The sequence below is a fragment of the Gnatocerus cornutus genome, unplaced genomic scaffold (assembly GCF_029298725.1).
Source record: "Gnatocerus cornutus isolate USDA-ARS CGAHR unplaced genomic scaffold, icGnaCorn1.1 ctg00000032.1, whole genome shotgun sequence".
In the NCBI taxonomy this organism is placed as follows: Eukaryota; Metazoa; Arthropoda; class Insecta; order Coleoptera; family Tenebrionidae; genus Gnatocerus; species Gnatocerus cornutus.
Window position 1 is genome coordinate 87,907 of NW_028275381.1, and position 72,089 is coordinate 159,995.

Here is a 72,089-nt window from a genome sequence, read left to right on the forward strand (position 1 = left end):
ATTCTGCACGAAATTATCAAAATTCTTACAGAAAACCGCATATTTCGATGCAAAACGACGATTTCTCGCCGATTTTCGTTGTTTTCTGGCTTGAATTCGCAAAGAAGAGCACGAAATCTACAAAATCATGACTTTTTACCAAGATTCAACGGCTGAATTGCAAGAAAACAGCAGAATTCTGTACGAAATCATCAAAATTCTTACAGAAAACCGCATATTTCGATGCAAAACGACGATTTCTCGCCGATTTTCGTTGTTTTCTGGCTTGAATTCGCAAAGAAGAGCACGAAATCTACAAAATCATGACTTTTTACCAAGATTCAACGGCCGAATTGCAAGAAAACAGCAGAATTCTGCACGAAATCATCAAAATTCTTACAGAAAACTGCATTTTTCGATGCAAAACGACGATTTCTCGCCGATTTTCGTTGTTTTCTGGCTTGAATTCGCAAAGAAGAGCACGAAATCTACAAAATCATGACTTTTTACCAAGATTCAACGGCTGAATTGCAAGAAAACAGCAGAACTCTGCACGAAATCATCAAAATTCTTAGAGAAAACTGCATATTTCGATGCAAAACAACGATTTCTCGCCGATTTTCGTTGTTTTCTATCGTGAATTCGCCAAGAAGAGCACGAAATCTACAAAATCATGACTTTTTACCTAGATTCAACAGCTGAATTGCAAGAAAACAGCAGAATTCTGCACGAAATCGTCAACATTCTTAGAGAAAACCGCATATTTCGATGCAAAACGACGATTTCTCGCCGATTTTCGTTGTTTTCTGGCTTGAATTCGCAAAGAAGAGCACGAAATCTACAAAATTATCACTTTTTACCAAGATTCAACGGCTGAATTGCAAGAAAACAGCAGAATTCTGCACGAAATCATCAAAATTCTTAGAGAAAACCGCATATTTCGATGCAAAACGACGATTTCTCGCCGATTTTCGTGGTTTTCTGGCTTGAATTCGCATAGAGGAGCACGAAATCTACAAAATCATGACTTTTTACCAAGATTCAACGGCTGAATTGCAAGAAAACAGCAGAATACTGCACGAACTCATCAAAATTCTCACAGAAAACCGCATATTTCGATGCAAAACGATTATTTCTCGCCGATTTTCGTTGTTTTCTGGCTTGAATTAGCATAGAGGAGCACGAAATCTACAAAATCATGACTTTTTACCAAGATTCAACGGCTGAATTGCAAGAAAACAGCAGAATTCTGCACGAAATCATCAAAATTCTTACAGAAAACCGCATATTTCGATGCAAAACGACGATTTCTCGCCGATTTTCGTTGTTTTCTGGCTTGAATTCGCAAAGAAGAGCACAAAATCTACAAAATCATGACTTTTTACCAAGATTCAACGGCTGAATTGCAAGAAAACAGCAGAATTCTGCACGAAATTATCAAAATTCTTACAGAAAACCGCATATTTCGATGCAAAACGACGATTTCTCGCCGATTTTCGTTGTTTTCTGGCTTGAATTCGCAAAGAAGAGCACGAAATCTACAAAATCATGACTTTTTACCAAGATTCAACGGCTGAATTGCAAGAAAACAGCAGAATTTTGTACGAAATCATCAAAATTCTTACAGAAAACCGCATATTTCGATGCAAAACGACGATTTCTCGCCGATTTTCGTTGTTTTCTGGCTTGAATTCGCAAAGAAGAGCACGAAATCTACAAAATCATGACTTTTTACCAAGATTCAACGGCCGAATTGCAAGAAAACAGCAGAATTCTGCACGAAATCATCAAAATTCTTACAGAAAACCGCATATTTCGATGCAAAACGACGATTTCTCGCCGATTTTCGTTGTTTTCTGGCTTGAATTCGCAAAGAAGAGCACAAAATCTACAAAATCATGACTTTTTACCAAGATTCAACGGCTGAATTGCAAGAAAACAGCAGAATTCTGCACGAAATTATCAAAATTCTTACAGAAAACCGCATATTTCGATGCAAAACGACGATTTCTCGCCGATTTTCGTTGTTTTCTGGCTTGAATTCGCAAAGAAGAGCACGAAATCTACAAAATCATGACTTTTTACCAAGATTCAACGGCTGAATTGCAAGAAAACAGCAGAATTCTGTACGAAATCATCAAAATTCTTACAGAAAACCGCATATTTCGATGCAAAACGACGATTTCTCGCCGATTTTCGTTGTTTTCTGGCTTGAATTCGCAAAGAAGAGCACGAAATCTACAAAATCATGACTTTTTACCAAGATTCAACGGCCGAATTGCAAGAAAACAGCAGAATTCTGCACGAAATCATCAAAATTCTTACAGAAAACTGCATTTTTCGATGCAAAACGACGATTTCTCGCCGATTTTCGTTGTTTTCTGGCTTGAATTCGCAAAGAAGAGCACGAAATCTACAAAATCATGACTTTTTACCAAGATTCAACGGCTGAATTGCAAGAAAACAGCAGAATTCTGCAGGAAATCATCAAAATTCTTACAGAAAACCGCATATTTCGATGCAAAACGACGATTTCTCGCCGATTTTCGTTGTTTACTGGCTTGAATTCGCAAAGAAGAGCACGAAATCTACAAAATCATGACTTTTTACCAAGATTCAACGGCTGAATTGCAAGAAAACAGCAGAATTCTGCACGAAATCATCAAAATTCTTAAAGAAAACTGCATATTTCGATGCAAAACAACGATTTCTCGCCGATTTTCGTTGTTTTCTATCTTGAATTCGCCAAGAAGAGCACGAAATCTACAAAATCATGACTTTTTACCTAGATCAACGGCTGAATTGCAGGAAAACAGCAGAATTCTGCACGAAATCATCAAAATTCTTACAGAAAACCGCATATTTCGATGCAAAACAACGATTTCTCGCCGATTTTCGTTGTTTTCTATCTTGAATTCGCCAAGAAGAGCACGAAATCTACAAAATCATGACTTTTTACCTAGATTCAACGGCTGAATTGCAAGAAAACAGCAGAATTCTGCACGAAATCATCAAAGTTCTTACAGAAAACCGCCTATTTCGATGCAAAACGATTATTTCTCGCCGATTTTCGTTGTTTTCTGGCTTGAATTCGCAAAGAAGAGCACGAAATCTACAAAATTATGACTTTTTACCAAGATTCAACGGCTGAATTGCAAGAAAACAGCAGAATTCTGCACGAAATCATCAAAATTCTTACAGAAAACCGCATATTTCGATGCAAAACGACGATTTCTCGCCGATTTTCGTTGTTTTCTGGCTTGAATTCGCAAAGAAGAGCACGAAATCTACAAAATCATGACTTTTTACCAAGATTCAACGGCTGAATTGCAAGAAAACAGCAGAATTCTGCACGAAATCATCAAAATTCTTAGAGAAAACCGCATATTTCGATGCAAAACGACGATTTCTCGCCGATTTTCGTTGTTTTCTGGCTTGAATTCGCAAAGAAGAGCACGAAATCTACAAAATCATCACTTTTTACCAAGATTCAACGGCTGAATTGCAAGAAAACAGCAGAATTCTGCACGAAATCATCAAAATTCTTAGAGAAAACCGCATATTTCGATGCAAAACGACGATTTCTCACTGATTTTCGTTGTTTTCTATCTTGAATTCGCAAAGAAGAGCACAGAATCTACAAAATCATGACTTTTTACCAAGACTCAACGGCTGAATTGCAAGAAAACAGCAGAATTCTGCACGAAATCATCAAAATTCTTACAGAAAACCGCATATTTCGATGCAAAACGACGATTTCTCGCCGATTTTCGTTGTTTTCTGGCTTGAATTCGCAAAGAAGAGCACGAAATCTACAAAATCATGACTTTTTACCAAGGTTCAACGGCTGAATTGCAAGAAAACAGCAGAATTCTGCACGAAATCATCAAAATTCTTACAGAAAACCGCATATTTCGATGCAAAACGACGATTTCTCGCCGATTTTCGTTGTTTTCTGGCTTGAATTCGCAAAGAAGAGCACGAAATCTACAAAATCATGACTTTTTACCAAGATTCAACAGCTGAATTGCAAGAAAACAGCAGAATTCTGCACGAAATCATCAAAATTCTTACAGAAAACCGCATATTTCGATGCAAAACGACGATTTCTCGCCGATTTTCGTTGTTTTCTGGCTTGAATTTGCAAAGAAGAGCACGAAATCTACAAAATCATGACTTTTTACCAAGATTCAACAGCTGAATTGCAAGAAAACAGCAGAACTCTGCACGAAATCATCAAAATTCTTAGAGAAAACTGCATATTTCGATGCAAAACAACGATTTCTCGCCGATTTTCGTTGTTTTCTATCTTGAATTCGCCAAGAAGAGCACAAAATCTACAAAATCATGACTTTTTACCAAGATTCAACGGCTGAATTGCAAGAAAACAGCAGAATTCTGCACGAAATTATCAAAATTCTTACAGAAAACCGCATATTTCGATGCAAAACGACGATTTCTCGCCGATTTTCGTTGTTTTCTGGCTTGAATTCGCAAAGAAGAGCACGAAATCTACAAAATCATGACTTTTTACCAAGATTCAACGGCTGAATTGCAAGAAAACAGCAGAATTCTGTACGAAATCATCAAAATTCTTACAGAAAACCGCATATTTCGATGCAAAACGACGATTTCTCGCCGATTTTCGTTGTTTTCTGGCTTGAATTCGCAAAGAAGAGCACGAAATCTACAAAATCATGACTTTTTACCAAGATTCAACGGCCGAATTGCAAGAAAACAGCAGAATTCTGCACGAAATCATCAAAATTCTTACAGAAAACTGCATTTTTCGATGCAAAACGACGATTTCTCGCCGATTTTCGTTGTTTTCTGGCTTGAATTCGCAAAGAAGAGCACGAAATCTACAAAATCATGACTTTTTACCAAGATTCAACGGCTGAATTGCAAGAAAACAGCAGAATTCTGCAGGAAATCATCAAAATTCTTACAGAAAACCGCATATTTCGATGCAAAACGACGATTTCTCACCGATTTTCGTTGTTTTCGGGCTTTAATTCGCAAAGAAGAGCACGAAATCTACAAAATCATGACTTTTTACCAAGATTCAACGGCTGAATTGCAAGAAAACAGCAGAATTCTGCACGGAATCATCAAAATTCTTAAAGAAAACTGCATATTTCGATGCAAAACAACGATTTCTCGCCGATTTTCGTTGTTTTCTATCTTGAATTCGCCAAGAAGAGCACGAAATCTACAAAATCATGACTTTTTACCTAGATTCAACGGCTGAATTGCAAGAAAACAGCAGAATTCTGCACGAAATCATCAAAATTCTTACAGAAAACCGCATATTTCGATGCAAAACAACGATTTCTCGCCGATTTTCGTTGTTTTCTATCTTGAATTCGCCAAGAAAAGCACGAAATCTACAAAATCATGACTTTTTACCTAGATTCAACGGCTGAATTGCAAGAAAACAGCAGAATTCTGCACGAAATCATCAAAATTCTTACAGAAAACCGCATATTTCGATGCAAAACGATGATTTCTCGCCGATTTTCGTTGTTTTCTGGCTTGAATTCGCAAAGAAGAGCACGAAATCTACAAAATCATGACTTTTTACCAAGATTCAACGGCTGAATTGCAAGAAAACAGCAGAATTCTGCACGAAATCATCAAAATTCTAACAGAAAACCGCATATTTCGTTGCAAAACCACGATTTCACGCCGATTTTCGTTGTTTTCTGGCATGAATTTGCAAAGAAGAGCACGAAATCTACAAAATCATGACTTTTTACCAAGATTCAACGGCTGAATTGCAAGAAAACAGCAGAATTCTGCACGAAATCATCAAAATTCTTAGAGAAAACCGCATATTTCGATGCAAAACGACGATTTCTCGCTGATTTTCGTTGTTTTCTATCTTGAATTCGCAAAGGAGAGCACGAAATCTACAAAATCATCACTTTTTACCAAGATTCAACGGCTGAATTGCAAGAAAACAGCAGAATTCTGCACGAAATCATCAAAATTCTTAGAGAAAACCGCATATTTCGATGCAAAACGACGATTTCTCGCTGATTTTCGTTGTTTTCTATCTTGAATTCGCAAAGAAGAGCACGAAATCTACAAAATCATGACTTTTTACCAAGATTCAACGGCTGAATTGCAAGAAAACAGCAGAATTCTGCACGAAATCATCAAAATTCTTACAGAAAACAGCATATTTCGTTGCAAAACCACGATTTCTCGCCGATTTTCGTTGTTTTGTGGCATGAATTTGCAAAGAAGGGCACGAAATATACAAAATCATGACTTTTTACCAAGATTCAACGGCTGAATTGCAAGAAAACAGCAGAATTCTGCACGAAATCATCAAAATTCTTAGAGAAAACCGCATATTTCGATGCAAAACGACGATTTCTCGCTGATTTTCGTTGTTTTCTATCTTGAATTCGCAAAGAAGAGCACGGAATTTACAAAATCATGACTTTTTACCAAGATTCAACGGCTGAATTGCAAGAAAACAGCAGAATTCTGCACGAAATCATCAAAATTCTTAGAGAAAACCGCATATTTCGATGCAAAACGACGATTTCTCGCTGATTTTCGTTGTTTTCTATCTTGAATTCGCAAAGGAGAGCACGAAATCTACAAAATCATCACTTTTTACCAAGATTCAACGGCTGAATTGCAAGAAAACAGCAGAATTCTGCACAAAATCATCAAAATTCTTACAGAAAACCGCATATTTCGATGCAAAACGACGATTTCTCGCCGATTTTCGTTGTTTTCTGGCTTGAATTCGCAAAGAAGAGCACGAAATCTACAAAATCATGACTTTTTACCAAGATTCAACGGCTGAATTGCAAGAAAACAGCAGATTTCTGCACGAAATCATCAAAATTCTTACAGAAAACCGCATATTTCGATGCAAAACAACGATTTCTCGCCGATTTTCGTTGTTTTCTATCTTGAATTCGCCAAGAAGAGCACGAAATCTACAAAATCATGACTTTTTACCTAGATTCAACAGCTGAATTGCAAGAAAACAGCAGAATTCTGCACGAAATCGTCAAAATTCTTAGAGAAAACCGCATATTTCGATGCAAAACGACGATTTCTCGCCGATTTTCGTTGTTTTCTGGCTTGAATTCGCAAAGAAGAGCACGAAATCTACAAAATTATCACTTTTTACCAAGATTCAACGGCTGAATTGCAAGAAAACAGCAGAATTCTGCACGAAATCATCAAAATTCTTAGAAAAAACCGCATATTTCGATGCAAAACGACGATTTCTCGCCGATTTTCGTGGTTTTCTGGCTTGAATTCGCAAAGAGGAGCACGAAATCGACAAAATCATGACTTTTTACCAAGATTCAACGGCTGAATTGCAAGAAAACAGCAGAATTCTACACGAAATCATCAAAATTCTTACAGAAAACCGCATATTTCGATGCAAAACGATTATTTCTCGCCGATTTTCGTTGTTTTCTGGCTTGAATTTGCAAAGAAGAGCACGAAATCTACAAAATCATGACTTTTTACCAAGATTCAACGGCTGAATTGCAGGAAAACAGCAGAATTCTGCACGAAATCATCAAAATTCTTAGAGAAAACCGCATATTTCGATGCAAAACGACGATTTCTCGCTGATTTTCGTTGTTTTCTATCTTGAATTCGCAAAGAAGAGCACGGAATCTACAAAATCATGACTTTTTACCAAGATCAAACGGCTGAATTGCAAGAAAACAGCAGAATTCTGCACGAAATCATCAAAATTCTTACAGAAAACCGCATATTTCGATGCAAAACGACGATTTCTCGCCGATTTTCGTTGTTTTCTGGCTTGAATTCGCAAAGAAGAGCACGAAATCTACAAAATCATGACTTTTTACCAAGATTCAACGGCTGAATTGCAAGAAAACAGCAGAATTCTGCACGAAATCATCAAAATTCTTAGAAAAAACCGCATATTTCGATGCAAAACGACGATTTCTCGCCGATTTTCGTGGTTTTCTGGCTTGAATTCGCAAAGAGGAGCACGAAATCGACAAAATCATGACTTTTTACCAAGATTCAACGGCTGAATTGCAAGAAAACAGCAGAATTCTACACGAAATCATCAAAATTCTTACAGAAAACCGCATATTTCGATGCAAAACGATTATTTCTCGCCGATTTTCGTTGTTTTCTGGCTTGAATTTGCAAAGAAGAGCACGAAATCTACAAAATCATGACTTTTTACCAAGATTCAACGGCTGAATTGCAGGAAAACAGCAGAATTCTGCACGAAATCATCAAAATTCTTAGAGAAAACCGCATATTTCGATGCAAAACGACGATTTCTCGCTGATTTTCGTTGTTTTCTATCTTGAATTCGCAAAGAAGAGCACGGAATCTACAAAATCATGACTTTTTACCAAGATCAAACGGCTGAATTGCAAGAAAACAGCAGAATTCTGCACGAAATCATCAAAATTCTTACAGAAAACCGCATATTTCGATGCAAAACGACGATTTCTCGCCGATTTTCGTTGTTTTCTGGCTTGAATTCGCAAAGAAGAGCACGAAATCTACAAAATCATGACTTTTTACCAAGATTCAACGGCTGAATTGCAAGAAAACAGCAGAATTCTGCACGAAATCATCAAAATTCTTACAGAAAACCGCATATTTCCATGCAAAACGACGATTTCTCGCCGATTTTCGTTGTTTTCTGGCTTGAATTCGCAAAAAAGAGCACGAAATCTACAAAATCATGACTTTTTACCAAGATTCAACGGCTGAATTGCAAGAAAACAGCAGAATTCTGCACGAAATCATCAAAATTCTTACAGAAGACCGCATATTTAGATGCAAAACGACGATTTCTCGCCGATTTTCGTTGTTTTCTGGCTTGAATTCGCAAAGAAGAGCACGAAATCTACAAAATCATGACTTTTTACCAAGATTCAACGGCTGAATTGCAAGAAAACAGCAGAATTCTGCAGGAAATCATCAAAATTCTTACAGAAAACCGCATATTTCGATGCAAAACGACGATTTCTCGCCGATTTTCGTTGTTTTCTGGCTTGAATTCGCAAAAAAGAGCACGAAATCTACAAAATCATGACTTTTTACCAAGATTCAACGGCTGAATTGCAAGAAAGCAGCAGAATTCTGCACGAATTCATCAAAATTCTTACAGAAAACTGCATTTTTCGATGCAAAACGACGATTTCTCGCAGATTTTCGTTGTTTTCTATCTTGAATTCGCCAAGAAGAGCACGAAATCTACAAAATCATGACTTTTTACCAAGATTCAACGGCTGAATTGCAAGAAAACAGCAGAATTCTGCACGAAATCGTCAAAATTCTTTGAGAAAACCGCATATTTCGATGCAAAACGACGATTTCTCGCCGATTTTCGTTGTTTTCTGGCTTGAATTCGCAAAGAAGAGCACGAAATCTACAAAATCATCACTTTTTACCAAGATTCAACGGCTGAATTGCAAGAAAACAGCAGAATTCTGCACGAAATCATCAAAATTCTTAGAGAAAACCGCATATTTCGATGCAAAACGATTATTTCTCGCCGATTTTCGTTGTTTTCTGGCTTGAATTCGCAAAGAAGAGCACGAAATCTACAAAATCATGACTTTTTACCAAGATTCAACGGCTGAACTGCAAGAAAACAGCAGAATTCTGCACGAAATCATCAAAATTCTTACAGAAAACCGCATATTTCGATGCAAAACGACGATTTCTCGCCGATTTTCGTTGTTTTCTGGCATGAATTTGCAAAGAAGAGCACGAAATCTACAAAATCATGACTTTTTACCAAGATTCAACGGCTGAATTGCAAGAAAACCGCAGAATTCTGCACGAAATCATCAAAATTCTTAGAGAAAACCGCATATTTCGATGCAAAACGACGATTTCTCGCTGATTTTCGTTGTTTTCTATCTTGAATTCGCAAAGATGAGCACGAAATTTACAAAATCATAACTTTTTACCAAGATTCAACGGCTGAATTGCAGGAAAACAGCAGAATTCTGCACGAAATCATCAAAATTCTTAGAGAAAACCGCATATTTCGATGCAAAACGACGATTTCTCGCCGATTTTCGTGGTTTTCTGGCTTGAATTCGCCAAGAAAAGCACGAAATCTACAAAATCATGACTTTTTACCAAGATTCAACGGCTGAATTGCAAGAAAACAGCAGAATTCTGCACGAAATCATCAAAATTCATAGAGAAAACCGCATATTTCGATGCAAAACGACGATTTCTCGCTGATTTTCGTTGTTTTCTATCTTGAATTCGCAAAGAAGAGCACGAAATCTACAAAATCATGACTTTTTACCAAGATTCAACGGCTGAATTGCAAGAAAACAGCAGAATTCTACACGAAATCATCAAAATTCTTACAGAAAACCGCATTTTTCGATGCAAAACGACGATTTCTCGCTGATTTTCGTTGTTTTCTATCTTGAATTCGCAAAGGAGAGCACGAAATCTACAAAATCATCACTTTTTACCAAGATTCAACGGCTGAATTGCAAGAAAACAGCAGAATTCTGCACGAAATCATCAAAATTCTTACAGAAAACCGCATATTTCGATGCAAAACGACGATTTCTCGCCGATTTTCGTTGTTTTCTGGCTTGAATTCGCAAAGAAGAGCACGAAATCTACAAAATCATGACTTTTTACCAAGATTCAACGGCTGAATTGCAAGAAAACAGCAGATTTCTGCACGAAATCATCAAAATTCTTACAGAAAACCGCATATTTCGATGCAAAACAACGATTTCTCGCCGATTTTCGTTGTTTTCTGGCTTGAATTCGCAAAAAAGAGCACGAAATCTACAAAATCATGACTTTTTACCAAGATTCAACGGCTGAATTGCAAGAAAGCAGCAGAATTCTGCACGAATTCATCAAAATTCTTACAGAAAACTGCATTTTTCGATGCAAAACGACGATTTCTCGCCGATTTTCGTTGTTTTCTATCTTGAATTCGCCAAGAAGAGCACGAAATCTACAAAATCATGACTTTTTACCAAGATTCAACGGCTGAATTGCAAGAAAACAGCAGAATTCTGCACGAAATCGTCAAAATTCTTTGAGAAAACCGCATATTTCGATGCAAAACGACGATTTCTCGCCGATTTTCGTTGTTTTCTGGCTTGAATTCGCAAAGAAGAGCACGAAATCTACAAAATCATCACTTTTTACCAAGATTCAACGGCTGAATTGCAAGAAAACAGCAGAATTCTGCACGAAATCATCAAAATTCTTAGAGAAAACCGCATATTTCGATGCAAAACGATTATTTCTCGCCGATTTTCGTTGTTTTCTGGCTTGAATTCGCAAAGAAGAGCACGAAATCTACAAAATCATGACTTTTTACCAAGATTCAACGGCTGAACTGCAAGAAAACAGCAGAATTCTGCACGAAATCATCAAAATTCTTACAGAAAACCGCATATTTCGATGCAAAACGACGATTTCTCGCCGATTTTCGTTGTTTTCTGGCATGAATTTGCAAAGAAGAGCACGAAATCTACAAAATCATGACTTTTTACCAAGATTCAACGGCTGAATTGCAAGAAAACCGCAGAATTCTGCACGAAATCATCAAAATTCTTAGAGAAAACCGCATATTTCGATGCAAAACGACGATTTCTCGCTGATTTTCGTTGTTTTCTATCTTGAATTCGCAAAGATGAGCACGAAATTTACAAAATCATAACTTTTTACCAAGATTCAACGGCTGAATTGCAGGAAAACAGCAGAATTCTGCACGAAATCATCAAAATTCTTAGAGAAAACCGCATATTTCGATGCAAAACGACGATTTCTCGCCGATTTTCGTGGTTTTCTGGCTTGAATTCGCCAAGAAGAGCACGAAATCTACAAAATCATGACTTTTTACCAAGATTCAACGGCTGAATTGCAAGAAAACAGCAGAATTCTGCACGAAATCATCAAAATTCTTAGAGAAAACCGCATATTTCGATGCAAAACGACGATTTCTCGCTGATTTTCGTTGTTTTCTATCTTGAATTCGCAAAGAAGAGCACGAAATCTACAAAATCATGACTTTTTACCAAGATTCAACGGCTGAATTGCAAGAAAACAGCAGAATTCTACACGAAATCATCAAAATTCTTACAGAAAACCGCATATTTCGATGCAAAACGACGATTTCTCGCTGATTTTCGTTGTTTTCTATCTTGAATTCGCAAAGGAGAGCACGAAATCTACAAAATCATCACTTTTTACCAAGATTCAACGGCTGAATTGCAAGAAAACAGCAGAATTCTGCACGAAATCATCAAAATTCTTACAGAAAACCGCATATTTCGATGCAAAACGACGATTTCTCGCCGATTTTCGTTGTTTTCTGGCTTGAATTCGCAAAGAAGAGCACGAAATCTACAAAATCATGACTTTTTACCAAGATTCAACGGCTGAATTGCAAGAAAACAGCAGATTTCTGCACGAAATCATCAAAATTCTTACAGAAAACCGCATATTTCGATGCAAAACAACGATTTCTCGCCGATTTTCGTTGTTTTCTATCTTGAATTCGCCAAGAAGAGCACGAAATCTACAAAATCATGACTTTTTACCTAGATTCAACAGCTGAATTGCAAGAAAACAGCAGAATTCTGCACGAAATCGTCAAAATTCTTAGAGAAAACCGCATATTTCGATGCAAAACGACGATTTCTCGCCGATTTTCGTTGTTTTCTGGCTTGAATTCGCAAAGAAGAGCACGAAATCTACAAAATTATCACTTTTTACCAAGATTCAACGGCTGAATTGCAAGAAAACAGCAGAATTCTGCACGAAATCATCAAAATTCTTAGAAAAAACCGCATATTTCGATGCAAAACGACGATTTCTCGCCGATTTTCGTGGTTTTCTGGCTTGAATTCGCAAAGAGGAGCACGAAATCGACAAAATCATGACTTTTTACCAAGATTCAACGGCTGAATTGCAAGAAAACAGCAGAATTCTACACGAAATCATCAAAATTCTTACAGAAAACCGCATATTTCGATGCAAAACGATTATTTCTCGCCGATTTTCGTTGTTTTCTGGCTTGAATTTGCAAAGAAGAGCACGAAATCTCCAAAATCATGACTTTTTTCCAAGATTCAACGGCTGAATTGCAGGAAAACAGCAGAATTCTGCACGAAATCATCAAAATTCTTAGAGAAAACCGCATATTTCGATGCAAAACGACGATTTCTCGCTGATTTTCGTTGTTTTCTATCTTGAATTCGCAAAGAAGAGCACGGAATCTACAAAATCATGACTTTTTACCAAGATCAAACGGCTGAATTGCAAGAAAACAGCTGAATTCTGCACGAAATCATCAAAATTCTTACAGAAAACCGCATATTTCGATGCAAAACGACGATTTCTCGCCGATTTTCGTTGTTTTCTGGCTTGAATTCGCAAAGAAGAGCACGAAATCTACAAAATCATGACTTTTTACCAAGATTCAACGGCTGAATTGCAAGAAAACAGCAGAATTCTGCACGAAATCATCAAAATTCTTACAGAAAACCGCATATTTCCATGCAAAACGACGATTTCTCGCCGATTTTCGTTGTTTTCTGGCTTGAATTCGCAAAAAAGAGCACGAAATCTACAAAATCATGACTTTTTACCAAGATTCAACGGCTGAATTGCAAGAAAACAGCAGAATTCTGCACGAAATCATCAAAATTCTTACAAAAGACCGCATATTTAGATGCAAAACGACGATTTCTCGCCGATTTTCGTTGTTTTCTGGCTTGAATTCGCAAAGAAGAGCACGAAATCTACAAAATCATGACTTTTTACCAAGATTCAACGGCTGAATTGCAAGAAAACAGCAGAATTCTGCACGAAATCATCAAAATTCTTATAGAAAACTGCATTTTTCGATGCAAAACGACGATTTCTCGCCGATTTTCGTTGTTTTCTGGCTTGAACTCGCAAAGAAGAGCACGAAATCTACAAAATCATGACTTTTTACCAAGATTCAACGGCTGAATTGCAAGAAAACAGCAGAATTCTGCAGGAAATCATCAAAATTCTTACAGAAAACCGCATATTTCGATGCAAAACGACGATTTCTCGCCGATTTTCGTTGTTTTCTGGCTTGAATTCGCAAAAAAGAGCACGAAATCTACAAAATCATGACTTTTTACCAAGATTCAACGGCTGAATTGCAAGAAAACAGCAGAATTCTGCACGAAATCATCAAAATTCTTATAGAAAACTGCATTTTTCGATGCAAAACGACGATTTCTCGCCGATTTTCGTTGTTTTCTGGCTTGAATTCGCAAAGAAGAGCACGAAATCTACAAAATCATGACTTTTTACCAAGATTCAACGGCTGAATTGCAAGAAAACAGCAGAATTCTGCAGGAAATCATCAAAATTCTTACAGAAAACCGCATATTTCGATGCAAAACGACGATTTCTCGCCGATTTTCGTTGTTTTTTGGCTTGAATTCGCAAAGAAGAGCACGAAATCTACAAAATTATCACTTTTTACCAAGATTCAACAGCTGAATTGCAAGAAAACAGCAGAATTCTGCACGAAATCATCAAAATTCTTAGAAAAAACCGCATATTTCGATGCAAAACGACGATTTCTCGCCGATTTTCGTGGTTTTCTGGCTTGAATTCGCAAAGAGGAGCACGAAATCGACAAAATCATGACTTTTTACCAAGATTCAACATCTGAATTGCAAGAAAACAGCAGAATTCTACACGAAATCATCAAAATTCTTACAGAAAACCGCATATTTCGATGCAAAACGATTATTTCTCGCCGATTTTCGTTGTTTTCTGGCTTGAATTTGCAAAGAAGAGCACGAAATCTACAAAATCATGACTTTTTACCAAGATTCAACGGCTGAATTGCAGGAAAACAGCAGAATTCTGCACGAAATCATCAAAATTCTTAGAGAAAACCGCATATTTCGATGCAAAACGACGATTTCTCGCTGATTTTCGTTGTTTTCTATCTTGAATTCGCAAAGAAGAGCACGGAATCTACAAAATCATGACTTTTTACCAAGATCAAACGGCTGAATTGCAAGAAAACAGCAGAATTCTGCACGAAATCATCAAAATTCTTACAGAAAACCGCATACTTCGATGCAAAACGACGATTTCTCGCCGATTTTCGTTGTTTTCTGGCTTGAATTCGCAAAGAAGAGCACGAAATCTACAAAATCATGACTTTTTACCAAGATTCAACGGCTGAATTGCAAGAAAACAGCAGAATTCTGCAGGAAATCATCAAAATTCTTACAGAAAACCGCATATTTCGATGCAAAACGACGATTTCTCGCTGATTTTCGTTGTTTTCTATCTTGAATTCGCAAAGAAGAGCACGAAATCTACAAAATCATGACTTTTTACCAAGATTCAACGGCTGAATTGCAAGAAAACAGCAGAATTCTGCACGAAATCATCAAAATTCTTACAGAAAACCGCATATTTCCATGCAAAACGACGATTTCTCGCCGATTTTCGTTGTTTTCTGGCTTGAATTCGCAAAGAAGAGCACGAAATCTACAAAATCATGACTTTTTACCAAGATTCAACGGCTGAATTGCAAGAAAACAGCAGAATTCTGCACGAAATCATCAAAATTCTTATAGAAAACTGCATTTTTCGATGCAAAACGACGATTTCTCGCCGATTTTCGTTGTTTTCTGGCTTGAATTCGCAAAGAAGAGCACGAAATCTACAAAATCATGACTTTTTACCAAGATTCAACGGCTGAATTGCAAGAAAACAGCAGAATTCTGCAGGAAATCATCAAAATTCTTACAGAAAACCGCATATTTCGATGCAAAACGACGATTTCTCGCCGATTTTCGTTGTTTTCTGGCTTGAATTCGCAAAAAAGAGCACGAAATCTACAAAATCATGACTTTTTACCAAGATTCAACGGCTGAATTGCAAGAAAACAGCAGAATTCTGCACGAATTCATCAAAATTCTTACAGAAAACTGCATTTTTCGATGCAAAACGACGATTTCTCGCCGATTTTCGTTGTTTTCTATCTTGAATTCGCCAAGAAGAGCACGAAATCTACAAAATCATGACTTTTTACCAAGATTCAACAGCTGAATTGCAAGAAAACAGCAGAATTCTGCACGAAATCGTCAAAATTCTTTGAGAAAACCGCATATTTCGATGCAAAACGACGATTTCTCGCCGATTTTCGTTGTTTTCTGGCTTGAATTCGCAAAGAAGAGCACGAAATCTACAAAATCATCACTTTTTACCAAGATTCAACGGCTGAATTGCAAGAAAACAGCAGAATTCTGCACGAAATCATCAAAATTCTTAGAGAAAACCGCATATTTCGATGCAAAACGATTATTTCTCGCCGATTTTCGTTGTTTTCTGGCTTGAATTCGCAAAGAAGAGCACGAAATCTACAAAATCATGACTTTTTACCAAGATTCAACGGCTGAACTGCAAGAAAACAGCAGAATTCTGCACGAAATCATCAAAATTCTTACAGAAAACCGCATATTTCGATGCAAAACGACGATTTCTCGCCGATTTTCGTTGTTTTCTGGCATGAATTTGCAAAGAAGAGCACGAAATCTACAAAATCATGACTTTTTACCAAGATTCAACGGCTGAATTGCAAGAAAACCGCAGAATTCTGCACGAAATCATCAAAATTCTTAGAGAAAACCGCATATTTCGATGCAAAACGACGATTTCTCGCTGATTTTCGTTGTTTTCTATCTTGAATTCGCAAAGATGAGCACGAAATTTACAAAATCATAACTTTTTACCAAGATTCAACGGCTGAATTGCAGGAAAACAGCAGAATTCTGCACGAAATCATCAAAATTCTTAGAGAAAACCGCATATTTCGATGCAAAACGACGATTTCTCGCCGATTTTCGTGGTTTTCTGGCTTGAATTCGCAAAGAAGAGCACGAAATCTACAAAATCATGACTTTTTACCAAGATTCAACAGCTGAATTGCAAGAAAACAGCAGAACTCTGCACGAAATCATCAAAATTCTTAGAGAAAACTGCATATTTCGATGCAAAACAACGATTTCTCGCCGATTTTCGTTGTTTTCTATCTTGAATTCGCCAAGAAAAGCACAAAATCTACAAAATCATGACTTTTTACCAAGATTCAACGGCTGAATTGCAAGAAAACAGCAGAATTCTGCACGAAATTATCAAAATTCTTACAGAAAACCGCATATTTCGATGCAAAACGACGATTTCTCGCCGATTTTCGTTGTTTTCTGGCTTGAATTCGCAAAGAAGAGCACGAAATCTACAAAATCATGACTTTTTACCAAGATTCAACGGCTGAATTGCAAGAAAACAGCAGAATTCTGTACGAAATCATCAAAATTCTTACAGAAAACCGCATATTTCGATGCAAAACGACGATTTCTCGCCGATTTTCGTTGTTTTCTGGCTTGAATTCGCAAAGAAGAGCACGAAATCTACAAAATCATGACTTTTTACCAAGATTCAACGGCCGAATTGCAAGAAAACAGCAGAATTCTGCACGAAATCATCAAAATTCTTACAGAAAACTGCATTTTTCGATGCAAAACGACGATTTCTCGCCGATTTTCGTTGTTTTCTGGCTTGAATTCGCAAAGAAGAGCACGAAATCTACAAAATCATGACTTTTTACCAAGATTCAACGGCTGAATTGCAAGAAAACAGCAGAATTCTGCAGGAAATCATCAAAATTCTTACAGAAAACCGCATATTTCGATGCAAAACGACGATTTCTCACCGATTTTCGTTGTTTTCTGGCTTGAATTCGCAAAGAAGAGCACGGAATCTACAAAATCATGACTTTTTACCAAGATTCAACGGCTGAATTGCAAGAAAACAGCAGAATTCTGCACGGAATCATCAAAATTCTTAAAGAAAACTGCATATTTCGATGCAAAACAACGATTTCTCGCCGATTTTCGTTGTTTTCTATCTTGAATTCGCCAAGAAGAGCACGAAATCTACAAAATCATGACTTTTTACCTAGATTCAACGGCTGAATTGCAAGAAAACAGCAGAATTCTGCACGAAATCATCAAAATTCTTACAGAAAACCGCATATTTCGATGCAAAACAACGATTTCTCGCCGATTTTCGTTGTTTTCTATCTTGAATTCGCCAAGAAAAGCACGAAATCTACAAAATCATGACTTTTTACCTAGATTCAACGGCTGAATTGCAAGAAAACAGCAGAATTCTGCACGAAATCATCAAAATTCTTACAGAAAACCGCATATTTCGATGCAAAACGATGATTTCTCGCCGATTTTCGTTGTTTTCTGGCTTGAATTCGCAAAGAAGAGCACGAAATCTACAAAATCATGACTTTTTACCAAGATTCAACGGCTGAATTGCAAGAAAACAGCAGAATTCTGCACGAAATCATCAAAATTCTAACAGAAAACCGCATATTTCGTTGCAAAACCACGATTTCACGCCGATTTTCGTTGTTTTCTGGCATGAATTTGCAAAGAAGAGCACGAAATCTACAAAATCATGACTTTTTACCAAGATTCAACGGCTGAATTGCAAGAAAACAGCAGAATTCTGCACGAAATCATCAAAATTCTTAGAGAAAACCGCATATTTCGATGCAAAACGACGATTTCTCGCTGATTTTCGTTGTTTTCTATCTTGAATTCGCAAAAGAGAGCACGAAATCTACAAAATCATCACTTTTTACCAAGATTCAACGGCTGAATTGCAAGAAAACAGCAGAATTCTGCACGAAATCATCAAAATTCTTAGAGAAAACCGCATATTTCGATGCAAAACGACGATTTCTCGCTGATTTTCGTTGTTTTCTATCTTGAACTCGCAAAGAAGAGCACGAAATCTACAAAATCATGACTTTTTACCAAGATTCAACGGCTGAATTGCAAGAAAACAGCAGAATTCTGCACGAAATCATCAAAATTCTTACAGAAAACAGCATATTTCGTTGCAAAACCACGATTTCTCGCCGATTTTCGTTGTTTTCTGGCATGAATTTGCAAAGAAGGGCACGAAATCTACAAAATCATGACTTTTTACCAAGATTCAACGGCTGAATTGCAAGAAAACAGCAGAATTCTGCACGAAATCATCAAAATTCTTAGAGAAAACCGCATATTTCGATGCAAAACGACGATTTCTCGCTGATTTTCGTTGTTTTCTATCTTGAATTCGCAAAGAAGAGCACGGAATTTACAAAATCATGACTTTTTACCAAGATTCAACGGCTGAATTGCAAGAAAACAGCAGAATTCTGCACGAAATCATCAAAATTCTTAGAGAAAACCGCATATTTCGATGCAAAACGACGATTTCTCGCTGATTTTCGTTGTTTTCTATCTTGAATTCGCAAAGGAGAGCACGAAATCTACAAAATCATCACTTTTTACCAAGATTCAACGGCTGAATTGCAAGAAAACAGCAGAATTCTGCACGAAATCATCAAAATTCTTACAGAAAACCGCATATTTCGATGCAAAACGACGATTTCTCGCCGATTTTCGTTGTTTTCTGGCTTGAATTCGCAAAGAAGAGCACGAAATCTACAAAATCATGACTTTTTACCAAGATTCAACGGCTGAATTGCAAGAAAACAGCAGATTTCTGCACGAAATCATCAAAATTCTTACAGAAAACCGCATATTTCGATGCAAAACAACGATTTCTCGCCGATTTTCGTTGTTTTCTATCTTGAATTCGCCAAGAAGAGCACGAAATCTACAAAATCATGACTTTTTACCTAGATTCAACAGCTGAATTGCAAGAAAACAGCAGAATTCTGCACGAAATCGCCAAAATTCTTAGAGAAAACCGCATATTTCGATGCAAAACGACGATTTCTCGCCGATTTTCGTTGTTTTCTGGCTTGAATTCGCAAAGAAGAGCACGAAATCTACAAAATTATCACTTTTTACCAAGATTCAACGGCTGAATTGCAAGAAAACAGCAGAATTCTGCACGAAATCATCAAAATTCTTAGAAAAAACCGCATATTTCGATGCAAAACGACGATTTCTCGCCGATTTTCGTGGTTTTCTGGCTTGAATTCGCAAAGAGGAGCACGAAATCGACAAAATCATGACTTTTTACCAAGATTCAACGGCTGAATTGCAAGAAAACAGCAGAATTCTACACGAAATCATCAAAATTCTTACAGAAAACCGCATATTTCGATGCAAAACGATTATTTCTCGCCGATTTTCGTTGTTTTCTGGCTTGAATTTGCAAAGAAGAGCACGAAATCTACAAAATCATGACTTTTTACCAAGATTCAACGGCTGAATTGCAGGAAAACAGCAGAATTCTGCACGAAATCATCAAAATTCTTAGAGAAAACCGCATATTTCGATGCAAAACGACGATTTCTCGCTGATTTTCGTTGTTTTCTATCTTGAATTCGCAAAGAAGAGCACGGAATCTACAAAATCATGACTTTTTACCAAGATCAAACGGCTGAATTGCAAGAAAACAGCAGAATTCTGCACGAAATCATCAAAATTCTTACAGAAAACCGCATATTTCGATGCAAAACGACGATTTCTCGCCGATTTTCGTTGTTTTCTGGCTTGAATTCGCAAAGAAGAGCACGAAATCTACAAAATCATGACTTTTTACCAAGATTCAACGGCTGAATTGCAAGAAAACAGCAGAATTCTGCACGAAATCATCAAAATTCTTACAGAAAACCGCATATTTCCATGCAAAACGACGATTTCTCGCCGATTTTCGTTGTTTTCTGGCTTGAATTCGCAAAAAAGAGCACGAAATCTACAAAATCATGACTTTTTACCAAGATTCAACGGCTGAATTGCAAGAAAACAGCAGAATTCTGCACGAAATCATCAAAATTCTTACAGAAGACCGCATATTTAGATGCAAAACGACGATTTCTCGCCGATTTTCGTTGTTTTCTGGCTTGAATTCGCAAAGAAGAGCACGAAATCTACAAAATCATGACTTTTTACCAAGATTCAACGGCTGAATTGCAAGAAAACAGCAGAATTCTGCACGAAATCATCAAAATTCTTATAGAAAACTGCATTTTTCGATGCAAAACGACGATTTCTCGCCGATTTTCGTTGTTTTCTGGCTTGAATTCGCAAAGAAGAGCACGAAATCTACAAAATCATGACTTTTTACCAAGATTCAACGGCTGAATTGCAAGAAAACAGCAGAATTCTGCAGGAAATCATCAAAATTCTTACAGAAAACCGCATATTTCGATGCAAAACGACGATTTCTCGCCGATTTTCGTTGTTTTCTGGCTTGAATTCGCAAAAAAGAGCACGAAATCTACAAAATCATGACTTTTTACCAAGATTCAACGGCTGAATTGCAAGAAAACAGCAGAATTCTGCACGAATTCATCAAAATTCTTACAGAAAACTGCATTTTTCGATGCAAAACGACGATTTCTCGCTGATTTTCGTTGTTTTCTATCTTGAATTCGCCAAGAAGAGCACGAAATCTACAAAATCATGACTTTTTACCAAGATTCAACGGCTGAATTGCAAGAAAACAGCAGAATTCTGCACGAAATCGTCAAAATTCTTTGAGAAAACCGCATATTTCGATGCAAAACGACGATTTCTCGCCGATTTTCGTTGTTTTCTGGCTTGAATTCGCAAAGAAGAGCACGAAATCTACAAAATCATCACTTTTTACCAAGATTCAACGGCTGAATTGCAAGAAAACAGCAGAATTCTGCACGAAATCATCAAAATTCTTAGAGAAAACCGCATATTTCGATGCAAAACGATTATTTCTCGCCGATTTTCGTTGTTTTCTGGCTTGAATTCGCAAAGAAGAGCACGAAATCTACAAAATCATGACTTTTTACCAAGATTCAACGGCTGAACTGCAAGAAAACAGCAGAATTCTGCACGAAATCATCAAAATTCTTACAGAAAACCGCATATTTCGATGCAAAACGACGATTTCTCGCCGATTTTCGTTGTTTTCTGGCATGAATTTGCAAAGAAGAGCACGAAATCTACAAAATCATGACTTTTTACCAAGATTCAACGGCTGAATTGCAAGAAAACCGCAGAATTCTGCACGAAATCATCAAAATTCTTAGAGAAAACCGCATATTTCGATGCAAAACGACGATTTCTCGCTGATTTTCGTTGTTTTCTATCTTGAATTCGCAAAGATGAGCACGAAATTTACAAAATCATAACTTTTTACCAAGATTCAACGGCTGAATTGCAGGAAAACAGCAGAATTCTGCACGAAATCATCAAAATTCTTAGAGAAAACCGCATATTTCGATGCAAAACGACGATTTCTCGCCGATTTTCGTGGTTTTCTGGCTTGAATTCGCAAAGAGGAGCACGAAATCGACAAAATCATGACTTTTTACCAAGATTCAACGGCTGAATTGCAAGAAAACCGCAGAATTCGGCACGAAATCATCAAAATTCTTAGAGAAAACCGCATATTTCGATGCAAAACGACGATTTCTCGCCGATTTTCGTGGTTTTCTGGCTTGAATTCGCAAAGAGAAGCACGAAATCGACAAAATCATGACTTTTTACCAAGATTCAACGGCTGAATTGCAAGAAAACAGCAGAATTCTACACGAAATCATCAAAATTCTTTGAGAAAACCGCATATTTCGATGCAAAACGATTATTTCTCGCCGATTTTCGTTGTTTTCTGGCTTGAATTCGCAAAGAAGAGCACGAAATCTACAAAATCATGACTTTTTACCAAGATTCAACAACTGAACTGCAAGAAAACAGCAGAATTCTGCACGAAATCATCAAAATTCTTACAGAAAACCGCATATTTCGATGCAAAACGACGATTTCTCGCCGATTTTCGTTGTTTTCTGGCATGAATTTGCAAAGAAGAGCACGAAATCTACAAAATCATGACTTTTTACCAAGATTCAACGGCTGAATTGCAAGAAAACCGCAGAATTCTGCACGAAATCATCAAAATTCTTAGAGAAAACCGCATATTTCGATGCAAAACGACGATTTCTCGCTGATTTTCGTTGTTTTCTATCTTGAATTCGCAAAGATGAGCACGAAATTTACAAAATCAGGACTTTTTACCAAGATTCAACGGCTGAATTGCAGGAAAACAGCAGAATTCTGCACGAAATCATCAAAATTCTTAGAGAAAACCGCATATTTCGATGCAAAACGACGATTTCTCGCCGATTTTCGTGGTTATCTGGCTTGAATGCGCAAAGAGGAGCACGAAATCGACAAAATCATGACTTTTTACCAAGATTCAACGGCTGAATTGCAAGAAAACAGCAGAATTCTACACGAAATCATCAAAATTCTTACAGAAAACCGCATATTTCGATGCAAAACGATTATTTCTCGCCGATTTTCGTTGTTTTCTGGCTTGAATTCGCAAAGATGAGCACGAAATTTACAAAATCAGGACTTTTTACCAAGATTCAACGGCTGAATTGCAGGAAAACAGCAGAATTCTGCACGAAATCATCAAAATTCTTAGAGAAAACCGCATATTTCGATGCAAAACGACGATTTCTCGCCGATTTTCGTGGTTATCTGGCTTGAATGCGCAAAGAGGAGCACGAAATCGACAAAATCATGACTTTTTACCAAGATTCAACGGCTGAATTGCAAGAAAACAGCAGAATTCTACACGAAATCATCAAAATTCTTACAGAAGACCGCATATTTAGATGCAAAACGACGATTTCTCGCCGATTTTCGTTGTTTTCTGGCTTGAATTCGCAAAGAAGAGCACGAAATCTACAAAATCATGACTTTTTACCAAGATTCAACGGCTGAATTGCAAGAAAACAGCAGAATTCTGCACGAAATCATCAAAATTCTTACAGAAAACCGCATATTTCGATGCAAAACGACAATTTCTCGCCGATTTTCGTTGTTTTCTGGCTTGAATTCGCAAAGAAGAGCACGAAATCTACAAAATCATGACTTTTTACCAAGATTCAACGGCTGAATTGCAAGAAAACAGCAGAATTCTGCACGAAATCATCAAAATTCTTACAGAAAACCGCATATTTCCATGCAAAACGACGATTTCTCGCCGATTTTCGTTGTTTTCTGGCTTGAATTCGCAAAAAAGAGCACGAAATCTACAAAATCATGACTTTTTACCAAGATTCAACGGCGAATTGCAAGAAAACAGCAGAATTTTGCACGAAATCATCAAAATTCTTACAGAAGACCGCATATTTAGATGCAAAACGACGATTTCTCGCCGATTTTCGTTGTTTTCTGGCTTGAATTCGCAAAGAAGAGCACGAAATCTACAAAATCATGACTTTTTACCAAGATTCAACGGCTGAATTGCAAGAAAACAGCAGAATTCTGCACGAAATCATCAAAATTCTTATAGAAAACTGCATTTTTCGATGCAAAACGACGATTTCTCGCCGATTTTCGTTGTTTTCTGGCTTGAATTCGCAAAGAAGAGCACGAAATCTACAAAATCATGACATTTTACCAAGATTCAACGGCTGAATTGCAAGAAAACAGCAGAATTCTGCAGGAAATCATCAAAATTCTTACAGAAAACCGCATATTTCGATGCAAAACGACGATTTCTCGCTGATTTTCGTTGTTTTCTATCTTGAATTCGCCAAGAAGAGCACGAAATCTACAAAATCATGACTTTTTACCAAGATTCAACGGCTGAATTGCAAGAAAACAGCAGAATTCTGCACGAAATCATCAAAATTCTTTGAGAAAACCGCATATTTCGATGCAAAACGACGATTTCTCGCCGATTTTCGTTGTATTCTGGCTTGAATTCGCAAAGAAGAGCACGAAATCTACAAAATCATCACTTTTTACCAAGATTCAACGGCTGAATTGCAAGAAAACAGCAGAATTCTGCACGAAATCATCAAAATTCTTAGAGAAAACCGCATATTTCGATGCAAAACGATTATTTCTCGCCGATTTTCGTTGTTTTCTGGCTTGAATTCGCAAAGAAGAGCACGAAATCTACAAAATCATGACTTTTTACCAAGATTCAACGGCTGAACTGCAAGAAAACAGCAGAATTCTGCACGAAATCATCAAAATTCTTACAGAAAACCGCATATTTCGATGCAAAACGACGATTTCTCGCCGATTTTCGTTGTTTTCTGGCATGAATTTGCAAAGAAGAGCACGAAATCTACAAAATCATGACTTTTTACCAAGATTCAACGGCTGAATTGCAAGAAAACCGCAGAATTCGGCACGAAATCATCAAAATTCTTAGAGAAAACCGCATATTTCGATGCAAAACGACGATTTCTCGCCGATTTTCGTGGTTTTCTGGCTTGAATTCGCAAAGAGAAGCACGAAATCGACAAAATCATGACTTTTTACCAAGATTCAACGGCTGAATTGCAAGAAAACAGCAGAATTCTACACGAAATCATCAAAATTCTTTGAGAAAACCGCATATTTCGATGCAAAACGATTATTTCTCGCCGATTTTCGTTGTTTTCTGGCTTGAATTCGCAAAGAAGAGCACGAAATCTACAAAATCATGACTTTTTACCAAGATTCAACAACTGAACTGCAAGAAAACAGCAGAATTCTGCACGAAATCATCAAAATTCTTACAGAAAACCGCATATTTCGATGCAAAACGACGATTTCTCGCCGATTTTCGTTGTTTTCTGGCATGAATTTGCAAAGAAGAGCACGAAATCTACAAAATCATGACTTTTTACCAAGATTCAACGGCTGAATTGCAAGAAAACCGCAGAATTCTGCACGAAATCATCAAAATTCTTAGAGAAAACCGCATATTTCGATGCAAAACGACGATTTCTCGCTGATTTTCGTTGTTTTCTATCTTGAATTCGCAAAGATGAGCACGAAATTTACAAAATCAGGACTTTTTACCAAGATTCAACGGCTGAATTTCAGGAAAACAGCAGAATTCTGCACGAAATCATCAAAATTCTTAGAGAAAACCGCATATTTCGATGCAAAACGACGATTTCTCGCCGATTTTCGTGGTTATCTGGCTTGAATGCGCAAAGAGGAGCACGAAATCGACAAAATCATGACTTTTTACCAAGATTCAACGGCTGAATTGCAAGAAAACAGCAGAATTCTACACGAAATCATCAAAATTCTTACAGAAAACCGCATATTTCGATGCAAAACGATTATTTCTCGCCGATTTTCGTTGTTTTCTGGCTTGAATTTGCAAAGAAGAGCACGAAATCTACAAAATCATGACTTTTTACCAAGATTCAACGGCTGAATTGCAGGAAAACAGCAGAATTCTGCACGAAATCATCAAAATTTTTAGAGAAAACCGCATATTTCGATGCAAAACGACGATTTCTCGCTGATTTTCGTTGTTTTCTATCTTGAATTCGCAAAGAAGAGCACGGAATCTACAAAATCATGACTTTTTACCAAGATCAAACGGCTGAATTGCAAGAAAACAGCAGAATTCTGCACGAAATCATCAAAATTCTTACAGAAAACCGCATATTTCGATGCAAAACGACGATTTCTCGCCGATTTTCGTTGTTTTCTGGCTTGAATTCGCAAAGAAGAGCACGAAATCTACAAAATCATGACTTTTTACCAAGATTCAACGGCTGAATTGCAAGAAAACAGCAGAATTCTGCACGAAATCATCAAAATTCTTACAGAAAACCGCATATTTCGATGCAAAACGACGATTTCTCGACGATTTTCGTTGTTTTCTGGCTTGAATTCGCAAAAAAGAGCACGAAATCTACAAATTCATGACTTTTTACCAAGATTCAACGGCTGAATTGCAAGAAAACAGCAGAATTCTGCACGAAATTATCAAAATTCTTACAGAAAGCCGCATATTTCGATGCAAAACGACGATTTCTCGCCGATTTTCGTTGTTTTCTGGCTTGAATTCGCAAAGAAGAGCACGAAATCTACAAAATCATGACTTTTTACCAAGATTCAACGGCTGAATTGCAAGAAAACTGCAGAATTCTGCACGAAATCATCAAAATTCTTATAGAAAACTGCATTTTTCGATGCAAAACGACGATTTCTCGCCGATTTTCGTTGTTTTCTGGCTTGAATTCGCAAAGAAGAGCACGAAATCTACCAAATCATGACTTTTTACCAAGATTCAACGGCTGAATTGCAAGAAAACAGCAGAATTCTGCACGAAATCATCAAAATTCTTAGAGAAAACCGCATATTTCGATGCAAAACGACGATTTCTCGCTGATTTTCGTTGTTTTCTATCTTGAATTCGCAAAGATGAGCACGAAATTTACAAAATCATGACTTTTTACCAAGATTCAACGGCTGAACTGCAAGAAAACAGCAGAATTCTGCACGAAATCATCAAAATTCTTACAGAAAACCGCATATTTCGATGCAAAACGACGATTTCTCGCCGATTTTCGTTGTTTTCTGGCATGAATTTGCAAAGAAGAGCACGAAATCTACAAAATCATGACTTTTTACCAAGATTCAACGGCTGAATTGCAAGAAAACCGCAGAATTCTGCACGAAATCATCAAAATTCTTAGAGAAAACCGCATATTTCGATGCAAAACGACGATTTCTCGCTGATTTTCGATGTTTTCTATCTTGAATTCGCAAAGATGAGCACGAAATTTACAAAATCATGACTTTTTACCAAGATTCAACGGCTGAATTGCAGGAAAACAGCAGAATTCTGCACGAAATCATCAAAATTCTTAGAGAAAACCGCATATTTCGATGCAAAACGACGATTTCTCGCCGATTTTCGTGGTTTTCTGGCTTGAATTCGCAAAGAGGAGCACGAAATCGACAAAATCATGACTTTTTACCAAGATTCAACGGCTGAATTGCAAGAAAACCGCAGAATTCTGCACGAAATCATCAAAATTCTTAGAGAAAACCGCATATTTCGATGCAAAACGACGATTTCTCGCCGATTTTCGTGGTTTTCTGGTTTGAATTCGCAAAGAGGAGCACGAAATCGACAAAATCATGACTTTTTACCAAGATTCAACGGCTGAATTGCAAGAAAACAGCAGAATTCTACACGAAATCATCAAAATTCTTAGAGAAAACCGCATATTTCGATGCAAAACGATCATTTCTCGCCGATTTTCGTTGTTTTCTGGCTTGAATTCGCAAAGAAGAGCACGAAATCTACAAAATCATGACTTTTTACCAAGATTCAACGGCTGAACTGCAAGAAAACAGCAGAATTCTGCACGAAATCATCAAAATTCTTACAGAAAACCGCATATTTCGATGCAAAACGACGATTTCTCGCCGATTTTCGTTGTTTTCTGGCACGAATTTGCAAAGAAGAGCACGAAATCTACAAAATCATGACTTTTTACCAAGTTTCAACGGCTGAATTGCAAGAAAACCGCAGAATTCTGCACGAAATCATCAAAATTCTTAGAGAAAACCGCATATTTCGATGCAAAACGACGATTTCTCGCTGATTTTCGTTGTTTTCTATCTTGAATTCGCAAAGATGAGCACGAAATTTACAATATCATGACTTTTTACCAAGATTCAACGGCTGAATTGCAGGAAAACAGCAGAATTCTGCACGAAATTATCAAAATTCTTAGAGAAAACCGCATATTTCGATGCAAAACGACGATTTCTCGCCGATTTTCGTGGTTATCTGGCTTGAATTCGCAAAGAGGAGCACGAAATCGACAAAATCATGACTTTTTACCAAGATTCAACGGCTGAATTGCAAGAGAACAGCAGAATTCTACACGAAATCATCAAAATTCTTACAGAAAACCGCATATTTCGATGCAAAACGATTATTTCTCGCCGATTTTCGTTGTTTTCTGGCTTGAATTTGCAAAGAAGAGCACGAAATCTACAAAATCATGACTTTTTACCAAGATTCAAGGGCTGAATTGCAGGAAAACAGCAGAATTCTGCACGAAATCATCAAAATTTTTAGAGAAAACCGCATATTTCGATGCAAAACGACGATTTCTCGCTGATTTTCGTTGTTTTCTATCTTGAATTCGCAAAGAAGAGCACGAAATCTACAAAATCATGACTTTTTACCAAGATTCAACGGCTGAATTGCAAGAAAACAGCAGAATTCTGCACGAAATCATCAAAATTCTTACAGAAAACCGCATATTTCGATGCAAAACGACGATTTCTCGCCGATTTTCGTTGTTTTCTGGCTTGAATTCGCAAAGAAGAGCACGAAATCTACAAAATCATAACTTTTTACCAAGATTCAACGGCTGAATTGCAAGAAAACAGCAGAATTCTGCACGAAATCATCAAAATTCTTACAGAAAGCCGCATATTTCGATGCAAAACGACGATTTCTCGCCGATTTTCGTTGTTTTCTGGCTTGAATTCGCAAAGAAGAGCACGAAATCTACAAAATCATGACTTTTTACCAAGATTCAACGGCTGAATTGCAGGAAAACAGCAGAATTCTGCACGAAATCATCAAAATTCTTATAGAAAACCGCATATTTCGATGCAAAACGACGATTTCTCGCCGATTTTCGTTGTTTTCTGGCTTGAATTCGCAAAGAAGAGCACGAAATCTACAAAATCATAACTTTTTACCAAGATTCAACGGCTGAATTGCAAGAAAACAGCAGAATTCTGCACGAAATCATCAAAATTCTTACAGAAAACTGCATTTTTCGATGCAAAACGACGATTTCTCGCCGATTTTCGTTGTTTTCTATCTTGAATTCGCCAAGAAGAGCACGAAATCTACAAAATCATGACTTTTTACCAAGATTCAACGGCTGAATTGCAAGAAAACAGCAGAATTCTGCACGAAATCGTCAAAATTCTTTGAGAAAACCGCATATTTCGATGCAAAACGACGATTTCTCGCCGATTTTCGTTGTTTTCTGGCTTGAATTCGCGAAGAAGAGCACGAAATCTACAAAATCATCACTTTTTACCAAGATTCAACAGCTGAATTGCAAGAAAACAGCAGAATTCTGCACGAAATCATCAAAATTCTTTGAGAAAACCGCATATTTCGATGCAAAACGATTATTTCTCGCCGATTTTCGTTGTTTTCTGGCTTGAATTCGCAAAGAAGAGCACGAAATCTACAAAATCATCACTTTTTACCAAGATTCAACAGCTGAATTGCAAGAAAACAGCAGAATTCTGCACGAAATCATCAAAATTCTTAGAGAAAACCGCATATTTCGATGCAAAAGGATTATTTCTCGCCGATTTTCGTTGTTTTCTATCTTGAATTCGCAAAGAAGAGCACGAAATCTACAAAATCATCACTTTTCACCAAGATTCAACGGCTGAATTGCAAGAAAACAGCAGAATTCTGCACGAAATCATCAAAATTCTTAGAGAAAACCGCATATTTCGATGCAAAACGATTATTTCTCGCCGATTTTCGTTGTTTTCTGGCTTGAATTCGCAAAGAAGAGCACGAAATCTACAAAATCATGACTTTTTACCAAGATTCAACGGCTGAATTGCAGGAAAACAGCAGAATTCTGCACGAAATCATCAAAATTCTTAGAGAAAACCGCATATTTCGATGCAAAACGACGATTTCTCGCCGATTTTCGTGGTTTTCTGGCTTGAATTCGCAAAGAGGAGCACGAAATCGACGAAATCATGACTTTTTACCAAGATTCAACGGCTGAATTGCAAGAAAACCGCAGAATTCGGCACGAAATCATCAAAATTCTTAGAGAAAACCGCATATTTCGATGCAAAACGACGATTTCTCGCCGATTTTCGTGGTTTTCTGGCTTGAATTCGCAAAGAGAAGCACGAAATCGACAAAATCATGACTTTTTACCAAGATTCAACGGCTGAATTGCAAGAAAACAGCAGAATTCTACACGAAATCATCAAAATTCTTAGAGAAAACCGCATATTTCGATGCAAAACGATTATTTCTCGCCGATTTTCGTTGTTTTCTGGCTTGAATTCGCAAAGAAGAGCACGAAATCTACAAAATCATGACTTTTTACCAAGATTCAACGGCTGAACTGCAAGAAAACAGCAGAATTCTGCACGAAATCATCAAAATTCTTACAGAAAACCGCATATTTCGATGCAAAACGACGATTTCTCGCCGATTTTCGTTGTTTTCAGGATTGAATTCGCAAAAAAGAGCACGAAATCTACAAAATCATAACTTTTTACCAAGATTCAACGGCTGAATTGCAAGAAAACAGCAGAATTCTGCACGAAATCATCAAAATTCTTACAGAAAGCCGCATATTTCGATGCAAAACGACGATTTCTCGCCGATTTTCGTTGTTTTCTGGCTTGAATTCGCAAAGAAGAGCACGAAATCTACAAAATCATAACTTTTTACCAAGATTCAACGGCTGAATTGCAAGAAAACAGCAGAATTCTGCACGAAATCATCAAAATTCTTACAGAAAACTGCATTTTTCGATGCAAAACGACGATTTCTCGCCGATTTTCGTTGTTTTCTATCTTGAATTCGCCAAGAAGAGCACGAAATCTACAAAATCATGACTTTTTACCAAGATTCAACGGCTGAATTGCAAGAAAACAGCAGAATTCTGCACGAAATCGTCAAAATTCTTTGAGAAAACCGCATATTTCGATGCAAAACGACGATTTCTCGCCGATTTTCGTTGTTTTCTGGCTTGAATTCGCAAAGAAGAGCACGAAATCTACAAAATCATCACTTTTTACCAAGATTCAACAGCTGAATTGCAAGAAAACAGCAGAATTCTGCACGAAATCATCAAAATTCTTTGAGAAAACCGCATATTTCGATGCAAAACGATTATTTCTCGCCGATTTTCGTTGTTTTCTGGCTTGAATTCGCAAAGAAGAGCACGAAGTCTACAAAATCATCACTTTTTACCAAGATTCAACAGCTGAATTGCAAGAAAACAGCAGAATTCTGCATGAAATCATCAAAATTCTTAGAGAAAACCGCATATTTCGATGCAAAAGGATTATTTCTCGCCGATTTTCGTTGTTTTCTATCTTGAATTCGCAAAGAAGAGCACGAAATCTACAAAATCATCACTTTTCACCAAGATTCAACGGCTGAATTGCAAGAAAACAGCAGAATTCTGCACGAAATCATCAAAATTCTTAGAGAAAACCGCATATTTCGATGCAAAACGATTATTTCTCGCCGATTTTCGTTGTTTTCTGGCTTGAATTCGCAAAGAAGAGCACGAAATCTACAAAATCATGACTTTTTACCAAGATTCAACGGCTGAATTGCAGGAAAACAGCAGAATTCTGCACGAAATCATCAAAATTCTTAGAGAAAACCGCATATTTCGATGCAAAACGACGATTTCTCGCCGATTTTCGTGGTTTTCTGGCTTGAATTCGCAAAGAGGAGCACGAAATCGACAAAATCATGACTTTTTACCAAGATTCAACGGCTGAATTGCAAGAAAACCGCAGAATTCGGCACGAAATCATCAAAATTCTTAGAGAAAACCGCATACTTCGATGCAAAACGACGATTTCTCGCCGATTTTCGTGGTTTTCTGGCTTGAATTCGCAAAGAGAAGCACGAAATCGACAAAATCATGACTTTTTACCAAGATTCAACGGCTGAATTGCAAGAAAACAGCAGAATTCTACAAGAAATCATCAAAATTCTTAGAGAAAACCGCATATTTCGATGCAAAACGATTATTTCTCGCCGATTTTCGTTGTTTTCTGGCTTGAATTCGCAAAGAAGAGCACGAAATCTACAAAATCATGACTTTTTACCAAGATTCAACGGCTGAACTGCAAGAAAACAGCAGAATTCTGCACGAAATCATCAAAATTCTTACAGAAAACCGCATATTTCGATGCAAAACGACGATTTCTCGCCAATTTTCGTTGTTTTCGGGCACGAATTTGCAAAGAAGAGCACGAAATCTACAAAATCATGACTTTTTACCAAGTTTCAACGGCTGAATTGCAAGAAAACCGCAGAATTCTGCACGAAATCATCAAAATTCTTAGAGAAAACCGCATATTTCGATGCAAAACGACGATTTCTCGCCGATTTTCGTGGTTTTCTGGCTTGAATTCGCAAAGAGGAGCACGAAATCGACAAAATCATGACTTTTTACCAAGATTCAACGGCTGAATTGCAAGAAAACCGCAGAATTCGGCACGAAATCATCAAAATTCTTAGAGAAAACCGCATATTTCGATGCAAAACGACGATTTCTCGCCGATTTTCGTGGTTTTCTGGCTTGAATTCGCAAAGAGAAGCACGAAATCGACAAAATCATGACTTTTTACCAAGATTCAACGGCTGAATTGCAAGAAAACAGCAGAATTCTACACGAAATCATCAAAATTCTTAGAGAAAACCGCATATTTCGATGCAAAACGATTATTTCTCGCCGATTTTCGTTGTTTTCTGGCTTGAATTCACAAAGAAGAGCACGAAATCTACAAAATCATGACTTTTTACCAAGATTCAACAACTGAACTGCAAGAAAACAGCAGAATTCTGCACGAAATCATCAAAATTCTTACAGAAAACCGCATATTTCGATGCAAAACGACGATTTCTCGCCGATTTTCGTTGTTTTCTGGCATGAATTTGCAAAGAAGAGCACGAAATCTACAAAATCATGACTTTTTTCCAAGATTCAACGGCTGAATTGCAAGAAAACCGCAGAATTCTGCACGAAATCATCAAAATTCTTAGAGAAAACCGCATATTTCGATGCAAAACGACGATTTCTCGCCGATTTTCGTTGTTTTCTGGCTTGAATTCGCAAAGAAGAGCACGAAATCTACAAAATCATGACTTTTTACCAAGATTCAACGGCTCAATTGCAAGAAAACAGCAGAATTCTGCACGAAATCATCAAAATTCTTACAGAAAGCCGCATATTTCGATGCAAAACGACGATTTCTCGCCGATTTTCGTTGTTTTCTGGCTTGAATTCGCAAAGAAGAGCACGAAATCTACAAAATCATGACTTTTTACCAAGATTCAACGGCTGAATTGCAAGAAAACAGCAGAATTCTGCACGAAATCATCAAAATTCTTATAGAAAACTGCATTTTTCGATGCAAAACGACGATTTCTCGCCGATTTTCGTTGTTTTCTGGCTTGAATTCGCAAAGAAGAGCACGAAATCTACCAAATCATGACTTTTTACCAAGATTCAACGGCTGAATTGCAAGAAAACAGCAGAATTCTGCACGAAATCATCAAAATTCTTAGAGAAAACCGCATATTTCGATGCAAAACGACGATTTCTCGCTGATTTTCGTTGTTTTCTATCTTGAATTCGCAAAGATGAGCACGAAATTTACAAAATCATGACTTTTTACCAAGATTCAACGGCTGAACTGCAAGAAAACAGCAGAATTCTGCACGAAATCATCAAAATTCTTACAGAAAACCGCATATTTCGATGCAAAACGACGATTTCTCGCCGATTTTCGTTGTTTTCTGGCATGAATTTGCAAAGAAGAGCACGAAATCTACAAAATCATGACTTTTTACCAAGATTCAACGGCTGAATTGCAAGAAAACCGCAGAATTCTGCACGAAATCATCAAAATTCTTAGAGAAAACCGCATATTTCGATGCAAAACGACGATTTCTCGCTGATTTTCGTTGTTTTCTATCTTGAATTCGCAAAGATGAGCACGAAATTTACAAAATCATGACTTTTTACCAAGATTCAACGGCTGAATTGCAGGAAAACAGCAGAATTCTGCACGAAATCATCAAAATTCTTAGAGAAAACCGCATATTTCGATGCAAAACCACGATTTCTCGCCGATTTTCGTGGTTTTCTGGCTTGAATTCGCAAAGAGGAGCACGAAATCGACAAAATCATGACTTTTTACCAAGATTCAACGGCTGAATTGCAAGAAAACCGCAGAATTCTGCACGAAATCATCAAAATTCTTAGAGAAAACCGCATATTTCGATGCAAAACGACGATTTCTCGCCGATTTTCGTGGTTTTCTGGCTTGAATTCGTAAAGAGGAGCACGAAATCGACAAAATCATGACTTTTTACCAAGATTCAACGGCTGAATTGCAAGAAAACAGCAGAATTCTACACGAAATCATCAAAATTCTTAGAGAAAACCGCATATTTCGATGCAAAACGATTATTTCTCGCCGATTTTCGTTGTTTTCTGGCTTGAATTCGCAAAGAAGAGCACGAAATCTACAAAACCATGACTTTTTACCAAGATTCAACGGCTGAACTGCAAGAAAACAGCTGAATTCTGCACGAAATCATCAAAATTCTTACAGAAAACCGCATATTTCGATGCAAAACGACGATTTCTCGCCGATTTTCGTTGTTTTCTGGCACGAATTTGCAAAGAAGAGCACGAAATCTACAAAATCATGACTTTTTACCAAGTTTCAACGGCTGAATTGCAAGAAAACCGCAGAATTCTGCACGAAATCATCAAAATTCTTAGAGAAAACCGCATATTTCGATGCAAAACGACGATTTCTCGCTGATTTTCGTTGTTTTCTATCTTGAATTCGCAAAGATGAGCACGAAATTTACAAAATCAAGACTTTTTACCAAGATTCAACGGCTGAATTGCAGGAAAACAGCAGAATTCTGCACGAAATTATCAAAATTCTTAGAGAAAACCGCATATTTCGATGCAAAACGACGATTTCTCGCCGATTTTCGTGGTTATCTGGCTTGAATTCGCAAAGAGGAGCACGAAATCGACAAAATCATGACTTTTTACCAAGATCAAACAGCTGAATTGCAAGAAAACAGCAGAATTCTGCACGAAATCATCAAAATTCTTACAGAAAACCGCATATTTCGATGCAAAACGACGATTTCTCGCCGATTTTCGTTGTTTTCTGGCTTGAATTCGCAAAGAAGAGCACGAAATCTACAAAATCATGACTTTTTACCAAGATTCAAGGGCTGAATTGCAAGAAAACAGCAGAATTCTGCACGAAATCATCAAAATTCTTTCAGAAAACCGCATATTTCGATGCAAAACGACGATTTCTCGCCGATTTTCGTTGTTTTCTGGATTGAATTCGCAAAAAAGAGCACGAAATCTACAAAATCATAACTTTTTACCAAGATTCAACGGCTGAATTGCAAGAAAACAGCAGAATTCTGCACGAAATCATCAAAATTCTTACAGAAAGCCGCATATTTCGATGCAAAACGACGATTTCTCGCCGATTTTCGTTGTTTTCTGGCTTGAATTCGCAAAGAAGAGCACGAAATCTACAAAATCATGACTTTTTACCAAGATTCAACGGCTGAATTGCAAGAAAACAGCAGAATTCTGCACGAAATCATCAAAATTCTTATAGAAAACTGCATTTTTCGATGCAAAACGACGATTTCTCGCCGATTTTCGTTGTTTTCTGGCTTGAATTCGCAAAGAAGAGCACGAAATCTACAAAATCATGACTTTTTACCAAGATTCAACGGCTGAATTGCAAGAAAACAGCAGAATTCTGCAGGAAATCATCAAAATTCTTACAGAAAACCGCATATTTCGATGCAAAACGACGATTTCTCGCCGATTTTCGTTGTTTTCTGGCTTGAATTCGCAAAAAAGAGCACGAAATCTACAAAATCATGACTTTTTACCAAGATTCAACGGCTGAATTGCAAGAAAACAGCAGAATTCTGCACGAAGGCTTCTAACGTAATTGTTTACAATGTTAGAGAAAGCCCGGATATTGATGATTGCGCAACTGTAAATGACATATTAGAAATTTGTGATCCAACGCTTGTAGTCCAACCAGAGTTTATTGAACGAATTGGTATTGCCACTCCTGATAAAATTCGACCTCTTAGAGTGACATTTAAGAATTTGTCTCAAAGAAATTTGTGCTTAAAAAAAAAAAATCATTTGCTTCAAAGTAAAAAATTTAATAAAGTGGTAATCAGCGATGACAAAACTCTCATGCAAAGAAATTACTTAAACTCTATACGCTCGGAATTAAAGACCAGGCAGGAAAACGGTGAAAATAATCTTACAATAAAATATGTCAAAAAAATACCCCAAATAATTACTTTAAAAAACGCGATGTAGGCAAGCCATTTTGTTTATCAGTTCTATATGCTAATGTTTGTTCTCTTTCTTCCAAATTTAATGATTTATCAGCGGAAATTATAAATTCTAAACCGTCAATTGTTGCTATTTCAGAAACATGGTTAAATGCAAGCATACCTGATTCCGTTGTTTCACTTAATAATTATGCACTATATAGAAATGATCGTAATAACAGCAGGGGTGGAGGAGTATGTTTATATGTAGACTTGGCAATTCTAAAAAATTTTACGGTTACTGCTCTTGATATAAACACTAATTCATATGAGTCACTTTGGTTAAAATTTTCTAACCAAAAGCTTAGTTTTGTAATTAGCTGCATATATAGGCCTCCAATCACCTCTAATATGTCTAGTTTCGAAAATGACCAAAAGCTAAACACTACCATTGCGAACGCTTTCAATTCTTTACCCAACCTTATAATTATTGGTGACTTTAACTTTCCTGGTATTTTTTGGAACAGAAACCTATTTGAAGGATCCAATCTGACTGAAAGCAATTTTATTGAAACACTGAACAACAATGGTATATATCAGTTAATAAACGAACCAACTCGATTTGGAAATTTCAACAATCCTGCTACGCTAGACCTAATACTTTCAAGAGATCCGAATTTAATATCTAACGTGGAAGTGAAAACTCCTATCGGCATCTCTGACCATTGCTCCATAAATTTTGAAATACAAGTTATTTTGTACAACACACCAAAAACTGACACGAAACAATACAATAAAATCAATTACTCATTAATTAACAAAGATCTTAGCGAACACGATTGGACTATATTTTACAAGCTTACTTCTGTACATGAGCAGTGGACTTACTTTACAGATACTCTTAACCTTTACGTTCAGAAACACACTAACACTTATAAAACTAAATCTCTTAAAGATAAACCTTGGATCAGTTATTATCTATTAAAAAAAATTAAACTTAAAAAAAAACTATGGAATAAATTTGTATCTTCACGCAACATTAGGGACTACAATATACATCGGGCTTTTTCGAACCAAGTGCGTGAAGATTTAAAAACTGCAAAACACAACTTTGAGCAGAATCTATTGAAGAACACCAAGGCATTTTACAGTTACGTCCGGAAGCATACGGTCTCACGCGTATCTATTCCAGTATTGCGCAACAATCAAAATGAGCTTTGTAAAGACCACAGAGAAACTGCAGACACTTTAGTAGATTGTTTTTCAGCTGTTTTTAACGCTTCTTCCAATGCAACGCTGCCAGCTTTTTCTTTTTATTCAGCTTCTGGTGCTCTCTCAGAGATAAGCTTTACAAAAGAAGATGTTCTCCAAGAAATTCAGAACTTATCTGTTGATTCTGCCCCAGGCCCAGACAAAGTATCTCCTAAAGTCATTAAAATATGTGCCGACAACGTTGTGAATCCGCTTCTAAAGATATTCAATACATCTATGGATTCTGGCATACTTCCAGAACAATGGTTACAAGCCATTGTCACTCCAATATATAAGAAAGGAGACAAATGCAATGCAAATAACTATCGACCAGTAAGCCTTACATCAGTGGTGTGTAAAGTGCTAGAAAAAATAGTGGTAAAACGTTTGCTAGAGTTTATGCAAACAAACAACATTATGCCACAAAATCAACACGGTTTCATTCCTGGTCGTTCTGTAGTCTCTAACTTATTATCTTCGTGTAATGAATGGAGTAAAATTCTGGACTTAGGAAAGACTTTGGACATCGTATTTCTAGACTTTAGTAAAGCTTTTGACAGAGTTCCACATAATTTACTTTTACATAAATTGTCTCTTTATGGAATAACTGGCCAGTTATTGAATTGGATCAAAGCATTTTTGTCTAATCGAACTTTTGTTGTAAAAGTACACGATGCTCTATCTAAGGAACATGCAGTGGTTAGCGGTGTGCCCCAAGGCTCAGTTTTAGGTCCTATTTTATTCGTGCTTTACACGTCGGATCTTCTTCAACAGATAAAATGCAAACATACTGCATACGCAGATGACTTAAAGTTTTTTGGTGCCTCTTCTGATAGTAACTCCAACATTCAAGAATCTTTAGATATAGTTCAGAAGTGGTGTGAGATGTGGTTCTTACCGTTAAATTTAGAAAAATGCACTGTCATGTACTTAGGCAAAAACAATTTAAAATTTCCTTATGCCATCAGCAATTTTTTTATAAAAGAAGTTAGATCTCAAAGAGATCTAGGTGTGATAGTTGACAACAAACTAAATTGGACTGAACAATGTAATACCTCAGCAAGAAAAGCGTTCTCGGTTTTATATGTTTTAAAAAATATATTTAGAAATCCCTCACTTGACTTATGCTCTAGACTTTACACAACTTACATTCGTCCACACATGGAGTTCGCAATAGCTGTATGGAGACCTCATTTAGTAAAAGACCGAAATATTCTCGAAAGGGTTCAGCATGCTGTTTCTAGATGGCCCAAGCAGCATAACTTATTGCCTTACAAAACCAGACTGCAACATCTTAATATTTCTGAACTTGCTGAAAGACAAAATAGAATGGATTTGATTCAAATGTTTAGGATTACCCATAATCTTTTTCCCGAAGATAAAACAAATTTTGTTACAATAAACACTGACACAAGACTTAGGGGTCATGAATTTAAAATAAAAAAAGAAAATTTTAAAACATCTGCAAGACAATATTTTCTAACAAATCGGAGTTTTGAGATTTGGAACAGCCTAAGTAATGATATCGTTTGTGCAGCTAACATTTCTCAGTTCAAAAGACGTCTGGATAATTATATGCATAATATCCAACAATAACAATTTTAATTATTATCACAACTCAAGAAAAAAAAAAGTGTTGATTGGTACTAGCTCTTAACTTTCCATATATTCTACATATTAATGTAATTAAATCGAACTCTGCATAAAGTGTGTTATAAGATTGCAAAATAGGCTTGCCTCAGCAATCTAATCCAATTTTAATAATAATAATAATAATAAAAAAATCATCAAAATTCTTACAGAAAACTGCATTTTTCGATGCAAAACGACGATTTCTCGCCGATTTTCGTTGTTTTCTATCTTGAATTCGCCAAGAAGAGCACGAAATCTACAAAATCATGACCTTTTACCAAGATTCAACGGCTGAATTGCAAGAAAACAGCAGAATTCTGCACGAAATCGTCAAAATTCTTTGAGAAAACCGCATATTTCGATGCAAAACGACGATTTCTCGCCGATTTTCGTTGTTTTCTGGCTTGAATTCGCGAATAAGAGCACGAAATCTACAAAATCATCACTTTTTACCAAGATTCAACAGCTGAATTGCAAGAAAACAGCAGAATTCTGCACGAAATCATCAAAATTCTTAGAGAAAACCGCATATTTCGATGCAAAACGATTATTTCTCGCCGATTTTCGTTGTTTTCTATCTTGAATTCGCAAAGATGAGCACAAAATTTACAAAATTATGACTTTTTACCAAGATTCAACGGCTGAATTGCATGAAAACAGCAGAATTCTGCACGAAATCATCAAAAATCTTAGAGAAAACCGCATATTTCGATGCAAAACGACGATTTCTCGCCGATTTTCGTTGTTTTCTGGCCTGAATTCGCAAAGAAGAGCACGAAATCTACAAAATCATGACTTTTTACCAAGATTCAACGGCTGAATTGCAAGAAAACAGCAGAATTCTGCACGAAATCATCAAATTTCTTACAGAAAACCGCATATTTCGATGCAAAACAACGATTTCTCGCCGATTTTCGTTGTTTTCTGGCTTGAATTCGCAAAGAAGAGCACGAAATCTACAAAATCATCACTTTTTACCAAGATTCTACGGCTGAATTGCAAGAAAACAGCGGAATTCTGCACGAAATCATCAAAATTCTTACAGGAAACCGCATATTTCGATGCAAAACGACGATTTCTCGCCGATTTTCGTTGTTTTCTGGCTTGAATTCGCCAAGAAGAGCACGAAATCTACAAAATCATGACTTTTTACCTAGATTCAACGGCTGAATTGCAAGAAAACAGCAGAATTCTGCACGAAATCATCAAAATTCTTACAGAAAATCGCATATTTCGATGCAAAACGACGATTTCTCGCTGATTTTCGTTGTTTTCTATCTTGAATTCGCAAAGAAGAGCACGAAATCGACAAAATCATGACTTTTTACCAAGATTCAACGGCTGAATTGCAAGAAAACAGCAGAATTCTGCACGAAATCGTCAAAATTCTTAGAGAAAACCGCATATTTCGATGCAAAACGACGATTTCTCGCTGATTTTCGTTGTTTTCTGGCTTGAATTTGCAAAGAAGAGCACGAAATCTACAAAATCATGACTTTATACCAAGATTCAACGGCTGAATTGCAAGAAAACAGCAGAATTCTGCACGAAATCATCAAAATTCTTAGAGAAAACTGCATATTTCGATGCAAAACAACGATTTCTCGCCGATTTTCGTTGTTTTCTATCTTGAATTCGCAAAGATGAGCACGAAATTTACAAAATCAAGACTTTTTACCAAGATTCAACGGCTGAATTGCAGGAAAACAGCAGAATTCTGCACGAAATTATCAAAATTCTTAGAGAAAACCGCATATTTCGATGCAAAACGACGATTTCTCGCCGATTTTCGTTGTTTTCTGGCTTGAATTCGCAAAGAAGAGCACGAAATCTAAAAAATCATGATTTTTTACCAAGATTCAACGGCTGAATTGCAAGAAAACAGCAGAATTCTGCACGAAATCATCAAAATTCTTACAGAAAACCGCATATTTCGATGCAAAACGACGATTTCTCGCCGATTTTCGTTGTTTTCTGGCTTGAATTCGCAAAGAAGAGCACGAAATCTACAAAATCATGACTTTTTACCAAGATTCAAGGGCTGAATTGCAAGAAAACAGCAGAATTCTGCACGAAATCATCAAAATTCTTTCAGAAAACCGCATATTTCGATGCAAAACGACGATTTCTCGCCGATTTTCGTTGTTTTCTGGATTGAATTCGCAAAAAAGAGCACGAAATCTACAAAATCATAACTTTTTACCAAGATTCAACGGCTGAATTGCAAGAAAACAGCAGAATTCTGCACGAAATCATCAAAATTCTTACAGAAAGCCGCATATTTCGATGCAAAACGACGATTTCTCGCCGATTTTCGTTGTTTTCTGGCTTGAATTCGCAAAGAAGAGCACGAAATCTACAAAATCATGACTTTTTACCAAGATTCAACGGCTGAATTGCAAGAAAACAGCAGAATTCTGCACGAAATCATCAAAATTCTTATAGAAAACTGCATTTTTCGATGCAAAACGACGATTTCTCGCCGATTTTCGTTGTTTTCTGGCTTGAATTCGCAAAGAAGAGCACGAAATCTACAAAATCATGACTTTTTACCAAGATTCAACGGCTGAATTGCAAGAAAACAGCAGAATTCTGCAGGAAATCATCAAAATTCTTACAGAAAACCGCATATTTCGATGCAAAACGACGATTTCTCGCCGATTTTCGTTGTTTTCTGGCTTGAATTCGCAAAAAAGAGCACGAAATCTACAAAATCATGACTTTTTACCAAGATTCAACGGCTGAATTGCAAGAAAACAGCAGAATTCTGCACGAAATCATCAAAATTCTTACAGAAAACTGCATTTTTCGATGCAAAACGACGATTTCTCGCCGATTTTCGTTGTTTTCTATCTTGAATTCGCCAAGAAGAGCACGAAATCTACAAAATCATGACCTTTTACCAAGATTCAACGGCTGAATTGCAAGAAAACAGCAGAATTCTGCACGAAATCGTCAAAATTCTTTGAGAAAACCGCATATTTCGATGCAAAACGACGATTTCTCGCCGATTTTCGTTGTTTTCTGGCTTGAATTCGCAAATAAGAGCACGAAATCTACAAAATCATCACTTTTTACCAAGATTCAACAGCTGAATTGCAAGAAAACAGCAGAATTCTGCACGAAATCATCAAAATTCTTAGAGAAAACCGCATATTTCGATGCAAAACGATTATTTCTCGCCGATTTTCGTTGTTTTCTATCTTGAATTCGCAAAGATGAGCACAAAATTTACAAAATTATGACTTTTTACCAAGATTCCACGGCTGAATTGCATGAAAACAGCAGAATTCTGCACGAAATCATCAAAAATCTTAGAGAAAACCGCATATTTCGATGCAAAACGACGATTTCTCGCCGATTTTCGTTGTTTTCTGGCCTGAATTCGCAAAGAAGAGCACGAAATCTACAAAATCATGACTTTTTACCAAGATTCAACGGCTGAATTGCAAGAAAACAGCAGAATTCTGCACGAAATCATCAAATTTCTTACAGAAAACCGCATATTTCGATGCAAAACAACGATTTCTCGCCGATTTTCGTTGTTTTCTGGCTTGAATTCGCAAAGAAGAGCACGAAATCTACAAAATCATCACTTTTTACCAAGATTCTACGGCTGAATTGCAAGAAAACAGCGGAATTCTGCACGAAATCATCAAAATTCTTACAGGAAACCGCATATTTCGATGCAAAACGACGATTTCTCGCCGATTTTCGTTGTTTTCTGGCTTGAATTCGCCAAGAAGAGCACGAAATCTACAAAATCATGACTTTTTACCTAGATTCAACGGCTGAATTGCAAGAAAACAGCAGAATTCTGCACGAAATCATCAAAATTCTTACAGAAAATCGCATATTTCGATGCAAAACGACGATTTCTCGCTGATTTTCGTTGTTTTCTATCTTGAATTCGCAAAGAAGAGCACGAAATCGACAAAATCATAACTTTTTACCAAGATTCAACGGCTGAATTGCAAGAAAACAGCAGAATTCTGCACGAAATCGTCAAAATTCTTAGAGAAAACCGCATATTTCGATGCAAAACGACGATTTCTCGCTGATTTTCGTTGTTTTCTGGCTTGAATTTGCAAAGAAGAGCACGAAATCTACAAAATCATGACTTTATACCAAGATTCAACGGCTGAATTGCAAGAAAACAGCAGAATTCTGCACGAAATCATCAAAATTCTTAGAGAAAACTGCATATTTCGATGCAAAACAACGATTTCTCGCCGATTTTCGTTGTTTTTTATCTTGAATTCGCCAAGAAGAGCACGAAATCTACAAAATCATGACTTTTTACCTAGATTCAACGGCTGAATTGCAAGAAAACAGCAGAATTCTGCACGAAATCATAAAAATTCTTACAGAAAACCGCTTATTTCGATGCAAAACGACGATTTCTCGCCGATTTTCGTTGTTTTCTGGCTTGAATTCGCAAAGAAGAGCACGAAATCTAAAAAATCATGATTTTTTACCAAGATTCAACGGCTGAATTGCAAGAAAACAGCAGAATTCTGCACGAAATCATCAAAATTCTTACAGAAAACCGCATATTTCGATGCAAAACGATGATTTCTCGCCGATTTTCGTTGTTTTCTGGCATGAATTCGCAAAGAAGAGCACGAAATCTACAAAATCATGACTTTTTACCAAGATTCAACGGCTGAATTGCAAGAAAACAGCAGAATTCTGCACGAAATCATCAAAATTCTTAGAGAAAACCGCATATTTCGATGCAAAACGACGATTTCTCGCTGATTTTCGTTGTTTTCTATCTTGAATTCGCAAAGAAGAGCACGAAATCTACAAAATCATGACTTTTTACCAAGATTCAACGGCTGAATTGCAAGAAAACAGCAGAATTCTGCACGAAATCGTCAAAATTCTTAGAGAAAACCGCATATTTCGATGCAAAACGACGATTTCTCGCCGATTTTCGTTGTTTTCTGGCTTGAATTCGCAAAGAAGAGCACGAAATCTACAAAATCATCACTTTTTACCAAGATTCAACGGCTCAATTGCAAGAAAACAGCAGAATTCTGCACGAAATCATCAAAATTCTTAGAGAAAACCGCATATTTCGATGCAAAACGACGATTTCTCGCCGATTTTCGTGGTTTTCTGGCTTGAATTCGCAAAGAAGAGCACGAAATCCACAAAATCATGACTTTTTACCAAGATTCAACGGCTGAATTGCAAGAAAACAGCAAAATTCTGCACGAAATCATCAAAATTCTTAGAGAAAACCGCATATTTCGATGCAAAACGACGATTTCTCGCCGATTTTCGTTGTTTTCTGGCTTGAATTCGCAAAGAAGAGCACGAAATCTACAAAATCATCACTTTTTACCAAGATTCAACTGCTGAATCGCAAGAAAACAGCAGAATTCTGCACGAAATCATCAAAATTCTTAGAGAAAACCGCATATTTCGATGCAAAACGACGATTGCTCGCTGATTTTCGTTGTTTTCTATCTTGAATTCGCAAAGAATAGCACGGAATCTACAAAACCATGACTTTTTACCAAGATTCAACGGCTGAATTGCAAGAAAACAGCAGAATTCTGCACGAAATCATCAAAATTCTTACAGAAAACCGCATATTTCGATGCAAAACGACGATTTCTCTCCGATTTTCGTTGTTTTCTGGCTTGAATTCGCAAAAGAAGAGCACGAAATCTACAAAATCATGACTTTTTACCAAGAGTCAACGGCTGAATTGCAAGAAAACAGCAGAATTCTGCACGAAATGATCAAAATTCTTAGAGAAAACTGCATATTTCGATGGAAAACAACGATTTCTCGCCGATTTTCGTTGTTTTCTATCTTGAATTCGCCAAGAAGAGCACGAAATCTACAAAATCATAACTTTTTACCTAGATTCAACGGCTGAATTGCAAGAAAACAGCAGAATTCTTCACGAAATCATCAAAATTCTTACAGAAAACCGCATATTTCGATGCAAAACGACGATTTCTCGCCGATTTTCGTTGTTTTCTGGCTTGAATTCGCAAAGAAAAGCACGAAATCTACAAAATCATGACTTTTTACCAAGATTCAACGGCTGAATTGCAAGAAAACAGCAGAATTCTGCACGAAATCATCAAAATTCTTAGAGAAAACCGCATATTTCGATGCAAAACGACTATTTTTCGATGATTTTCGTTGTTTTCTGTCTTGAATTCGCAAAGAAGAGCACGAAATCTACAAAATCATCACTTTTTACCAAGATTCAACGGCTGAATGCAAGAAAACAGCAGAATTCTGCACGAAATCATCAAAATTCTTAGAGAAAACCGCATATTTCGATGCAAAACGACGATTTCTCGCCGATTTTCGTGGTTTTCTGGCTTGAATTCGCAAAGAAGAGCACGAAATCTACAAAATCATGACTTTTTACCAAGATTCAACGGCTGAATTGCAAGAAAACAGCAGAATTCTGCACGAAATCATCAAAATTCTTAGAGAAAACCGCATATTTCGATGCAAAACGACGATTTCTCGCTGATTTTCGTTGTTTTCTATCTTGAATTCGCAAAGAAGAGCAAGGAATCTACAAAATCATGACTTTTTACCAAGATTCAACGGCTGAATTGCAAGAAAACAGCAGAATTCTGCACGAAATCATCAAAATTCTTACAGAAAACCGCATATTTCGATGCAAAACGACGATTTCTCGCCGATTTTCGTTGTTTTCTGGCTTGAATTCGCAAAGAAGAGCACGAAATCTACAAAATCATGACTTTTTACCAAGATTCAACGGCTGAATTGCAAGAAAACAGCAGAATTCTGCACGAAATGATCAAAATTCTTAGAGAAAACTGCATATTTCGATGGAAAACAACGATTTCTCGCCGATTTTCGTTGTTTTCTATCTTGAATTCGCCAAGAAGAGCACGAAATCTACAAAATCATGACTTTTTACCTAGATTCAACGGCTGAATTGCAAGAAAACAGCAGAATTCTTCACGAAATCATCAAAATTCTTACAGAAAACCGCATATTTCGATGCAAAACGACGATTTCTCGCCGATTTTCGTTGTTTTCTGGCTTGAATTCGCAAAGAAAAGCACGAAATCTACAAAATCATGACCTTTTACCAAGATTCAACGGCTGAATTGCAAGAAAACAGCAGAATTCTGCACGAAATCATCAAAATTCTTACAGAAAACCGCATATTTCGATGCAAAACGATGATTTCTCGCCGATTTTCGTTGTTTTCTGGCATGAATTCGCAAAGAAGAGCACGAAATCTACAAAATCATGACTTTTTACCAAGATTCAACGGCTGAATTGCAAGAAAACAGCAGAATTCTGCACGAAATCATCAAAATTCTTAGAGAAAACCGCATATTTCGATGCAAAACGACTATTTTTCGATGATTTTCGTTGTTTTCTGGCTTGAATTCGCAAAGAAGAGCACGAAATCTACAAAATCATCACTTTTTACCAAGATTCAACGGCTGAATTGCAAGAAAACAGCAGAATTCTGCACGAAATCATCAAAATTCTTAGAGAAAACCGCATATTTCGATGCAAAACGACGATTTTTTGCCGATTTTCGTGGTTTTCTGGCTTGAATTCGCAAAGAAGAGCACGAAATCTACAAAATCATGACTTTTTACCAAGATTCAACGGCTGAATTGCAAGAAAACAGCAGAATTCTGCACGAAATGATCAAAATTCTTAGAGAAAACTGCATATTTCGATGGAAAACAACGATTTCTCGCCGATTTTCGTTGTTTTCTATCTTGAATTCGCCAAGAAGAGCACGAAATCTACAAAACCATGACTTTTTACCTAGATTCAACGGCTGAATTGCAAGAAAACAGCAGAATTCTTCACGAAATCATCAAAATTCTTACAGAAAACCGCATATTTCGATGCAAAACGACGATTTCTCGCCGATTTTCGTTGTTTTCTGGCTTGAATTCGCAAAGAAAAGCACGAAATCTACAAAATCATGACCTTTTACCAAGATTCAACGGCTGAATTGCAAGAAAACAGCAGAATTCTGCACGAAATCATCAAAATTCTTACAGAAAACCGCATATTTCGATGCAAAACGATGATTTCTCGCCGATTTTCGTTGTTTTCTGGCATGAATTCGCAAAGAAGAGCACGAAATCTACAAAATCATGACTTTTTACCAAGATTCAACGGCTGAATTGCAAGAAAACAGCAGAATTCTGCACGGAATCATCAAAATTCTTAGAGAAAACCGCATATTTCGATGCAAAACGACTATTTTTCGATGATTTTCGTTGTTTTCTGGCTTGAATTCGCAAAGAAGAGCACGAAATCTACAAAATCATCACTTTTTACCTAGATTCAACGGCTGAATTGCAAGAAAACAGCAGAATTCTTCACGAAATCATCAAAATTCTTACAGAAAACCGCATATTTCGATGCAAAACGACGATTTCTCGCCGATTTTCGTTGTTTTCTGGCTTGAATTCGCAAAGAAAAGCACGAAATCTACAAAATCATGACCTTTTACCAAGATTCAACGGCTGAATTGCAAGAAAACAGCAGAATTCTGCACGAAATCATCAAAATTCTTACAGAAAACCGCATATTTCGATGCAAAACGATGATTTCTCGCCGATTTTCGTTGTTTTCTGGCATGAATTCGCAAAGAAGAGCACGAAATCTACAAAATCATGACTTTTTACCAAGATTCAACGGCTGAATTGCAAGAAAACAGCAGAATTCTGCACGAAATCATCAAAATTCTTAGAGAAAACCGCATATTTCGATGCAAAACGACTATTTTTCGATGATTTTCGTTGTTTTCTGGCTTGAATTCGCAAAGAAGAGCACGAAATCTACAAAATCATCACTTTTTACCAAGATTCAACGGCTGAATTGCAAGAAAACAGCAGAATTCTGCACGAAATCATCAAAATTCTTAGAGAAAACCGCATATTTCGATGCAAAACGACGATTTTTTGCCGATTTTCGTGGTTTTCTGGCTTGAATTCGCAAAGAAGAGCACGAAATCTACAAAATCATGACTTTTTACCAAGATTCAACGGCTGAATTGCAAGAAAACAGCAGAATTCTGCACGAAATCATCAAAATTCTTAGAGAAAACTGCATATTTCGATGGAAAACAACGATTTCTCGCCGATTTTCGTTGTTTTCTATCTTGAATTCGCCAAGAAGAGCACGAAATCTACAAAACCATGACTTTTTACCTAGATTCAACGGCTGAATTGCAAGAAAACAGCAGAATTCTTCACGAAATCATCAAAATTCTTACAGAAAACCGCATATTTCGATGCAAAACGACGATTTCTCGCCGATTTTCGTTGTTTTCTGGCTTGAATTCGCAAAGAAAAGCACGAAATCTACAAAATCATGACCTTTTACCAAGATTCAACGGCTGAATTGCAAGAAAACAGCAGAATTCTGCACGAAATCATCAAAATTCTTACAGAAAACCGCATATTTCGATGCAAAACGATGATTTCTCGCCGATTTTCGTTGTTTTCTGGCATGAATTCGCAAAGAAGAGCACGAAATCTACAAAATCATGACTTTTTACCAAGATTCAACGGCTGAATTGCAAGAAAACAGCAGAATTCTGCACGGAATCATCAAAATTCTTAGAGAAAACCGCATATTTCGATGCAAAACGACTATTTTTCGATGATTTTCGTTGTTTTCTGGCTTGAATTCGCAAAGAAGAGCACGAAATCTACAAAATCATCACTTTTTACCTAGATTCAACGGCTGAATTGCAAGAAAACAGCAGAATTCTTCACGAAATCATCAAAATTCTTACAGAAAACCGCATATTTCGATGCAAAACGACGATTTCTCGCCGATTTTCGTTGTTTTCTGGCTTGAATTCGCAAAGAAAAGCACGAAATCTACAAAATCATGACCTTTTACCAAGATTCAACGGCTGAATTGCAAGAAAACAGCAGAATTCTGCACGAAATCATCAAAATTCTTACAGAAAACCGCATATTTCGATGCAAAACGATGATTTCTCGCCGATTTTCGTTGTTTTCTGGCATGAATTCGCAAAGAAGAGCACGAAATCTACAAAATCATGACTTTTTACCAAGATTCAACGGCTGAATTGCAAGAAAACAGCAGAATTCTGCACGAAATCATCAAAATTCTTAGAGAAAACCGCATATTTCGATGCAAAACGACTATTTTTCGATGATTTTCGTTGTTTTCTGGCTTGAATTCGCAAAGAAGAGCACGAAATCTACAAAATCATCACTTTTTACCAAGATTCAACGGCTGAATTGCAAGAAAACAGCAGAATTCTGCACGAAATCATCAAAATTCTTAGAGAAAACCGCATATTTCGATGCAAAACGACGATTTTTTGCCGATTTTCGTGGTTTTCTGGCTTGAATTCGCAAAGAAGAGCACGAAATCTACAAAATCACGACTTTTTACCAAGATTCAACGGCTGAATTGCAAGAAAACAGCAGAATTCTGCACGAAATCATCAAAATTCTTAGAGAAAACCGCATATTTCGATGCAAAACGACGATTTCTCGCTGATTTTCGTTGTTTTCTATCTTGAATTCGCAAAGAAGAGCAAGGAATCTACAAAATCATGACTTTTTACCAAGATTCAACGGCTGAATTGCAAGAAAACAGCAGAATTCTGCACGAAATCATCAAAATTCTTACAGAAAACCGCATATTTCGATGCAAAACGACGATTTCTCGCCGATTTTCGTTGTTTTCTGGCTTGAATTCGCAAAGAAGAGCACGAAATCTACAAAATCATGACTTTTTACCAAGATTCAACGGCTGAATTGCAAGAAAACAGCAGAATTCTGCACGAAATGATCAAAATTCTTAGAGAAAACTGCATATTTCGATGGAAAACAACGATTTCTCGCCGATTTTCGTTGTTTTCTATCTTGAATTCGCCAAGAAGAGCACGAAATCTACAAAATCATGACTTTTTACCTAGATTCAACGGCTGAATTGCAAGAAAACAGCAGAATTCTTCACGAAATCATCAAAATTCTTACAGAAAACCGCATATTTCGATGCAAAACGACGATTTCTCGCCGATTTTCGTTGTTTTCTGGCTTGAATTCGCAAAGAGAAGCACGAAATCTACAAAATCATGACCTTTTACCAAGATTCAACGGCTGAATTGCAAGAAAACAGCAGAATTCTGCACGAAATCATCAAAATTCTTACAGAAAACCGCATATTTCGATGCAAAACGATGATTTCTCGCCGATTTTCGTTGTTTTCTGGCATGAATTCGCAAAGAAGAGCACGAAATCTACAAAATCATGACTTTTTACCAAGATTCAACGGCTGAATTGCAAGAAAACAGCAGAATTCTGCACGGAATCATCAAAATTCTTAGAGAAAACCGCATATTTCGATGCAAAACGACTATTTTTCGATGATTTTCGTTGTTATCTGGCTTCAATTCGCAAAGAAGAGCACGAAATCTACAAAATCATCACTTTTTACCAAGATTCAACGGCTGAATTGCAAGAAAACAGCAGAATTCTGCACGAAATCATCAAAATTCTTAGAGAAAACCGCATATTTCGATGCAAAACGACGATTTTTTGCCGATTTTCGTGGTTTTCTGGCTTGAATTCCCAAAGAAGAGCACGAAATCTACAAAATCATGACTTTTTACCAAGATTCAACGGCTGAATTGCAAGAAAACAGCAGAATTCTGCACGAAATCATCAAAATTCTTAGAGAAAACCGCATATTTCGATGCAAAACGACGATTTCTCGCTGATTTTCGTTGTTTTCTATCTTGAATTCGCAAAGAAGAGCAAGGAATCTACAAAATCATGACTTTTTACCAAGATTCAACGGCTGAATTGCAAGAAAACAGCAGAATTCTGCACGAAATCATCAAAATTCTTACAGAAAACCGCAAATTTCGATGCAAAACGACGATTTCTCGCCGATTTTCGTTGTTTTCTGGCTTGAATTCGCAAAGAAGAGCACGAAATCTACAAAATCATGACTTTTTACCAAGATTCAACGGCTGAATTGCAAGAAAACAGCAGAATTCTGCACGAAATCATCAAAATTCTTACAGAAAACCGCATATTTCGATGCAAAACGACGATTTCTCGCCGATTTTCGTTGTTTTCTGGCTTGAATTCGCAAAGAAGAGCACGAAATCTACAAAATCATGACTTTTTACCAAGATTCAACGGCTGAATTGCAAGAAAACAGCAGAATTCAGCACGAAATCATCAAAATTCTTACAGAAAACCGCATTTTTCGATGCAAAACGACGATTTCTCGCCGATTTTCATTGTTTTCTGGCTTGAATTCGCAAAGAAGAGCACGAAATCTACAAAATCATGACTTTTTACCAAGATTCAACGGCTGAATTGCAAGAAAACAGCAGAATTCTGCACGAAATCATCAAAATTCTTAGAGAAAACCGCATATTTCGATGCAAAACGACGATTTCTCCCTGATTTTCGTTGTTTTCTATCTTGAATTCGCAAAGAAGAGCAAGGAATCTACAAAATCATGACTTTTTACCAAGATTCAACGGCTGAATTGCAAGAAAACAGCAGAATTCTGCACGAAATCATCAAAATTCTTACAGAAAACCGCAAATTTCGATGCAAAACGACGATTTCTCGCCGATTTTCGTTGTTTTCTGGCTTGAATTCGCAAAGAAGAGCACGAAATCTACAAAATCATGACTTTTTACCAAGATTCAACGGCTGAATTGCAAGAAAACAGCAGAATTCTGCACGAAATCATCAAAATTCTTACAGAAAACCGCATTTTTCGATGCAAAACGACGATTTCTCGCCGATTTTCGTTGTTTTCAGGCTTGAATTCGCAAAGAAGAGCACGAAATCTACAAAATCATGACTTTTTACCAAGATTCAACGCCTGAATTGCAAGAAAACAGCAGAATTCTGCACGAAATCATCAAAATTCTTAGAGAAAACCGCATATTTCGATGCAAAACGACGATTTCTCGCTGATTTTCGTAGTTTTCTATCTTGAATTCGCAAAGAAGAGCACGAAATCTACAAAATCATGACTTTTTACCAAGATTCAACGGTTGAATTGCAAGAAAACAGCAGAATTCTGCACGAAATCGTCAAAATTCTTAGAGAAAACCGCATATTTCGATGCAAAACGACGATTTCTCGCCGATTTTCGTTGTTTTCTGGCATGAATTTGCAAAGAAGAGCACGAAATCTACAAAATCATCACTTTTTACCAAGATTCAACGGCTGAATTGCAAGAAAACAGCAGAATTCTGCACGAAATCATCAAAATTCTTAGAGAAAACCGCATATTTCGATGCAAATCGACGATTTCTCGCTGATTTTCGTTGTTTTCTATCTTGAATTCGCAAAGAAGAGCACGAAATCTACAAAGTCATGACTTTTTACCAAGATTCAACGGCTGAATTGCAAGGAAACAGCAGAATTCTGCACGAAATCGTCAAAATTCTTAGAGAAAACCGCATATTTCGATGCAAAACGTCGATTTCTCGCCGATTTTCGTTGTTTTTTGGCTTGAGTTCGCAAAGAAGAGCACGAAATCTACAAGATCATCACTTTTTACCAAGATTCAACGGCTGAATAGCAAGAAAACAGCAGAATTCTGCACGAAATCATCAAAATTCTTAGAGAAAACCGCATATTTCGATGCAAAACGACGATTTCTCGCCGATTTTCGTTGTTTTCTGGCTTGAATTCGCAAAGAAGAGCACGAAATCTACAAAATCATCACTTTTTGCCAAGATTCAACGGCTGAATTGCAAGAAAACAGCAGAATTCTGCACGGAATCATCAAAATTCTTAGAGAAAACCGCATATTTCGATGCAAAACGACTATTTTTCGATGATTTTCGTTGTTATCTGGCTTCAATTCGCAAAGAAGAGCACGAAATCTACAAAATCATCACTTTTTACCAAGATTCAACGGCTGAATTGCAAGAAAACAGCAGAATTCTGCACGAAATCATCAAAATTCTTAGAGAAAACCGCATATTTCGATGCAAAACGTCGATTTCTCGCCGATTTTCGTGGTTTTCTGGCTTGAATTCCCAAAGAAGAGCACGAAATCTACAAAATCATGACTTTTTACCAAGATTCAACGGCTGAATTGCAAGAAAACAGCAGAATTCTGCACGAAATCATCAAAATTCTTAGAGAAAACCGCATATTTCGATGCAAAACGACGATTTCTCGCTGATTTTCGTTGTTTTCTATCTTGAATTCGCAAAGAAGAGCAAGGAATCTACAAAATCATGACTTTTTACCAAGATTCAACGGCTGAATTGCAAGAAAACAGCAGAATTCTGCACGAAATCATCAAAATTCTTACAGAAAACCGCAAATTTCGATGCAAAACGACGATTTCTCGCCGATTTTCGTTGTTTTCTGGCTTGAATTCGCAAAGAAGAGCACGAAATCTACAAAATCATGACTTTTTACCATGATTCAACGGCTGAATTGCAAGAAAACAGCAGAATTCTGCACGAAATCATCAAAATTCTTACAGAAAACCGCATTTTTCGATGCAAAACGACGATTTCTCGCCGATTTTCGTTGTTTTCTGGCTTGAATTCGCAAAGAAGAGCACGAAATCTACAAAATCATGACTTTTTACCAAGATTCAACGCCTGAATTGCAAGAAAACAGCAGAATTCTTCACGAAATCATCAAAATTCTTACAGAAAACCGCATATTTCGATGCAAAACGACGATTTCTCGCCGATTTTCGTTGTTTTCTGGCTTGAATTCGCAAAGAAGAGCACGAAATCTACAAAATCATGACTTTTTACCAAGATTCAACGGCTGAATTGCAAGAAAACAGCAGAATTCAGCACGAAATCATCAAAATTCTTACAGAAAACCGCATTTTTCGATGCAAAACGACGATTTCTCGCCGATTTTCATTGTTTTCTGGCTTGAATTCGCAAAGAAGAGCACGAAATCTACAAAATCATGACTTTTTACCAAGATTCAACGGCTGAATTGCAAGAAAACAGCAGAATTCTGCACGAAATCATCAAAATTCTTAGAGAAAACCGCATATTTCGATGCAAAACGACGATTTCTCCCTGATTTTCGTTGTTTTCTATCTTGAATTCGCAAAGAAGAGCAAGGAATCTACAAAATCATGACTTTTTACCAAGATTCAACGGCTGAATTGCAAGAAAACAGCAGAATTCTGCACGAAATCATCAAAATTCTTACAGAAAACCGCAAATTTCGATGCAAAACGACGATTTCTCGCCGATTTTCGTTGTTTTCTGGCTTGAATTCGCAAAGAAGAGCACGAAATCTACAAAATCATGACTTTTTACCAAGATTCAACGGCTGAATTGCAAGAAAACAGCAGAATTCTGCACGAAATCATCAAAATTCTTACAGAAAACCGCATTTTTCGATGCAAAACGACGATTTCTCGCCGATTTTCGTTGTTTTCAGGCTTGAATTCGCAAAGAAGAGCACGAAATCTACAAAATCATGAATTTTTACCAAGATTCAACGCCTGAATTGCAAGAAAACAGCAGAATTCTGCACGAAATCATCAAAATTCTTAGAGAAAACCGCATATTTCGATGCAAAACGACGATTTCTCGCTGATTTTCGTAGTTTTCTATCTTGAATTCGCAAAGAAGAGCACGAAATCTACAAAATCATGACTTTTTACCAAGATTCAACGGCTGAATTGCAAGAAAACAGCAGAATTCTGCACGAAATCGTCAAAATTCTTAGAGAAAACCGCATATTTCGATGCAAAACGACGATTTCTCGCCGATTTTCGTTGTTTTCTGGCATGAATTTGCAAAGAAGAGCACGAAATCTACAAAATCATCACTTTTTACCAAGATTCAACGGCTGAATTGCAAGAAAACAGCAGAATTCTGCACGAAATCATCAAAATTCTTAGAGAAAACCGCATATTTCGATGGAAAACGACGATTTCTCGCTGATTTTCGTTGTTTTCTATCTTGAATTCGCAAAGAAGAGCACGGAATCTACAAAATCTTGACTTTTTACCAAGATTCAACGGCTGAATTGCAAGAAAACAGCAGAATTCTGCACGAAATCAACAAAATTCTTACAGAAATCCGCATTTTTCGATGCAAAACGACGATTTCTCGCCGATTTTCGTTGTTTTCTGGCATGAATTCGCAAAGAAGAGCACGAAATCTACAAAATCATGACTTTTTACCAAGATTCAACGGCTGAATTGCAAGAAAACAGCAGAATTCTGCACGAAATCGTCAAAATTCTCAGAGAAAACCGCATATTTCGATGCAAAACGACGATTTCTCGCCGATTTTCGTTGTTTTCTGGCTTGAATTCGCAAAGAAGAGCACGAAATCTACAAAATCATGACTTTTTACCAAGATTCAACGGCTGAATTGCAAGAAAACAGCAGAATTCTGCACGAAATCATCAAAATTCTTACAGAAAACCGCATATTCCGATGCAAAACGACGATTTCTCGCCGATTTTCGTTGTTTTCTGGCTTGAATTCGCAAAGAAGAGCACGAAATCTACAAAATCATGACTTTTTACCAAGATTCAACGGCTGAATTGCAAGAAAACAGCAGAATTCTGCACGAAATCATCAAAATTCTTAGAGAAAACTGCATATTTCGATGCAAAACAACGATTTCTCGCCGATTTTCGTTGTTTTCTATCTTGAATTCGCCAAGAAGAGCACGAAGTCTACAAAATCATGACTTTTTACCAAGATTCAACGGCTGAATTGCAAGAAAACAGCAGAATTCTGCACGAAATCATCAAAATTCTTACAGAAAACCGCATATTTCGATGCAAAACGACGATTTCTCGCCGATTTTCGTTGTTTTCTGGCTTGAATTCGCAAAGAAGAGCACGAAATCTACAAAATCATGACTTTTTACCAAGATTCAACGGCTGAATTGCAAGAAAACAGCAGAATTCTGCACGAAATCATCAAAATTCTTACAGAAAACTGCATATTTCGATGCAAAACGACGATTTCTCGCCGATTTTCGATGTTTTCTGGCTTGAATTCGCAAAGAAGAGCACGAAATCTACAAAATCATGACTTTCTACCAAGATTCAACGGCTGAATCGCAAGAAAACAGCAGAATTCTGCACGAAATTATCAAAATTCTTACAGAAAACCGCATTTTTCGATGCAAAACGTCGATTTCTCGCCGATTTTCGTTGTTTTCTGGCTTGAATTCGCAAAGAAGTGCACGAAATCTACAAAATCATGACTTTTTACCAAGATTCAACGGCTGAATTGCAAGAAAACAGCAGAATTCTGCACGAAATCATCAAAATTCTTACAGAAAACCGCTTATTTCGATGCAAAACAACGATTTCTCGCCGATTTTCGTTGTTTTCTGGCTTGAATTCGCAAATAAGAGCACGAAATCTACAAAATCATCACTTTTTACCAAGATTCGACGGCTGAATTGCAAGAAAACAGCAGAATTCTGCACGAAATCATCAAAATTCTTACAGAAAACCGCATATTTCGATGCAAAACGACGATTTCTCGCCGATTTTCGTTGTTTTCTGGCTTGAATTCGCAAAGAAGAGCACGAAATCTACAAAATCATGACTTTTTACCAAGATTCAACGGCTGAATTGCAAGAAAACAGCAGAATTCTGCACGAAATCATCAAAATTCTTACAGAAAACCGCATATTTCGATGCAAAACAACGATTTCTCGCCGATTTTCGTTGTTTTCTGGCTTGAATTCGCAAAGAAGAGCACGAAATCTACAAAATCATCACTTTTTACCAAGATTCTACGGCTGAATTGCAAGAAAACAGCAAAATTCTGCACGAAATCATCAAAATTCTTACAGAAAACCGCATATTTCGATGCAAAACGACGATTTCTCGCCGATTTTCGTTGTTTTCTGGCTTGAATTCGCAAAGAAGAGCACGAAATCTACAAAATCATGACTTTTTACCAAGATTCAACGGCTGAATTGCAAGAAAACAGCAGAATTCTGCACGAAATCATCAAAATTCTTAGAGAAAACTGCATATTTCCATGCAAAACAACGATTTCTCGCCGATTTTCGTTGTTTTCTATCTTGAATTCGCCAAGAAGAGCACGAAATCTACAAAATCATGACTTTTTACCAAGATTCAACGGCTGAATTGCAAGAAAACAGCAGAATTCTGCACGAAATCATCACAATTCTTACAGAAAACCGCATATTTCGATGCAAAACAACGATTTCTCACCGATTTTCGTTGATTTCTGGCTTGAATTCGCAAAGAAGAGCACTAAATCTACAAAATCATCACTTTCTACCAAGATTCTACGGCTGAATTGCAAGAAAACAGCAGAATTCTGCACGAAATCATCAAAATTCTTACAGAAAACCGCATATTTCGATGCAAAACGACGATTTCTCGCTGATTTTCGTTGTTTTCTATCTTGAATTCGCAAAGAAGAGCACGGAATCTACAAAATCATGTCTTTTTACCAAGATTCAACAGCTGAATTGCAAGAAAACAGCAGAATTCTGCACGAAATCATCAAAATTCTTACAGAAAACAGCATATTTCGATGCAAAACAACGATTTCTCGCCGATTTTCGTTGTTTTTTGGCTTGAGTTCGCAAAGAAGAGCACGAAATCTACAAAATCATCACTTTTTACCAAAATTCTACGGCTGAATTGCAAGAAAACAGCAGAATTCTGCACGAAATCATCAAAATTCTTTCAGAAAACCGCATATTTCGATGCAAAACGACGATTTCTCGCCGATTTTCGTTGTTTTCTGGCTTGAATTCGCAAAGAAGAGCACGAAATCTACAAAATCATGACTTTTTACCAAGATTCAACGGCTGAATTGCAAGAAAACAGCAGAATTCTGCACGAAATCATCAAAATTCTTAGAGAAAACCGCATATTTCGATGGAAAACGACGATTTCTCGCTGATTTTCGTTGTTTTCTATCTTGAATTCGCAAAGAAGAGCACGGAATCTACAAAATCTTGACTTTTTACCAAGATTCAACGGCTGAATTGCAAGAAAACAGCAGAATTCTGCACGAAATCAACAAAATTCTTACAGAAATCCGCATTTTTCGATGCAAAACGACGATTTCTCGCCGATTTTCGTTGTTTTCTGGCATGAATTCGCAAAGAAGAGCACGAAATCTACAAAATCATGACTTTTTACCAAGATTCAACGGCTGAATTGCAAGAAAACAGCAGAATTCTGCACGAAATCGTCAAAATTCTCAGAGAAAACCGCATATTTCGATGCAAAACGACGATTTCTCGCCGATTTTCGTTGTTTTCTGGCTTGAATTCGCAAAGAAGAGCACGAAATCTACAAAATCATGACTTTTTACCAAGATTCAACGGCTGAATTGCAAGAAAACAGCAGAATTCTGCACGAAATCATCAAAATTCTTACAGAAAACCGCATATTCCGATGCAAAACGACGATTTCTCGCCGATTTTCGTTGTTTTCTGGCTTGAATTCGCAAAGAAGAGCACGAAATCTACTAAATCATGACTTTTTACCAAGATTCAACGGCTGAATTGCAAGAAAACAGCAGAATTCTGCACGAAATCATCAAAATTCTTAGAGAAAACCGCATATTTCGATGGAAAACGACGATTTCTCGCTGATTTTCGTTGTTTTCTATCTTGAATTCGCAAAGAAGAGCACGGAATCTACAAAATCTTGACTTTTTACCAAGATTCAACGGCTGAATTGCAAGAAAACAGCAGAATTCTGCACGAAATCAACAAAATTCTTACAGAAATCCGCATTTTTCGATGCAAAACGACGATTTCTCGCCGATTTTCGTTGTTTTCTGGCATGAATTCGCAAAGAAGAGCACGAAATCTACAAAATCATGACTTTTTACCAAGATTCAACGGCTGAATTGCAAGAAAACAGCAGAATTCTGCACGAAATCGTCAAAATTCTCAGAGAAAACCGCATATTTCGATGCAAAACGACGATTTCTCGCCGATTTTCGTTGTTTTCTGGCTTGAATTCGCAAAGAAGAGCACGAAATCTACAAAATCATGACTTTTTACCAAGATTCAACGGCTGAATTGCAAGAAAACAGCAGAATTCTGCACGAAATCATCAAAATTCTTACAGAAAACCGCATATTCCGATGCAAAACGACGATTTCTCGCCGATTTTCGTTGTTTTCTGGCTTGAATTCGCAAAGAAGAGCACGAAATCTACAAAATCATGACTTTTTACCAAGATTCAACGGCTGAATTGCAAGAAAACAGCAGAATTCTGCACGAAATCATCAAAATTCTTACAGAAAACCGCATATTTCGATGCAAAACGACGATTTCTCGCCGATTTTCGTTGTTTTCTGGCTTGAATTCGCAAAGAAGAGCACGAAATCTACAAAATCATGACTTTTTACCAAGATTCAACGGCTGAATTGCAAGAAAACAGCAGAATTCTGCACGAAATCATCAAAATTCTTACAGAAAACTGCATATTTCGATGCAAAACGACGATTTCTCGCCGATTTTCGATGTTTTCTGGCTTGAATTCGCAAAGAAGAGCACGAAATCTACAAAATCATGACTTTCTACCAAGATTCAACGGCTGAATCGCAAGAAAACAGCAGAATTCTGCACGAAATTATCAAAATTCTTACAGAAAACCGCATTTTTCGATGCAAAACGTCGATTTCTCGCCGATTTTCGTTGTTTTCTGGCTTGAATTCGCAAAGAAGTGCACGAAATCTACAAAATCATGACTTTTTACCAAGATTCAACGGCTGAATTGCAAGAAAACAGCAGAATTCTGCACGAAATCATCAAAATTCTTACAGAAAACCGCTTATTTCGATGCAAAACAACGATTTCTCGCCGATTTTCGTTGTTTTCTGGCTTGAATTCGCAAATAAGAGCACGAAATCTACAAAATCATCACTTTTTACCAAGATTCGACGGCTGAATTGCAAGAAAACAGCAGAATTCTGCACGAAATCATCAAAATTCTTACAGAAAACCGCATATTTCGATGCAAAACGACGATTTCTCGCCGATTTTCGTTGTTTTCTGGCTGGAATTCGCAAAGAAGAGCACGAAATCTACAAAATCATGACTTTTTACCAAGATTCAACGGCTGAATTGCAAGAAAACAGCAGAATTCTGCACGAAATCATCAAAATTCTTACAGAAAACCACATATTTCGATGCAAAACAACGATTTCTCGCCGATTTTCGTTGTTTTCTGGCTTGAATTCGCAAAGAAGAGCACGAAATCTACAAAATCATCACTTTTTACCAAGATTCTACGGCTGAATTGCAAGAAAACAGCAAAATTCTGCACGAAATCATCAAAATTCTTACAGAAAACCGCATATTTCGATGCAAAACGACGATTTCTCGCCGATTTTCGTTGTTTTCTGGCTTGAATTCGCAAAGAAGAGCACGAAATCTACAAAATCATGACTTTTTACCAAGATTCAACGGCTGAATTGCAAGAAAACAGCAGAATTCTGCACGAAATCATCAAAATTCTTAGAGAAAACTGCATATTTCCATGCAAAACAACGATTTCTCGCCGATTTTCGTTGTTTTCTATCTTGAATTCGCCAAGAAGAGCACGAAATCTACAAAATCATGACTTTTTACCAAGATTCAACGGCTGAATTGCAAGAAAACAGCAGAATTCTGCACGAAATCATCACAATTCTTACAGAAAACCGCATATTTCGATGCAAAACAACGATTTCTCACCGATTTTCGTTGATTTCTGGCTTGAATTCGCAAAGAAGAGCACTAAATCTACAAAATCATCACTTTCTACCAAGATTCTACGGCTGAATTGCAAGAAAACAGCAGAATTCTGCACGAAATCATCAAAATTCTTACAGAAAACCGCATATTTCGATGCAAAACGACGATTTCTCGCTGATTTTCGTTGTTTTCTATCTTGAATTCGCAAAGAAGAGCACGGAATCTACAAAATCATGTCTTTTTACCAAGATTCAACAGCTGAATTGCAAGAAAACAGCAGAATTCTGCACGAAATCATCAAAATTCTTACAGAAAACAGCATATTTCGATGCAAAACAACGATTTCTCGCCGATTTTCGTGTTTTCTGGCTTGAATTCGCAAAGAAGAGCACGAAATCTACAAAATCATCACTTTTTACCAAAATTCTACGGCTGAATTGCAAGAAAACAGCAGAATTCTGCACGAAATCATCAAAATTCTTACAGAAAACCGCATATTTCGATGCAAAACGACGATTTCTCGCCGATTTTCGTTGTTTTCTGGCTTGAATTCGCAAAGAAGAGCACGAAATCTACAAAATCATGACTTTTTACCAAGATTCAACGGCTGAATTGCAAGAAAACAGCAGAATTCTGCACGAAATCATCAAAATACTTACAGAAAACCGCATATTTCGATGCAAAACAACGATTTCTCGCCGATTTTCGTTCTTTTCTGGCTTGAATTCGCAAAGAAGAGCACGAAATCTACAAAATCATGACTTTTTACCAAGATTCAACGGCTGAATTGCAAGAAAACAGCAGAATTCTGCACGAAATCATCAAAATTCTTACAGAAAACTGCATATTTCGATGCAAAACGACGATTTCTCGCCGATTTTCGATGTTTTCTGGCTTGAATTCGCAAAGAAGAGCACGAAATCTACAAAATCATGACTTTCTACCAAGATTCAACGGCTGAATCGCAAGAAAACAGCAGAATTCTGCACGAAATTATCAAAATTCTTACAGAAAACCGCATTTTTCGATGCAAAACGTCGATTTCTCGCCGATTTTCGTTGTTTTCTGGCTTGAATTCGCAAAGAAGTGCACGAAATCTACAAAATCATGACTTTTTACCAAGATTCAACGGCTGAATTGCAAGAAAACAGCAGAATTCTGCACGAAATCATCAAAATTCTTACAGAAAACCGCTTATTTCGATGCAAAACAACGATTTCTCGCCGATTTTCGTTGTTTTCTGGCTTGAATTCGCAAATAAGAGCACGAAATCTACAAAATCATCACTTTTTACCAAGATTCGACGGCTGAATTGCAAGAAAACAGCAGAATTCTGCACGAAATCATCAAAATTCTTACAGAAAACCGCATATTTCGATGCAAAACGACGATTTCTCGCCGATTTTCGTTGTTTTCTGGCTTGAATTCGCAAAGAAGAGCACGAAATCTACAAAATCATGACTTTTTACCAAGATTCAACAGCTGAATTGCAAGAAAACAGCAGAATTCTGCACGAAATCATCAAAATTCTTACAGAAAACCGCATATTTCGATGCAAAACAACGATTTCTCGCCGATTTTCGTTGTTTTCTGGCTTGAATTCGCAAAGAAGAGCACGAAATCTACAAAATCATCACTTTTTACCAAGATTCTACGGCTGAATTGCAAGAAAACAGCAAAATTCTGCACGAAATCATCAAAATTCTTACAGAAAACCGCATATTTCGATGCAAAACGACGATTTCTCGCCGATTTTCGTTGTTTTCTGGCTTGAATTCGCAAAGAAGAGCACGAAATCTACAAAATCATGACTTTTTACCAAGATTCAACGGCTGAATTGCAAGAAAACAGCAGAATTCTGCACGAAATCATCAAAATTCTTAGAGAAAACTGCATATTTCCATGCAAAACAACGATTTCTCGCCGATTTTCGTTGTTTTCTATCTTGAATTCGCCAAGAAGAGCACGAAATCTACAAAATCATGACTTTTTACCAAGATTCAACGGCTGAATTGCAAGAAAACAGCAGAATTCTGCACGAAATCATCACAATTCTTACAGAAAACCGCATATTTCGATGCAAAACAACGATTTCTCACCGATTTTCGTTGATTTCTGGCTTGAATTCGCAAAGAAGAGCACTAAATCTACAAAATCATCACTTTCTACCAAGATTCTACGGCTGAATTGCAAGAAAACAGCAGAATTCTGCACGAAATCATCAAAATTCTTACAGAAAACCGCATATTTCGATGCAAAACGACGATTTCTCGCTGATTTTCGTTGTTTTCTATCTTGAATTCGCAAAGAAGAGCACGGAATCTACAAAATCATGTCTTTTTACCAAGATTCAACAGCTGAATTGCAAGAAAACAGCAGAATTCTGCACGAAATCATCAAAATTCTTACAGAAAACAGCATATTTCGATGCAAAACAACGATTTCTCGCCGATTTTCGTGTTTTCTGGCTTGAATTCGCAAAGAAGAGCACGAAATCTACAAAATCATCACTTTTTACCAAAATTCTACGGCTGAATTGCAAGAAAACAGCAGAATTCTGCACGAAATCATCAAAATTCTTACAGAAAACCGCATATTTCGATGCAAAACGACGATTTCTCGCCGATTTTCGTTGTTTTCTGGCTTGAATTCGCAAAGAAGAGCACGAAATCTACAAAATCATGACTTTTTACCAAGATTCAACGGCTGAATTGCAAGAAAACAGCAGAATTCTGCACGAAATCATCAAAATACTTACAGAAAACCGCATATTTCGATGCAAAACAACGATTTCTCGCCGATTTTCGTTGTTTTCTGGCTTGAATTCGCAAAGAAGAGCACGAAATCTACAAAATCATCACTTTTTACCAAGATTCTACGGCTGAATTGCAAGAAAACAGCAGAATTCTGCACGAAATCATCAAAATTCTTACAGAAAACCGCATATTTCGATGCAAAACGACGATTTCTCGCCGATTTTCGTTGTTTTCTGGCTTGAATTCGCAAAGAAGAGCACGAAATCTACAAAATCATGACTTTCTACCAAGATTCAACGGCTGAATTGCAAGAAAACAGCAGAATTCTGCACGAAATCATCAAAATTCTTAGAGAAAACTGCATATTTCGATGCAAAACAACGATTTCTCGCCGATTTTCGTTGTTTTCTATCTTGAATTCGCCAAGAAGAGCACGAAATCTACAAAATCATGACTTTTTACCAAGATTCAACGGCTGAATTGCAAGAAAACAGCAGAATTCTGCACGAAATCGTCAAAATTCTTAGAGAAAACCCCATATTTCGATGCAAAACGACGATTTCTCGCCGATTTTCGTTGTTTTCTGGCTTGAATTCGCAGAGAAGAGCACGAAATCTACAAAATCATGACTTTTTACCAAGATTCAACGGCTGAATTGCAAGAAAACAGCAGAATTCTGCACGAAATCATCAAAATTCTTAGAGAAAACTGCATATTTCGATGCAAAACAACGATTTCTCGCCGATTTTCGTTGTTTTCTATCTTGAATTCGCCAAGAAGAGCACGAAATCTACAAAATCATGACTTTTTACCAAGATTCAACGGCTGAATTGCAAGAAAACAGCAGAATTCTGCACGAAATCGTCAAAATTCTTAGAGAAAACCGCATATTTCGATGCAAAACGACGATTTCTCGCCGATTTTCGTTGTTTTCTGGCTTGAATTCGCAGAGAAGAGCACGAAATCTACAAAATCATGACTTTTTACCAAGATTCAACGGCTGAATTGCAAGAAAACGGCAGAATTCTGCACGAAATCATCAAAATTCTTACAGAAAACCGCATATTTCGAGGCAAAACGACGATTTCTCGCCGATTTTCGTTGTTTTCTGGCATGAATTTGCAAAGAAGAGCACAAAATCTACAAAATCATCACTTTTTACCAAGATTCAACTGCTGAATTGCAAGAAAACAGCAGAATTCTGCACGAAATCGTCAAAATTCTTAGAGAAAACCGCATATTTCGATGCAAAACGACGATTTCTCGCCGATTTTCGTTGTTTTCTGGCTTAAATTCGCAAAGAAGAGCACGAAATCTACAAAATCATGACTTTTTACCAAGATTCAACGGCTGAATTGCAAGAAAACAGCAGAATTCTGCACGAAATCATCAAAATTCTTACAGAAAACTGCATATTTCGATGCAAAACGACGATTTCTCGCCGATTTTCGATGTTTTCTGGCTTGAATTCGCAAAGAAGAGCACGAAATCTACAAAATCATGACTTTCTACCAAGATTCAACGGCTGAATCGCAAGAAAACAGCAGAATTCTGCATGAAATTATCAAAATTCTTACAGAAAACCGCATTTTTTGATGCAAAACGTCGATTTCTCGCCGATTTTCGTTGTTTTCTGGCTTGAATTCGCAAAGAAGTGCACGAAATCTACAAAATCATGACTTTTTACCAAGATTCAACGGCTGAATTGCAAGAAAACAGCAGAATTCTGCACGAAATCATCAAAATTCTTACAGAAAACCGCATATTTCGATGCAAAACAACGATTTCTCGCCGATTTTCGTTGTTTTCTGGCTTGAATTCGCAAATAAGAGCACGAAATCTACAAAATCATCACTTTTTACCAAGATTCGACGGCTGAATTGCAAGAAAACAGCAGAATTCTGCACGAAATCATCAAAATTCTTACAGAAAACCGCATATTTCGATGCAAAACGACGATTTCTCGCCGATTTTCGTTGTTTTCTGGCTTGAATTCGCAAAGAAGAGCACGAAATCTACAAAATCATGACTTTTTACCAAGATTCAACGGCTGAATTGCAAGAAAACAGCAGAATTCTGCACGAAATCATCAAAATTCTTACAGAAAACCGCATATTTCGATGCAAATCAACGATTTCTCGCCGATTTTCGTTGTTTTCTGGCTTGAATTCGCAAAGAAGAGCACGAAATCTACAAAATCATCACTTTTTACCAAGATTCTACGGCTGAATTGCAAGAAAACAGCAGAATTCTGCACGAAATCATCAAAATTCTTAGAGAAAACTGAATATTTCCATGCAAAACAACGATTTCTCGCCGATTTTCGTTGTTTTCTATCTTGAATTCGCCAAGAAGAGCACGAAATCTACAAAATCATGACTTTTTACCAAGATTCAACGGCTGAATTGCAAGAAAACAGCCGAATTCTGCACGAAATCGTCAACATTCTTAGAGAAAACCGCATATTTCGATGCAAATCGACGATTTCTCGCTGATTTTCGTTGTTTTCTATCTTGAATTCGCAAAGAAAAGCACGAAATTTACAAAATCATGACTTTTTACCAAGATTCAACGGCTGAATTGCAAGAAAACAGCAGAATTCTGCACGAAATCGTCAAAATTCTTAGAGAAAACCGCATATTTCGATGCAAAACGACGATTTCTCGCCGATTTTCGTTGTTTTCTGGCATGAATTTGCAAAGAAGAGCACGAAATCTACAAAATTATCACTTTTTACCAAGATTCAACGGCTGAATTGCAAGAAAACAGCAGAATTCTGCACGAAATCATCAAAATTCTTAGAGAAAACCGCATATTTCGATGGAAAACGACGATTTTTCGCTGATTTTCGTTGTTTTCTATCTTGAATTCGCAAAGAAGAGCACGGAATCTACAAAATCATGTCTTTTTACCAAGATTCAACAGCTGAATTGCAAGAAAACAGCAGAATTCTGCACGAAATCATCAAAATTCATACAGAAAACCGCATATTTCGATGCAAAACGACGATTTCTCGCCGATTTTCGTTGTTTTCTGGCTTGAATTCGCAAAGAAGAGCACGAAATCTACAAAATCATGACTTTTTACCAAGATTCAACGGCTGAATTGCAAGAAAACCGCAGAATTCTGCACGAAATCATCAAAATTCTTACAGAAAACCGCATTTTTCGATGCAAAACGACGATTTCTCGCCGATTTTCGTTGTTTTCTGGCTTGAATTCGCAAAGAAGAGCACGAAATCTACAAAATCATGACTTTTTACCAAGATTCAACGGCTGAATTGCAAGAAAACAGCAGAATTCTGCACGAAATCATCAAAATTCTTACAGAAAACAGCATATTTCGATGCAAAACAACGATTTCTCGCCGATTTTCGTGTTTTCTGGCTTGAATTCGCAAAGAAGAGCACGAAATCTACAAAATCATGACTTTTTACCAAGATTCAACGGCTGAATTGCAAGAAAACGGCAGAATTCTGCACGAAATCATCAAAATTCTTACAGAAAACCGCATATTTCGATGCAAAACGACGATTTCTCGCCGATTTTCGTTGTTTTCTGGCATGAATTCGCAAAGAAGAGCACGAAATCTACAAAATCATCACTTTTTACCAAGATTCAACGGCTGAATTGCAAGAAAACAGCAGAATTCTGCACGAAATCGTCAAAATTCTTAGAGAAAACCGCATATTTCGATGCAAAACGACGATTTCTCGCCGATTTTCGTTGTTTTCTGGCTTAAATTCGCAAAGAAGAGCACGAAATCTACAAAATCATGACTTTTTACCAAGATTCAACGGCTGAATTGCAAGAAAACAGCAGAATTCTGCACGAAATCATCAAAATTCTTACAGAAAACTGCATATTTCGATGCAAAACGACGATTTCTCGCCGATTTTCGATGTTTTCTGGCTTGAATTCGCAAAGAAGAGCACGAAATCTACAAAATCATGACTTTCTACCAAGATTCAACGGCTGAATCGCAAGAAAACAGCAGAATTCTGCACGAAATTATCAAAATTCTTACAGAAAACCGCATTTTTCGATGCAAAACGTCGATTTCTCGCCGATTTTCGTTGTTTTCTGGCTTGAATTCGCAAAGAAGTGCACGAAATCTACAAAATCATGACTTTTTACCAAGATTCAACGGCTGAATTGCAAGAAAACAGCAGAATTCTGCACGAAATCATCAAAATTCTTACAGAAAACCGCATATTTCGATGCAAAACAACGATTTCTCGCCGATTTTCGTTGTTTTCTGGCTTGAATTCGCAAATAAGAGCACGAAATCTACAAAATCATCACTTTTTACCAAGATTCGACGGCTGAATTGCAAGAAAACAGCAGAATTCTGCACGAAATCATCAAAATTCTTACAGAAAACCGCATATTTCGATGCAAAACGACGATTTCTCGCCGATTTTCGTTGTTTTCTGGCTTGAATTCGCAAAGAAGAGCACGAAATCTACAAAATCATGACTTTTTACCAAGATTCAACGGCTGAATTGCAAGAAAACAGCAGAATTCTGCACGAAATCATCAAAATTCTTACAGAAAACCGCATATTTCGATGCAAAACAACGATTTCTCGCCGATTTTCGTTGTTTTCTGGCTTGAATTCGCAAAGAAGAGCACGAAATCTACAAAATCATCACTTTTTACCAAGATTCTACGGCTGAATTGCAAGAAAACAGCAGAATTCTGCACGAAATCATCAAAATTCTTACAGAAAACCGCATATTTCGATGCAAAACGACGATTTCTCGCCGATTTTCGTTGTTTTCTGGCTTGAATTCGCAAAGAAGAGCACGAAATCTACAAAATCATGACTTTTTACCAAGATTCAACGGCTGAATTGCAAGAAAACAGCAGAATTCTGCACGAAATCATCAAAATTCTTAGAGAAAACTGAATATTTCCATGCAAAACAACGATTTCTCGCCGATTTTCGTTGTTTTCTATCTTGAATTCGCCAAGAAGAGCACGAAATCTACAAAATCATGACTTTTTACCAAGATTCAACGGCTGAATTGCAAGAAAACAGCAGAATTCTGCACGAAATCGTCAACATTCTTAGAGAAAACCGCATATTTCGATGCAAATCGACGATTTCTCGCTGATTTTCGTTGTTTTCTATCTTGAATTCGCAAAGAAGAGCACGAAATTTACAAAATCATGACTTTTTACCAAGATTCAACGGCTGAATTGCAAGAAAACAGCAGAATTCTGCACGAAATCGTCAAAATTCTTAGAGAAAACCGCATATTTCGATGCAAAACGACGATTTCTCGCCGATTTTCGTTGTTTTCTGGCATGAATTTGCAAAGAAGAGCACGAAATCTACAAAATTATCACTTTTTACCAAGATTCAACGGCTGAATTGCAAGAAAACAGCATAATTCTGCACGAAATCATCAAAATTCTTAGAGAAAACCGCATATTTCGATGGAAAACGACGGTTTCTCGCTGATTTTCGTTGTTTTCTATCTTGAATTCGCAAAGAAGAGCACGGAATCTACAAAATCATGTCTTTTTACCAAGATTCAACAGCTGAATTGCAAGAAAACAGCAGAATTCTGCACGAAATCATCAAAATTCTTACAGAAAACCGCATATTTCGATGCAAAACGACGATTTCTCGCCGATTTTCGTTGTTTTCTGGCTTGAATTCGCAAAGAAGAGCACGAAATCTACAAAATCATGACTTTTTACCAAGATTCAACGGCTGAATTGCAAGAAAACCGCAGAATTCTGCACGAAATCATCAAAATTCTTACAGAAAACCGCATTTTTCGATGCAAAACGACGATTTCTCGCCGATTTTCGTTGTTTTCTGGCTTGAATTCGCAAAGAAGAGCACGAAATCTACAAAATCATGACTTTTTACCAAGATTCAACGGCTGAATTGCAAGAAAACAGCAGAATTCTGCACGAAATCATCAAAATTCTTACAGAAAACAGCATATTTCGATGCAAAACAACGATTTCTCGCCGATTTTCGTGTTTTCTGGCTTGAATTCGCAAAGAAGAGCACGAAATCTACAAAATCATGACTTTTTACCAAGATTCAACGGCTGAATTGCAAGAAAACGGCAGAATTCTGCACGAAATCATCAAAATTCTTACAGAAAACCGCATATTTCGATGCAAAACGACGATTTCTCGCCGATTTTCGTTGTTTTCTGGCATGAATTTGCAAGGAAGAGCACGAAATCTACAAAATCATCACTTTTTACCAAGATTCAACGGCTGAATTGCAAGAAAACAGCAGAATTCTGCACGAAATCGTCAAAATTCTTAGAGAAAACCGCATATTTCGATGCAAAACGACGATTTCTCGCCGATTTTCGTTGTTTTCTGGCTTAAATTCGCAAAGAAGAGCACGAAATCTACAAAATCATGACTTTTTACCAAGATTCAACGGCTGAATTGCAAGAAAACAGCAGAATTCTGCACGAAATCATCAAAATTCTTACAGAAAACTGCATATTTCGATGCAAAACGACGATTTCTCGCCGATTTTCGATGTTTTCTGGCTTGAATTCGCAAAGAAGAGCACGAAATCTACAAAATCATGACTTTCTACCAAGATTCAACGGCTGAATCGCAAGAAAACAGCAGAATTCTGCACGAAATTATCAAAATTCTTACAGAAAACCGCATTTTTCGATGCAAAACGTCGATTTCTCGCCGATTTTCGTTGTTTTCTGGCTTGAATTCGCAAAGAAGTGCACGAAATCTACAAAATCATGACTTTTTACCAAGATTCAACGGCTGAATTGCAAGAAAACAGCAGAATTCTGCACGAAATCATCAAAATTCTTACAGAAAACCGCATATTTCGATGCAAAACAACGATTTCTCGCCGATTTTCGTTGTTTTCTGGCTTGAATTCGCAAATAAGAGCACGAAATCTACAAAATCATCACTTTTTACCAAGATTCGACGGCTGAATTGCAAGAAAACAGCAGAATTCTGCACGAAATCATCAAAATTCTTACAGAAAACATCATATTTCGATGCAAAACGACGATTTCTCGCCGATTTTCGTTGTTTTCTGGCTTGAATTCGCAAAGAAGAGCACGAAATCTACAAAATCATGACTTTTTACCAAGATTCAACGGCTGAATTGCAAGAAAACAGCAGAATTCTGCACGAAATCATCAAAATTCTTACAGAAAACCGCATATTTCGATGCAAAACAACGATTTCTCGCCGATTTTAGTTGTTTTCTGGCTTGAATTCGCAAAGAAGAGCACGAAATCTACAAAATCATCACTTTTTACCAAGATTCTACGGCTGAATTGCAAGAAAACAGCAGAATTCTGCACGAAATCATCAAAATTCTTACAGAAAACCGCATATTTCGATGCAAAACGACGATTTCTCGCCGATTTTCGTTGTTTTCTGGCTTGAATTCGCAAAGAAGAGCACGAAATCTACAAAATCATGACTTTTTACCAAGATTCAACGGCTGAATTGCAAGAAAACAGCAGAATTCTGCACGAAATCATCAAAATTCTTACAGAAAACCGCATATTTCGATGCAAAACAACGATTTCTCGCCGATTTTCGTTGTTTTCTGGCTTGAATTCGCAAAGAAGAGCACGAAATCTACAAAATCATCACTTTTTACCAAGATTCTACGGCTGAATTGCAAGAAAACAGCAGAATTCTGCACGAAATCATCAAAATTCTTACAGAAAACCGCATATTTCGATGCAAAACGACGATTTCTCGCCGATTTTCGTTGTTTTCTGGCTTGAATTCGCAAAGAAG